At 48.4% G+C, this 71,802-nt stretch overlaps 1 protein-coding gene across 1 annotated transcript; it reads left to right on the plus strand.

The window, feature by feature from the left end:
* Window positions 1-5,314: 5,314 nt before the first annotated feature.
* GRPEL2 (GrpE like 2, mitochondrial) lies at window positions 5,315-49,098 on the plus strand. Its single transcript, XM_069651392.1, has 4 exons — window positions 5,315-5,467; window positions 35,886-36,363; window positions 47,421-47,502; window positions 48,206-49,098. The coding sequence occupies exons 1-4, from the start codon at window positions 5,388-5,390 to the stop codon at window positions 48,559-48,561; spliced, it is 996 nt and encodes a 331-aa protein (XP_069507493.1). The 5' UTR covers window positions 5,315-5,387; the 3' UTR covers window positions 48,562-49,098.
* Window positions 49,099-71,802: the final 22,704 nt, after the last annotated feature.

Consider the following 71,802-nt stretch of genomic DNA (forward strand, 5'->3'; position numbering starts at 1 on the left):
CTGCAGACTGGAGCAAAATTAATGCTCTGATTACTTACCGGTAATGTTCATTACTCCTAGTCTTCCTCGTCACAGTATGTACTTCATGAGGCCCCTGCCTCTGACACAGGACCTTCTTCTATTTCTTTAAATTGCTATAACTCCTCCCCCACATCCACGTCACTCAGTTTTATATTACCAAGCCAGCGCATGGGACCTTCCCCGCAAGGAGGGTGAGGAGGGTCATCAGTACTGTGACGAGGAAGAGTGGGACTAGGAGTAATGAAGATTACTGGTAAGTAATCAGAGCATTACCTCCACGTCCACTCTTCCTCGTCCCAGCACTTACTTCATGAGGTATACCAAAGCAGCAACGGGGAAAAGGTCCCAATGAGACACAGAGCTAAAAACAGTACAGCAAACACACCCACAATAACTCTTAATTCACATCCCCACAGACAAAACTCCAACCACGAAGGAACCAACTGCCCGAGTGGGAGAAACTCAACCCATAGCGGTTGATGAAAATCCCTAGACCAGCCAAGGCGGCAGCCATACAAATCTCTTGCAGAGAAAACCCTTCCTAGCATCGGCCCAGGAAGCCGCCAAACCCCTGGCAGACCGCCCCTGATTGTGCGCAGGCACAGGCAGGCCAAAAGCCACATAGGCCCTGGGATTACAACCCGGAACCATCGGAAAATGGAAACCACAGATGCTTTTTGCCCAGCCCCAGCCGGACCACAAGCAATCAGAAGACTATCAGATTGGTGGAAAAAAAGCAAACCTAGCCAAATACTCCAACACGTCCCGCAGGACATAATATTAAGCCAAGCACCTCCTCATGCATTCTCGGATCATGAAAGAAGTCAGGTAGAACCAGATCCTGAGGGGTGTGAAAACCGAGATACAACTTAAGGGAGGAACTTCGGACCACACCTCAGCAGCACTGAGTCTGGCAGCACCCTCAGGAAAGGAGGGTGACATAAGAGAACCCCAATCTCCCCAAGCCTACGGGCAGAAGCGAGGGCAATAAGAAAAGCAGATTTCAGTGTAAGATGTTTGATATCAATCTCGGAAAAGGGCTCAAAAGGAGGCCCTTGAAGGAACCGTAATACAAGAGGGATATCCCAAGGGGGAAGCCCTTTATCAGCACAAGGACTGGAAGAAGAAAAACCCTGGAGCAACTTCCCCACCAACACCTCCCCATCCAAGTGACCATCAGAGTCCCCCAAAAGCAATTTCATGGAGGCCCACTGAGAGCGAAGCCTGGGAAAAAAAACTTCCAGGCCCCTGTCAAAAGCCCTTCTGGAGGAATCGTGGATAGCAGAGTGGCCAGAACGCAGGGGAGGGATCCCAGACCACCCATACCAGTCTCGGAAATGGCCCCAATACCTGCCGAACACCTTGTATAAGACACCAGGGGACATAACCAAAGACGGGCTCAAGGAACCGAAAAAACGCAAGACGCCACGTGCCCCGTAACTTCAGCAACAGGCGAGCCGAGACACACTGCCTTCTGAGAAACCCAGACCAGCCAGCAAGCGCCCCCCCTGCACAACATCCAGAGTACACTCTCCCCAGATGTCCGGACAAGCAGTGCAGGGTCTTGAGACCCATAAGCAGTTGACACATCCTAGAAGGCATAGGGACCAGGAACATCCGCAAGTAGAAAACTTAACCCTGAACAAGAGGAGGAACGGGCAAGACGGTAACCCACAACAATTGTTCGGAGAGAACGGATCCCATGGCCAACTACTTGGACCGCGAGCTGGGTACCAAAGTCCTAACCATGCAAACCTGGACAGGAGGAGACAGGAACTGCAACTGATACCCCCCTCCGGAAGGAGCCCATTACCCAGGAAGCCGAACCCCACCGGTCCCATACACCTCAGAGAAGATAGAGATGAGGAGCCAGGGAAAACCGCCAGTCACTGCACTTGCACCAGAGGCAAATCACAGGACGTTGAAGCATGCCTGCGCCACAATATAACAGCATGCTTGTCAGCCCACAAAAAGATCCGACTTATCAAAAGGAAGATACAGGACAGCCCAGAAGTCCAGCAGACCAGGGTCCCCCCAGCCGACAGAGGAGCCACCAGGCTGGCGTCAAAAGGGCAGAGTACTGTCACAAAGCAGGGCAAAGCAATCCATCCAGGATAGCAGACATCAAAGGCAACCCCCCACCTGGGGTATTCCTACACTGGAAAAACCCACTGAAGTGACATCCCCCTCCACCGGCACCAGGGGCTCTGAGAACCCCTCTGAGCACAGACTTGTGCCACTATGTGCCATATCACTTCCCACAAGTCTGAGAGGAGGCGTGAAAGCAACACGTCGGCACCGGAGGACCTAGGCCCCAAAAGAAGAGACACTGAGAACCCTCTGAATGGCCATTACTTCCATGATGCATTTTCTATAATTCCATGCCGGACAAGGGGAAAGAAAATCATCTCCTTTGACCTTCCCTCATGCAGTTCAGAGAAAGAGGATAGGACAAGGAGTCTGCGTCCATAGCTAGCACAGACCCAAACACACCACTAACTCGCCACGTTACTGAGAGGTAGCTTGAGCCCTGTATCCAGTAGCTGGTAGCCCCAAGCTCTAAATCGTTCCAATGCGTCGGTCTAGGAAGGATGAAATGCCGAGTCAGCACCGCAGAGACTCGAACCCGAAGTGTAGTCTATGCCAGGCCGGTACCCTTCAGGCCGCTTGCAGACGCGTCCAAATCCGCGCCGTTTTCACAGGCTGCACGCAAAGTATGCAGCCAACATCCGGTGCATCCTGGGCTGCGTGTGTCTGAGGAGCGGGTAGTATGTGACATGCCTGTGACAGAACAGAGCCCCCGCACTTTCAAAGACTCTCTGCCACTGTCACCCCATGACAAGAAGCAGGGAGGCCTCACAACAAAAAGGGAAGGCTAGGCCATACTGCCAAGTGCTTGTGTCGTAATGTGCACGGCTCGTGCAGGGGCACTCCTGGAATGTTATGATTGTTCGGAGAGAACATTCCACGGTGGCCGTTGGCTGGAGGAGGCTGGGCAGCAGGCTTTTGGGGTCTCGTAAATAAATACATATAATACACTTACATGTGTACGGTGAGATTTCATCAGTGGCGACGAGGATTTTACGTGACCCCGTTCCACGTGTGTATCGGCCGGCTGTTTGGTGCTGCTGCCTGCCCGCCCTGGCGTTGCTGCTAAGTTATATATATATTTTATGTTCATGTTTCCATTGTTCAAAATGTTCGCGATGTATGTGTCACAGGTTATTAACAATGGTGTTATGCAAGGGAAGAGGATATGTCGTAATGTGCACGGCTCGTGCAGGGGCACTCGTGGAATGTTATGATTGTTCGGAGAGAACATTCCACGGTGGCCGTTGGCTGGAGGAGGCTGGGCAGCAGGCTTTTGGGGTCTCGTAAATAAATACATATAATACACTTACATGTGTACGGTGAGATTTCATCAGCTTGCCATTATTTCCAATAAAGATGTGTATACAGAGCACGAGGAAACGGCACATTGAAGGAGTCAAGATGGCCATACCAGCAGGAGAGGGGAAAAATATCAAGCACAGTCCACCCCTCTCCTTACCTTCCACCAGAGAATGCAACTAACATCCGGTGCATCCTGGGCTGTGTGTGTCTGAGGAGCGGGTGGTATGTGACATGCCTGCGACAGAACAGAGCCCCCGCACTTTCAAAGACTCTCTGCCACTGTCACCCCACGACAAGAAGCAGAGACACAACAAAAGGGAAGGCTAGCCCATACTGCCAAGTGCTTGCCATCATTTCCAATAAAGATGTGTACACAGAGCACGAGGAAAAGGCCTGTCGAATCAAGATGGCCAAAACAGGAGGAGAGGGGAAAAACATCAAGCCCAGTCCTCCCCTCTCCTTACCTACCCCCGGGCCATGCAGGACCCGGGACACAATGCTCACACTGCGGTCCGGAGCCCAGCAAAGAACCGAACGAGGCAATCCCGCTCAACTGTGACCCCAAGCCCCGCAGGTGGCCCAGGAGCAGCGCCGCACCTGAGGGAGCCGAGGGCCCCGCCACAGAGCCCCCCCCCCAGGGGGCCAGCAATCGGTGCTCCCCAGTGCCCCGCACCGGGAAGAAAAAGTCCAACCTGCCATAGGCAGGAAAAATTAAACTGAGTGACGTGGATGTGGGGGAGGAGTTCCAGTGTCATTAATGACACCGGATTGAAAGCAGTATTCCGCGTTTCTTATTTTTTCAGTTTTCATTCTTTTTGGCCCCAACTATCTGTGACTTGGAAACAAATGTTTGATTTCAATCATAGCTCTCAACTCACACGCTTTTGGCGGGTGTCACCCGCCTTGTAAAGGGATGACTCACCCGCCAAGCCTCCTGCACGCCCATTCATTCCATTGGGCCTCTCACCCGCCAAAAAAGAAAATCGGGTGATTTCACCCGCCTTTGCAAGACAAATGGTTGAGGGCTATGTTTCAATCTACGAAAAGTTGCAATCCCGTGAGTGCTCTCAATGCTTCGTGTTATTAACGTGTCCTGCATTTTTGAGTGCCACCATTAAATCAGCAGGCTTCACGCAGTCATGATAAGAACACCTCCTCCATGCACCATCCCAAAAAAGCCTTTAGGGAAATGATATTGAAATGAACCGGCTGAAGCTTCTTTTTCTTGAAAGAAGTGTACTATAGTGTTCGGAGCCTTAAAGATAACTTTATACACTCGCTCTGCTCGAGAGGTAACGCTGTGCCAGCAGGTGGGAATATCCACAGTTCAATGCTTGACCACGGCCACGATGTGGATGCATGCGAATCACTAGTACTTCTGATGGTGTTTTTGGCCCAAGCGTGTTTCTAACGCCAGCTACAACAACCGAGTTTACTTGTTTGGCGTGTGGCGGAGCCGTGTGCAAAGGGGCGGACTCTTGTGTGGCTGTGGGCGGGGCATACATCTCAGGGTTTTTCATGTTCAAATGTAGGCAGGCATGGTACAGGCGCGTTATAAAAATGCCACATCATATGGTGTTTGAAGCAGCTTATAAATTGCTAAACTACGCATACGCCCGGCGTTAGCAGGCGGAGCGCCTGGTTGCTGTATCGTTTTCTACAGCCATGAAATTGTGTATTGAAAAGCTCTCACAGGGCCAAAACAGTCGCTCCCTGCGCGAGCCGATGAAAACTACAAATCCCTAGAAGGAACTCGTGTCACTCTCAGTCCGCCGTTTGAGTGTGGCGTGCTAGTACTGTCGGGATATGTGGTCTGTGGCCCGTAACTCCGCCCATTAGGACCTTGTTCCCGCCTAGCTTCCGCCCCTACTGTCTCGCCCCCTCGTGGCCGCGCCCCCTCGGTAGCACTTACTATAACCGAAGCGCGCCTGCGCAGCAGGAATTAGCGATTGACGGAGAAATTAGAGAGCGGTATGAACATGGCGGCAGCTGGGCTGGTGCGGGGTCTCAGTGCTGCATGGGGGCAGGTGTGCTGTACCGCTCTCGGTGTCAGGTGAGGACAGCGGATGAGTACACGTATATCCCAAGTCTGGACTGACAGGGGGTTGAACCGCTACGAATGTAACGGGAAACCAGAGAGAGTGGGCGGTTTCGCAGAGTAGCTTAAGAGTGTGTGTGTGATCCGGGGGTGGTGTGCGACTGTGAAGAGGGGCGGCTGGGTAGCGTTTTGCTAGTAAAAGTGAGGATGGGTTCGGGGGATATCGGAGTGCACGCAGAAAGGGGAGTTTAAAAGTGGGCATAGCGATAGTGTTTCCCCCATAGCCTAGTATAGGGGGTGAATGGATGGAGGGTGGCTTGTGATCACGAAACCTGACTGGGATAAGTTTATGGACCGCACGACATCTATAAGGGGACGAAATGTGTTGAGTGGTTTGTGCGGCAGTGTACTTAATGCTAACTTGACATCAACGGTATCTTCGAATTCCAATGGTGCTTTTGGACCACTTGGTTGGAGTGAACAGAGCGGGCTCATTTTCAGTGGGTTAAGTGGAAAAAAATGCTTTTGAGAATTCACATTTGCCGTGATTGGGGGTGTGCATGTCTCGCAGGTGAGCGTCTTATTTTGATTTTCCTCTTTGAGAGAGGGGTGTGATTTTAAGGGTCTACAGATAATTGGGGTATGTGCTTGTTAGGAAAAACGTACATATTAATAGAAAAGGTGACCGCAAAAATGCACATTTTATTATTTCAATCTAGTGTGCGGTTTTTAATACCCTGTGTATGTTCGTGGGGCGGGGAAGCTTTCAGTAATATCCTGGAAGAAGACTCACTTTCATAGCTGGCATGCTGCCTTTCGCACTGCAGCCTTCCTGTGTTTGGGCAATGTGCTAGAGTTTCCTGTCGTTTGATTGCGGCCAACAGAACTATTTGTGTTCAAGTGGATGTCTGCCAATCCATCGAGAGGCTGTGTGTAAATTAATATTTTGATGGAGTCTGAATGCAAGAAGTCAGGGCCTGTTCACTTTCTCCATTGTTGCCTCATAACAAACTGAAGACGGAAATTAATAGGTTACGTAAGTGTATGGGGCCTTTTTGGGTGCACGCATGTGTCTTCCTTACTCGGTCCGTCACGTAACCGTGCTGGTTCCAAAGCTGACAATGTCTGCAGCTAAACATTTAATAATCGTGACTATGACTACCTGCGTCAACTCAAATATACCGCTAATTCTGATATGCCCCGTTCTGGTGACTTAATGAATAAAAGCCAAGGTGGTGGTGGGGGGACGCACACACGCCCCCACTGACGGAAGTGTAAATGTGTGTCCGATTGCATTTCTGGCCTGGTCTTGTATTCGCTACTGCTCGTTTTCTTCTGGCCTCCATCTCATGGCCTCCTGGAAGGAATTTCGCTGTCGGCGCTTTGCCTGTCGCACTCGCCACCTTCACACCTCTTTCAATCCGCTTTGAACGCACCAGTGAGCCTGGGTTGTATCGTCTTAATGATTCTTCTATAGTTCCTTTGGTGTTGAGGCATTTTGGCCTCTTGTACATTTGGGTATAACCGCCCTATGCTTGATTGCCATGACTCCGCTGACTAGAGATGGCGGTTGTAATTGTAGAGATGATTTTTGTTTTGGCACTAACGCGCCACCTACAAGTTGAACTAGTGTATTCAAGGTCGATTGAGGTGAGAAGGTATAGAGAAGGCTTGAGTGTTTGGTTACTTACCAGCCCATGACATACTTTGAACGGACCGTTCCACGCACTATATGTCCTGCCTCGCACCCTCTTGGGATCTCTTTGACCTCGCCTGATCGATCCAGCAGGAAGATAAACCTTTGCTATACTTGTATGCCCGTGTTATTTAATTGCCTGCAGCATGACGTAATTGTAATGAATTAAGTTACTGTGTCTATTTACTTGTAATTACTTATTTTGGTTGGTGAGGTGGGGGTGTCACCATCACCCCCTAAATATTGTTTCTCCACAAAGTAACTACAGCAAAATAATAATACCTCGAAGTAATTATTTTGGTAAATCGGCATACCCTTCAGACAGTTGACTTGTATATATGTCCTTTATCTGGAGCACTGTTACAACAATAAGCACTTGCAAAGGCAATCGTTTAGTTGCTTTTGTGTATAGGCACTGCCATCATACCCTTTTATTCACACCATTTTTCAGCTGTTCAGTCAGTGCGTGGCTATCGGAGATTAGTATGTTGCCCACACCGCGACAAAAGCCCTTTGCCCCACAAATGCAAAAGTGAGTGCCCTACACAAATATAAGCAATAACTATTGCACAATATATTGCACAATATATAATATCCAGGACTAGCCACAACTGGGGCTGGACGATATACAGTCATGTTTCGATATTTTTTTAGTTGAATGGGGATACGTATCCCGATATTGTTTGTGTTAAATGCTGAGTTGTAAACCAACTACATGCCAGATGCTAGAACAGTCAATGCAAAACACTACTCTAACGTTGTTAGTGAACCTCATCCTAAAATTAGTTGATTCAAAATGGCGGCATGGTAATACTAACACAAAATGCCAGTATGACGCACATCCCTATAGGCACTGAAGTAGTAGTCAATTGACGTTTTGTCATTGAGGCTTCCGAGGCAGAGGTAAGTCCAGGGCACCACGTTGGGTCCCCCCAACTTATTCCGGTTCCCAAAATCCCATGGGCGTGATAGCCTTGGCACTACAGCGTGTCCTCCCTTTGTCTTGGTTCCCACCCTCTTCACCCATCCTGTTCCGTGTGACCACCCCCTCCCTCCCCTGATATCAGCGTTTGTGCCTAAAGCCCTATTTAAATTCAGGCACTAGGGCAGCCCCCTCCTCAAAGGACTGCTCCAGATGATGACTCGGTACGCTGTCAACCAGCAGCAACTGCCAAGGTAAGGGTGGTGGGGCCGGGATTAATGGCAATCACTGTACACCCCTAAACTGACTCACCCCTCGGACTGCTTATTCCTAAAATAGCCTATGCTATGATGGTCGTATCCCGCAGTTGTACAATCATGTATAATTTTCTGGGATAACCATTTAACTGCCCCACCTTTCCCAGATACCATGTGTCACCCCTAGACAGATTTGTAATAGAACTGCGAAATTTGCCTTACATGACTTCTAGTTATAATTGGGATTTTTGGCATGCGTCACATCTAGATGGAACTACCCCGACTCTAAAATCTCTACTTTCCGCATACACTTCTCCTCATACAGAAACCCACATGACCACTTCTGTGCACAGCAATCCACATATACTTCACCACATGGTGCAACAACAGACAAACCACACAGCACATGGGAATTGGCACCGACTGAAAATCGCACTCTAGCTCAGCGAACAGTGCAAACTGAAGCTGCCAGCAGGACATTAGAACTCTCGCTGTCCTATTCCCACTACACCCTACTGACCCCGCCATCACCGCTTTTTTGGATCCGCCAGAGCGCTTGGTGACCACTCCAGTAGTGACGGTGCGCGGTACAAATACCTATAAACATCTTTAATGTGATATCTATATCCAATATTATCTCAAACTCGATATATCGCCCTACCCACAACCCCATACCAAATAACCATTTCCTGTTCTCAGCCATACAGGGCCATGAGAGCGCCTGGAGGAAATGGCAGCGGTGCGCGACGTAACATATCCCGTGATCCCACAAAAGGCGAACATGTTGGCTTTGCCAATTCTTGTTTTACAGAATGCTCCTTTGGGGGCAATATGAATTATTGCACTTCAGTTTTGTTTGAATCTTGAGCAAAATGCATGTCAGGAGTTTGGTATGGGGTGAGGATCTAGCACGTCATTGCTCACTCGCTCTGTATGTATGGAGCACAGTGTAAGAAAAGTAGTGGCACTGTTACCTACTGGCCTGCCCTCTTCCCACGCACAATACAAACCTCCCGATATGCCCCTGCTATTTTTCACATACCTGCCTACGCTCCGGGTTTATCCTGTAGGCTCAGGGTTTTCACGCTCTTCTCCAGGGAAGAGCCTGGAGTCTCCAGGTTTTCCGCCGTGGACCCAGTATTTAAATAGGTATGCACATCTAATGGCATTTCGCGTTAATAGTTAACTGTGGCTCGTGTGATTTTAAAAGCAGCTGTCAGACACAATTCCCTGTGATTCTGTCCATGGAAAACGGGTGCCAGCTACGGGGACAGCAAAGAGACAGACGTGACCCATGCAGTTAACTACTCCAGCTTGAACCAAATTGAGTAAAAGCACTCCACGCACCAAAAAGAGGACAAGCGCATTGAAATTATAAGTAATGCTGCAAGTGCGGTGACAAACGCCGAATGCCCATTACAAAAAAACAATGTATTGGTCATTTTACGTGCCAAATATACAAATGGAATTCACTTCAGGGAGACTCACTTAAGATCCATGAACCCAGGGAGGCCTTTTGCAGCTTCTAGTCACATTACACCAGTCCGTTTGCTTCAGCAGTCCTAGTGGGTCCCAAAATGTAACAATAGGTAGATATGCCTTGGAGAGCAAATGCTTGGCTCCCCGCCGTGGGATTGTCCCATTTTTGTGCACATAGCCGATCACACAATCAATATAGATTAAGGGAGTTAAACAATTATATTTAGTGCAACCTAGGCAAATAACTTTCTTTTAGGGAGGCAGCTGTGTCGTGCATAGATCATAATAGCGATATGGGTTTTAATACTGCTAGCGTGTTTCTATGGCAGGTACAACCAGTGAGTTTACCCTTTTGACATATGGATGCAGCCTTGTACAATTGGGTGCAGTATTGTATGGCTATGGGCGGGGCTTAAATCTCAGGGTTTTGGAAGTTAAAATGTAGGCGGGTATGGCAGTGCACTGACAGTGCAAGTTTCAACTTCTTCCAACACTTTTATTTTAAAACGAAACCATTCTAGAACAGTTTCTTTTTAAAGTAAAAGTGTAGCCCAGTAAAACTTTTAAACCAAGTATGAGCCCCGCTCCTGACCACTTCGGCCACAGAGCAGTGGAGTAACTTTGCTGAACAGTTGGGGCATGACATCTAAAGGCAAGGGGTCCCTGCCAAATGTGCCATAAATGCGTGGGGGGTGTAGGGTGGTGGCAGACATCCTTGCCTGCCCCCGCCCCCCCCCCCGTTAAAATTGCACCCATGGTAGGGAGACGCCCACCCCTCCGTGGGCCAAGAGGTTAACTCGCATGGCTTTGCGTGTAAAGGCGTCCATGCAGTCGCATCTCTGCCTCACGTAGGCAAGTCTGTGGCAGATTTACTGCCTGTACTGAAGCCAAGAGGGAGGCTGCAGTACAGAAGCGGGCGGGCCTTGGCGCCACTCCCCTCAGGTTTGCCTACCAAATAAAAGGGGGGCCTGGTAGCCCTTGTAGGAGTGTCTGCACCCGCCCCTCCAATGCGTAGGTTTATTGCACTGCACTTCTCGAGGCTGTTGCCACTACAGGGTTTCGGTACCGCGTTTCGTCTTCTATTCTACATCCCAAGCCGCAGGACTTTTATTACTTTTTTTTTTTGGGCCCTTGGAATACGATTGCCTGCCGAGTCCGTGACCAATGCGGATCGCGGGTGATCTTTTTATTTTTTCAGTGGGTGGCTTGACATCCGTTTGTCGGGGCTCAGCTGCCGATGCAGTGGGTGATTAGCGCCTACCTTTGTGGGCGATCGAGGCTGTACGTCTTGACTGATGGGAGCAAACAAAGGGTGCTATGTTATGTGGTCCTACCGCGCATCTGCTCCCTCCCTTTTAATGACTACTCAAGCGGTAAAACCGACCTAAAACACCCTGCCGAGGGCGATCGGAGCTTCTGACGCAGAATCAACCTGGCTGCTTTTGCTTTCACTGGGCATAACATTTACTGGGTGGTCTTAGCGCCGACACCCTCAGTGGGGTGGCACGGTGGCAGCCCATGCTGCTCCCAATAACCCCCCCTACCCCCCAGCTCTCATTCCACATTCCGACTCACTCCTGCCCAACTCCCCTCCTCCCAAAGCAACCCAACCCCCATCCACCCAAAGGATAGGCAGAGACCAGTAGGATGAGTGGGAGAAAAAATTGCCACAGCAAACTTTATTACACATAAAGTCAGGAGTTAGCTTACAGGTGTTCCGTTCACGCTCAGGATTTTCTACTGAGAGCAAGCAACTTTCCCCCCCAGCCCCCTCGGGTCCTTGGGGGACCCGACGCGGGTGCCCAGTCCCTTCCTCAGCAGTCCCTCTCTACCCTTTGGCCATTTCTTTATTTTGCAATTTTTCATTTTCTTTCCCCAACGCTATTTAAGTGCAATTTTTCATTTCGTGCTTTACTTTCTTTCCATTCTCCATTTCCGCTTAGGCTCCTTCTAAAGGATGCGTTCCGGTCTCCTTTTCCCCTTCTTGCTCCCTTTTCCCTGGATTCCCTCTTCCCATTTCCCCGGGTTGGCTTATTAATCATAGTTCTTTCTCTCCCCAAACAGGTCTTCCTCCAGCCCATCCTGCCAGGGAGCCCCTCTCCCCCTTTCAGCCAAGATCCCCGATCAGCTCTAGCTCTCCCCGCCGCCTTCGTTGTCCCATCCCCTCCGACCCCCATCGCGCCCTCCTGCTCTAGAGAGCCCCATCCATCAAGCGCATACCTATCCCCCAGAGCCCCAGCTTCCTTCTTATCCCCCTCCTCTTCCCCTGCCTTTCGCTAAGGGGGGGGGTCCACCCCAACTAACCCCCCTGCTCCTCCTGGCCCCTAGCCCCCGCACTCCAAGGCCCCCCCCCCCAGGTTTCTTTTTTGATCTCCTTAAGCTGCCAATCCCAAAGGGCCCCCCTTCCCCTCAGTTACCAACGTACTTGCCGGAGCCCCGTTTACAGTGCAAACTTTTCAATTCACCCCCCCCTTGCTGACTTCATTGTTGCTTTGCAATTTTCAGTTTCCAACGATGCACTTCCCATTTCCCCCACCCACTTTTGGAGTTGGAAAGGTCTTCCAAACCCCCCCCCCCCTAACCCTCCCCATTAACGTGGGCCTCCCCTGAGTCTAATACTCCTGGGCGCCGTTCTTAATAAACTGATGCCTGTGCAGTTCCCCTTGTGGTATCCGCCAGTACTTTCTAACGGGAACACCAGGTAACATCCGCTGGGCTTGTCTGCAAGAGACCGGTCGCTGCGACCGGTGTCACCGCCACGACACAGCGGGCCACCGGCCGCAGTGAGTTCCCCCTCATGCACCTGGTCGCCTTAGTACCCTAGTCCCCAGTTATCCTACCAACCTGCTCCTTATACCCTCCATTCATTCCATCCGTAACAGACGTGCAGGCCCTCTGGCTATAACCGGTGGCGTGATGATGCCGAATGAGGTCTTCCCTTACCTGAGGCCCCCCTCAGCCACGGTTAGGGAGGGAGCGTTTCGGACCCTTTAAAGGCCTTCCATCGTTGACAAAGCCGACTCGTGCCCCCTCCCCGAATGGCCTCCGCCGGCAGCTCATCTGCAGCCCATCCCTTCTAGGGCATCTTTTAAGTTGTACACATCACCCTTACCCCCACTTCTGATAAGTGGACCTTGTCTTCCCCAAAACAACCCGGAGTTCTCAAGCTGATCAATGCGTGCTTGACCCATCCAAAGCCCCTGCTGATCAGGAATTTTCCTAGTTTTATACTCAATTTTCGCCTGGACTCCTCAATGCCTCCTTGGGAATGTGCCCCCCTCCAAGTCTGCCTAGGTATGATCCACCCACCTTCCTTGTGGGCCCTCATTTGTAAGCCTTTTGATTACTTCTGTTGTTGCATCTGTCTAGGCAATGTCTTAATGACTATTGATTTGATAGACTGATTTACCCATGTCATCTCCTTTCCGTATGCTAAGAAACCTGTCCCATTCTTCCACCCCCCCTCCCCGTGTCCGCTCTCCCTCACCCACCTCCTCTTTCTGCCAAACCCCCCCTGTCACCGTGCGCGTGATCAGCCCCCTCCTAGCGCCCCCTCCCTTTGCCCCCCTTCACACGCCTGCCAGAGCACCCCTCTCCTGCAAGAGAGAGGGGGATCCGGCTTGCGCACCCTTCCTTCCCCCTAGCTTAAACCGCGCTGTTGGCCATCCCACTTCTAAAGCCCGTGGCGGAGGTTGCGCCTGTGCCGCTCCATCACTTGCCCCTCCCAGAGCGGGGTGGTTTGCCCGGCACCCAGCCCAAAATGCTCTGTTTTAAACCCAGCTAGTCATGCAAAACCATGCGCCACTACGCTCTCATGGGCATCTGTAGGCGTACCCAAGTTGCCAATTGTTCTAACCAAACGCTCTCTTCCTGTATCTGTTTGTAGGTTAATCTTACTCCTTGAACCCTGTGAACATTGTAAAAACTCCCAACCTTAAGGGACACTGGTAAGTAGCGAAAAAGCGAGATTGTGCAGTGAACGTCCTTGGAACGTCCTTAATAATAATCTCTGTTCTCAACAGTTTCAAACCCATTTGTGATGCGCCCGCAGTAAGTGCCCTCAGTCGGTCCCCATGCAGCCCGTTTTTTGCGCCCTCCGCCACATCTACAAAGATGATTGTGACAAAATTGATGGCTGCGAGCTCTGCTGAAAGTGACGAAACCCAAAAGCAGCTACTATTCCATTTATTTATTTATTTATTTATTTTAAACTGATCAACGCTCCACCTCTCCTTTCTAAGTGCAACTGCCATGCCGTGTTTTTGATTAAGTGCCTGTTAAGTACATTGGATCTGCAATGCCGACGAAAGGTATAGCCGAATGAACACAAAGCCTACTTTGAGCACACCGCAGGACACAAATAGCCTCCTTTACCCACTAACCCATATGACATTGGCAATCTTAGCCTTGCAAAACCGTATAAACAGCACGATCCCGAGGTATGAAAATCCCCCCCCCCCCCTTATGCAACAAAACATTTGAAACGCGACCATCCCACTATAGATTGCAAGCAAATTATCCCTAATGGTCGGCGCCGTGGCCACTGCCACCATGCCCCTTGGGAAACCAAACCCCCCTCACCCCGGCTGGAAGCGCACCAACGGACCCCGGCGCACAACCGTCCTGCCATTTGCCTTGTGGCCCCTTGGCGGGCCTTATCGCTGCTGTACTACTGTTGCACACAAAAAGTTCTCTGATCTTCAACCTTGAACCGGACCTTAAAAAAAACGCGCCCATGGCAGACCCAGAAAGAGGCACAGTGTCACTTGCTGTGTGGCTCAACGAACATACAGAAACCCATATACCTTAATTGCGCGCTGTACTTTAATAGCCTTGTCATTAGTGGGAGCCTGTTCAGCCAGGGTCATAAGCCATTAGTCTGTGATGCCCCGTAACTACAACCATTCCGAAAATGTTAATAATAATTTTGCAATTTATATAGCGCTGCGAACCCTCAGGTATCCTGTTTATTATTACCCCGGTGTGTGGTGCTCATTTCAAACTTTGCAGGCTTGAACCCCCACCTTTAAGTAGCTGCCCTACGGTGATACCAGTTCGAGCCACACCGACTGATGAAGCACTACAATGTGAACGGGAGCTTAGCTTCCTTATCAAAGCGTGCCCCCTCTCCTTATGAAATGCTGCAAAATATCAAAACGTTCCCTACTGCGAAAGTGCCACCACCATTCCCCTCGTGGTACCGCACCAGCAAACCCCAGAAATGAATGCCGTGCCTTAAAATAGAACATGCTCGTTCGCCGGAACAAGTAAGAGTTCACCAGCAGCTGTGGGACCTGGAGGGCAAGCAGCTAACCCTGCAAATAATAAAAGCCGCTAACCCGCAAATAATAATAATTTGGCATTTATACCGTGCTACGAACCCTCGGGTATCCAAGCGCTGCTTATCATTACCCACGGTGTGGACCTCTGAAGGATGAAAGGCTGAGTTTGGTCCTGCCGGGATTCGAACCTGCGTCAGCAGGCTCTGCACCGATGTCAAAGCGAGCGCTCTACTCGCTGTGCCACTTGACCGGCTTTAGTTAAAAAGCATTACTTGCTGGGTGCTGTAGGCCCACAAACCTGAGGCTTAAACAAAAACTACATATCCCAGAATGCAAAGCGTGCCTGCATATTAACGTAAGTAACAGCCATCTGTGGCACAATGGCTACATTACAGTCATCAAAGAAGGCCCCACGCGGTACGGCCACCAGCCGAGGCACCAAAATGGTTCCTCGCACCACACCACCCCCCCTCCACGCAGTATACGATTACGAATGTTTGAGTGTGTGGCACCTTTCGCGGGTGCGCACCGCTCTGCAAATTACTAGGGCACTGAGTCAGTAAGTGCGCTTTCGTTAGTTCTTCGCCGATACCACAAACATCAGTAGTCTGTCTTCACGGCGCACGACGCACAGTTAAATTAAACGTGCCGAGCCTCGGCCCCCTAATGTATCTGCACGGCGGCCGTACCACAACTCCGCCTTTGCTAACTGTGCTTTTAAATTATCCCAGACATGGGCACAAACTCATGCTGCGCGTTCGGGTGGTACAGCCCGTGTCTGACCGCCTCTCACCACACGGCGGCCATCGCGCGCTAACTCCTGCCCTGGGCCCGTGTACAAGGCAACCCCCTATGCTAGCTAATTCCATCCCAGTAAAAAAGCCCGCACCCAAGCCAACCGTCCCACAACAATGCCCCCTCTCGACCCGATCCCCATGAACTCCACCCATCGCGATGCCCTCCGCCTTTCCCACATAGTCTAATGCAAAATTTACCGTAAAAGCATTTACCTTCCCCGTACCTTGCTCCCCACGGACTGAAACCAAAAAGTACACACTGACTCAAAACTTATCCCTCTTACGACGACCCTGCCTGCATCCTTCGCCCCCTCCCAATCGCTTTTGGGCCTCTATACCTGCAGGCTGAACCAACCCCCCCCCCCCTGCCCCGCCGTATCCGGTAGTGTGTATACCATAGCACATCCCCGGTGTGGCCCCTTTTGCTGCGACGACCGAACTGAAAAGCCCATATCCAACTTGCCCAAAACTTATCTTCCCGTTTTTGCATCACTGTGCGCTCCAGACCTCGACCGCTCCCATCCCCCCAAAACGCCCCCATGTGCATGCCATTAAACACTCCCCCTGAGCCACCATGGTGTCCAAACCCCCCCCCCCCCACCCCGCAACCCCTGGGCCCTGCTGTACGGCAACAGAACCTTGGCCAATGTCCGGATTGCCTGGTTCCTGATGCAATTTTTTTTTTTTTTTTTTTTAATTGAAACTAATGTATGGTGCCCAACCCCCACCCTAACCTACCTACGGCGACGCGACCCGATAAATCTATGATGCGTCACGAGAAATCGTTTCCACTTCGACCCGCGTGCTACAGGCCCCCGTCCCCGCACTCTTCTGCGTTGCCAACCGGCAGCTAAAACAATGTCCCAGCTCGCCCCATGTCAGGTTGCCCCCTCACTATTTGGGCCTGTACCGCACGCACACTCGCTCCCCCTCTCTGCATTCCTTCCTTAAACCACTCCGGCCCCAGCTGCCTAACTTGCCGACTCCGACTGTGTTCTATTCTAATAACACCCTCGGGCCCCACAGTTAAGCATTTATTCTACAACCTATAACCAATTGAGCTATAAAACTGGCCTTCCACATTCTCGTACCTCCTATCTCCATATCGGCACTGCAACTCTCCTGCCCGACTCGAACCGCGGCTCCTTCCTCACGCGAACCTCGAACTCCTTCACACGAAACCGGAGCAGGAACAATCCACACGAACAGGAGCTGGAACGCCAGCAACCGACATGGCTGGGAGTCCGCAGCAACGTAGGAGGGAAGCCGGCAAAGAGAGACCCTGCGTCTTCCGACCGGGTGTATTTAAGCCCCAAATGGGCGCGTGGGTGATGACGTCACCCACCCCTCCACTCCCTCACCAGGGTGGAGTGATGCCTGGCGCACGCCCCCCCCCGAACTCCTCGCGCCACCGTGTCTTGTGAGGCAGTCGTCACTAAGGGGGGCCCCCGCCGAGGGGACCTCCTTCGTAGGGCGCGGGAGCCCGTCGTTGGGGTCGATATTTGAGACCACAATTAATATCGGGCGTAAAGGGTGACGGAATAAGTTTCCCTTTTAGCAAGGTGCAAGTGAACCTTTTTAATGCGCGCTTTAAGTACGTACCCCTAATCTACAGAATGCATTTAAAGAGCTGAAGAGTTACCAAAGGCGATGCGGTTTGCCTCGTGAAACCGTGTAGCATACAGGGTGCACGGCTTTATTCAAGTAGCTGAGCATAATCCAAGGGGACCATGCATCAGTCTTGGGGAATGATCATTTTTCAAATCTTTTACCCTCCAGTAGCATACTGAACACAATGGTTGATGGCAGCATTATCACCCTGCTAACTTCGGTAAAGCCATGCTTTCTGCCTGTGGTACGAGGGATTGGAGACTCTCAAATGTTTTGCTGTGTTTTTTTTTTTTGTATTTTAAATGGCAGAGACGTAGTGACTAGTAGCAATGCCATTGGTCCCCCTTGTCCCGGGTTTTGGGGGTGTGGTAAAGATTACAGGAAAATATCTTGCATGGCGTTTTCTAGAGCAGAAACTAGCGCACTGAGCAGTCTTGAAATCTTTGATCTGCTGGGTGCATGCGTCGGAGATGGTGCATGAGTGCAGAGACGGTGGGAAATGGCGGGCGAACGCGCCGACGTAGGAGGCATGGTGGGCGCCCCCTTTGTTGGGGATGCCCAGCCAACCGCCTCCCCCCTCCTCGGTTACAGGGAGGGGGTGGGCCCCACAAACTGGGGGAATGCCCACCCCCGGAAAAGGCAGGGAATGTCGCAGGAAGATGGGCGGGGCAGGGAACCGAGGAAGAGACCCTATAAAGGGTCGGGACGACAGGCAACTCGCTCTCTCTCTCGGTACCTGCCCCCGCCTGAGAACGCATTTTGGTTTTCGGCCTAAGAGGAGAGCGACGTTGGACTTCGGGCAGCTGTCGGTTTGTGAGGTTTGGCGGTGCTCCAGGTGTACCACGGAGGTTCGGTCGGGAGACTCGGGCGTTCGAGTGAAGCTGGATTCAGTTACATTCAAAACGAAGCTTGGGGGGGGGGGGGGGGGGAATAGAGCCACATGCCGCGAAAGCAAAGTTAAAGCGACTTGTGCTTTGATCAATGGCCGCTGCGCCACGTGTTCATAGTTCATCTTTGTGACCAATGCATGCTGTCTCATGTTAAAACAAAGTCGCAGAGACATGTGTTAAATTCAATGGCCGTCGCGCCACGTGTTTTACGTTCGCCTTGTTTACCAATGTATGTTTTGCTCATGATGGTCGCTGTGCCACCTTTAAATCTTATTGGATGGCCGCCGCGACACGGAAGGTTTAGGCAAAACCACATTAGCATTTATTTATGGTAACAATGGAGCTTGGGGGGGGGGGGGGGGAAATCGCGCCACGCGTAGTGAAAGCATAATAGAGGGGACATGTGTTTCTAATTCAATGGCCGCCGCGCCATGTTTACAACGTTCGGCTTGTTTTGCTATTTTCATGTTTTATTACGATGGCTGCCGCGCCAGGTTAGCTTATTGCATTTATACGTAGCATTCACTTACCTAATTGGATGACCGCCTCGTTCTGGCCGGTTTAACCACAGCCACGTTGGCATTTGGCAATAATGTCGGCCACAGGTTGCGCGGTTCATTTTGAGGGAGTTGGGGGGGGGGGGGGGGGGGGGATGGGGGGGAGGCCAATTCCTGGTCCAAGTTTTAAGGGGGCCCAATATGGTGAGCACAGAGGGCGCGTCGGCGCACGGGGGGGGGGGGGGCTTTTGAAACCGGCACATGGCACTGCTGGAGTAAGGAAGCCCAACACGTGGAATGGCGTATACGTTGGGTTAGTGAAGCATGTGGTTTAGAAGGGCAATGTGTCTGTTGCCATACCGAGGGGTGCATGAGTGCAACAATAAGCATCGCATGACAGCATGCAGGGAAATCCTTGCGGGTCTGCTCGCTGAGGGATAATTACGCTGATTACTACTAGACAGCCTGGGTGCCCGTGGAACGCTGCTGTTCACACGGGGGCTTATTAGGAAAGGAGGGTTGCCTTTGGTGTTTGTTATTCACACAAGGTCCCCCTGCATGTTTTTCCGTATTGGATGGCCGCCGCGCCATGTTTATTGGTTTAAAGTGAGCCCACAGCATGTTCTGTTCAAGTAAGATTGCCACTGTGCAAATGCTAGCTTGTTTCATTGGGATGCAGCGGGTTTTTCCCAATTGCGATGGCCGCCCGCAACGTTCAGTAATTTTCTAAGGTAATGTGGCGTGTTGGCAGCGGTTCTGATGGCCACCGCGCGATGCGTGGGTGTTTTCATTTTAAGGCAGCAGGTGGATATCAAGTAGTATGGCCGCCGCGCCACGTGGAGAGCATACAGGGCTTGTGATGTTCTAACTTAACAGCCTCCGCGCCAAGTGTGTGTAAAGAACTTAATGGCCACCGCACCACGTCCTATTACTTCAGTTGGATGCTAGCATGCTCGCTTAGTTTGCTGGCGGCAGCGCTAGTTCAGGTTTGGCTCGGGACCTTTAGCCAGCAATTTGGCCATGAGAGATTGTAGCCAGGCAACGTGCGGTAAGTTTATTCATTGCAGCATGTGTCCAGTGTGGGCCCAGTCGCGCTGCATCATTAAGGACGCGTGACACGGTGTGTTTAGCTGATCTAATGGCTTCTGTGCCATGTTATGTTTCATTCTTGCAAGGTGCCAGTATGCTTTATTGTAGATTATGACCGCCGCGCAATGCCCAGTGTAGCTCAGCTGTTGCGTCAGCAATTTTCCCACAAAGCGGATGCAGCCACGCTATGTGCTTGGTAAGCTTAGCTATTGCAGCATGTGTCCACGGTTCTGCACGCAGCCGCGCCTCATCATTAATGGCGTGCGCTACTTGCATCTTCAATTTGACTACAATTGCTCTGTGGTGGTATGGGGAGCATGGAGCTCGGGTGGGAGTGCTACGGCGTGGGCAAGTGGGATGTTTGTAGGCATTTTGGGAGATCCAGAGGAGGAGTACATCGTCATCTTCCCTCGTTGCGAATGTTGCGAGCAGGAACCGTTAAGGCTTTGGCTGCAAGAGCAGCAATGATCTGCGGGCTCTTGGATGGGCATGGCGGACGCTTTGCCCATATTGGAAGCAAGACCACACAGAGCACCACACATTCGCTTCGAGCCCCCTCACCCGGAGCACAGTGCTGGGGAGTGGGGTGCTCGGTCCGGTGCAACGGGCAGAAAAGGGAGGTATAATAAGGGTACAGAATCGGACATCGCAAATCGGGGTGGCAAGGGTTGGAGCACAAATAGCACATCTAAGTGCGTGCGGTATGGCGCGCACAGTTCGCATAAACCAACAATTAATTTATCACTAAGCGTGTTTTCTTATCCCCCAGAATACGCCGGACGGTCGAACTATCTAGGCACAAATAGTGACGTTTAAGCCAGAAGTCCGAGAGGGTAGAAGGTGCAATGGCCCAATCTCAAAGCCCGGACCTGGAGGCGGCGGCGGAAGAGCAGTTGGTAGAAGGACCATCGAAAGTAGTCTGCTTTGACGCCACCTCGGGGACAGCCACTGGATGCCGAAGGATGTGCAAGATTTGCGGTACTGGCCATGGCCGTATGTTGGGAAACAGCGGTGGCCTGGATGAGGGGTGGGGGGGCCCGCATCAGGATAGCGGGAGAGGCAACACGCAGGCAGTAGAGCCCACCTCCGCCCACTCCAGCTCGGACCCTCCCTCACGGGTTCCGGGGTAACCAGGCGGGTCTCCCGGCTGGAAAGACTAGGAAGACGAGTGAGAAGAGAATGCCGAAACTGGTCAGGCCTCCACCACCGGGGGCCGGCTGTTCAAGCGGCTGTTCATTGGATCACGTGTCCAAAGGGAAGGACACCGTTCCGATGGCTGGGGCAAGGGAAGGAAAAGGGCCGAGATGAGGGCGAGGCCGCAGGAAAACATACAGAACTGGCTGATGGCATTCAAACTAATGGGCAACGCTCAACCAAAGATTGTAAGTGGTCGGGGGGGGGGGGGCGGGTGTTCGGCCTTGGTACCAATAAAACCGTTTATCTCTCTCTAATGGTTCTTAGCGTTGTATACTGCAAAATCTCACTATTGTCGCTACCTACTGGTGCCAGATCTCGCAATGAAGGGGCACAAGTAGCACTGCATGGGGTGTCAAACACATCGTCTAGTGGGGAGCACAAATAACACATCCAAGGATGATCCGGTAGGGCACGTACAATAAAATTAAACCAACAAACAAGGTAACGCTGCCGCAGGTGCAAGTGCGAACAAATGAAATGGTCATATCCTTGAAGGGAGCATTAGAGAATTTACTGAAGCAAATTTCCAATCCACAATAAATGCACACGGTAATAAAGATAATCAATTTGCAAACATAATTCACGTAAGGGCATCACGTATTTAATCTAGGGCTGCCCCAGGATGAAGTTCATATCCAGCATCACATAATAATCAATACAGGGCTCCTTCAATCTTTCCATGCATGATCATAATTATGAATGTGCTGACTGGTGTATATTTTCCACCCCCTCTCATATGCACGAACCAACCTGGCTTAGGCCACAACGCGGTAATGGCCAATAAAATGAGTATCCACAGCCCAACTGGTAAGGGCACCCACCCCTTTATTTTTCCCTCGCTGCTGCCCATGGTAGGGCGCACAGGCAGGCCCTCCTATCCCCCTCTGGCAGGGGAGGGGCGCCCTGGTTGGTGCAACAAGGAGGGGGTCCAAGGAAAATCTGGAACACATGGGGAGGGCCGCAGCTAGGAAACGTGGGTACCAGTGGGACATGGAAAAGGGCAAGGACCTGGGGGGGAGGGGCCCAAGGAGGCTTCACGCCTACCAAGGAGCTACTGAGTGTGGGTGAGCAAGCGGAAGGGCCGGCTATGGAGCGACCTGTTCAGGCTGGGGGAACACTCTGCCGCCGGCAACCAACAGAGTCTTGGAGGAGTCACAGGTCGATCCCTTTAGCAAAGTACTGGCAGGCCCATAGGGGAATGCTCAGCCAACAGCTTAGATCTTACGGCGCCCAAGAGTAACAGACTCGGGGAGGCCCTGGGGGGGGGGGGGAGGGGGGAGGGTTTAGGGGGCTTGGAAGCCATTCCAACCCCAAAAAAATGCACGGGGGGGGGTGGAAAGAAAAAATTGGAAAACAAGGGGAAAACGAAGGTCTACAAGGGAAGTTGGGGGGGGGGGGGACCTAGAGGAAGGTATGGTGGCACAGGTAGGGTTGCCAAAGAAACAGGTGGGGGAAGGGATAATGGAAGGAAGGTTACACAGAGGGGGAAGTGAGGGGTCAAAAAATGGGCTCGAGGGGTGACAAGAGGGAACAGGGGGGGGTGGGTGGGGCACAAGGTCCAAGGGGGTGAAGGGGGGGCAAGCGCAAGGCTGGGGGGCAAACAGACAGGGGGCACTTGGGTGGGGGGGCAGGGGGAGGTTAACGAGAGAATGGGGGTGGGAGGCTCTGGGGGAGAACGGAGCCCAGGGAACTGTAGGGGGAGAAAGTTGGGGGGGGGGGTGGTGGGGGGGAGACATTGCAAAAGAAGATGGCACCAGGAGAGGGAGCAGCAAGCCAGAGAGAGGGAAGGTTTAGGGCCAGGGATTACGGAACTTGACGGGGGTGAGGGTGCTGGGTAAGATCTTGGAGGAGGGCCTAGGAGGAGGGCACTGGGAGTATGGGTACTAAGGCGATGCCCTGCCCGGGGGACAGTAAGCCTGAATGGGGACACCAGGGGCCTGAGGCATGGAGGTGGGGCTAGGGTTGAAGCGGCACAGTTGGGGATGGGAGCACAGAGCAGAGTAGAAATGTGCACTAGGATAGCTGGCCATCACAAAGCGATGTCAAACGTGTTAGTCGGCACCGCAAGGTGGTGTCTGTGTGATGTTGGGGTAAAGTGATGTGTTGGGGCACCGAAAAGTGGTGTCTGTATAGGAACCTACGTAATGGCGAGGCACAAGTGGCTGCCTGTTTTAGCTAGAACCAAGACATAGGACACCGGGAAGTGTCGGGGGGGGGGGGGGGGGGCTTAGAAACAGGTACCTTCGTGCAAGGGGGGGGGGGGGGTCAAGAAATGCGAATAAGCAACATATCGAATAGCCATGGGTAGAGAGAAGCTGGCAGCAAGGGCCGGGCTCAAACAGAAGCGTCGACCAGATGCAGATGGTGGGGGGAGGAGCGGGGCATACCTAAGAAGCCTCACACAGCATAGAAGAACCTGTTGTGGGGTGAATTCACGGATCGCCTGTAAGAACTCCTTGACTTTATACAAATAAAGCTGCTGTGGCATTAACACTTCCAACATTTACAAATTGTCTGGCGTGTCATTTCAGGTTTTGGAATCCCTGGCTGCTGCCGGCCGGGGTTGGGGGAGGGGAGGGGAGGGGAGGGGGGGGGGGCTGAGCCGGACAGGCCGGACGGGAGAAGGGAGGAGGGAGAGACGCGGCAATGGGATGCCCCCGCTATGGATCAGCTCCTTACTGGCGCTGGGGGACTGGATTAGTGTGATTGAAGCACGTGATCAGCAGGTTGCTAGCACAACCCAAAAGCCAAGAGATGTGCGAAGTGCCACAAAGAAGCCAAAACTATTGCATTAGAGGGCAGCTGGGGAGAAATGGCATATGAGGGACACACCGCTTGAAGGTGTTTATTGCTAATTTGTTAGGTGCTTGTACAACAAAGTCGTGTTTTCAAGCACCACAAGGCAAATGGGGAGGTAACAAGGGGTAAATGCAGTGTACAAGAACTGTAAGTAAACAGCCAAGTTTCTACTAGACTTTGGACGTGCAAAGTGCTGTCATGGGGGCTGATTCATGGAATTATTTGCGCCGAAAAACGGGGATTTGTGCGCCATTCTGCCTGCAAATCCCTGTTTAACAAATGGGGATTTGCCGGCAGAATGGCGCACAAATCCCTGTTTTTCGGCGCAAAAATTCCAAGACTCGGCCCCAAGAGAAGTAGGGGAACTGGGAGGAGGGATTTGGGAATGGACAAGTGCTGGTGAGCCTGGGAGTGAAATGCAAAGGGATGCTGGGGAGGATCCACTGGCTAAGTGCTGGGTGGAGGGATCCCAAGGAGTGGGCTGCACCGCCGCCAGGCAGGCGCCCACACAAGGACAAAGCTGAGGGGGTGTGGGGGATACTGGTGTCGACCGGGTAGGGGGCCTGGTAATCTGTGATTCTTGAAGGTAACAGGCCGCTAGGCTCAGTGGGGTGGTTGGCAGGGAAGGGGGAGGGGAAGGTAGAGAAAAGCAAAGGTTTCAAGAATTTAAGGAGGTCCGGCGCAAGGCTGAAGGGGGCAAGGAGGCTGTTCAGAGAGGCACCAGCCGGAGTGTTTGCTATCAGAATTGGAGTTAGAGGAGCAGAGGACTCTAGTGGGGAAGTATTTAGGGAGAGAGTTGGACCCAGGCCCCAGAAAGCCTTGTGGATGATGCAGAGGTTCTTAAATGTGATCCTTGCGGCCACTGGGAGCTAGTGGAGAGATCTTACGGTGCAGAGATAATGGTCCCGGAGCTTGAGGCAAGGGATACATCTTGTAGCACTAGTTTGGATTAGCTGAAGAGGGCATAGGGAGGAAAGGGGGAGATTGAGGAAGAGGCTGTTGCAGCAGCCAAGCCTGGAGAGGACCAGGGCTCTGAAAACATTGAGCTTCTGGTGAAGGGTGAGGCAAGGAGAATGCCTTTGAGGAGGTGAAGCTGGAAGTGGGCCTTCTTGGCAAGGTCCAAGATGTGTCGGGTGAAGCAGAGAGATATGAGTCAAAGATGACTGGTGAAGGTAGAGGGCCCATGGAGGGTGGCCTGATGGTAGTAGGGAAACTGGGGACAAGAGTCCCGATGGGCAGGATCTGTCTTTACTGGCATTAAGACAGATGCTGTTGGTCGCACACCATGCAATCAGGAATGTGAGAGAGGAGGAGGGAAGTTTGAAGGAGAGCTGTTTCATCGGCATAACACTGGAAATGAGGGGGGGAAGGAGATCAGGTGAGCAAGAGGGAGTGAGATAGGTCTTGAAGAGCCATGGTGGTAAGAGCCCTAGGGGATGCCACAGGTAGAGAGTGGTGTGCTGAGGAGAAAGGGCCCCATTGCATCTGGGAATGATGGTTTGTGAGAAAAGCGGTTGGGCAATCCAGTGCCCAGTCTGTGATGCTGATGGTGACTCGCAGCAGTTTTGAGGATAGTGGTTTCACTGTGTCAAAGGCAGAGGAGAGATTGGCGGGAATAGAACAGCAGGGGGAATTGAGATTTGCAAGCATGTTTTCACAGGGTTTCAGGAAAGCATTTTCTGTGCCTCTGGGTGCTCGGAATCCCGCTTGATAATCATGGAGGCAACCGACGAGCGGTATGGTGGGTCAGTTGTGGTAGGGCTTACTTCTCCAGGAGTTTAACCAGGAAGGGGTGCTGGCAGATGGGTGATAGTTGCTGGGTAGGAAAGGGCAGCACGGCTTTATTTTTTTTAGGAGAACGTGCACAAGGGAGTGCTTCAGGGAAAGGGGAAAGAAGCCAGTGGTGAATGAGTGGTTACAGAAATCGGCAAGTTCCAGGGTGAGAGATGTTGTCCTTAATGGCTCTAGAGGAGTAGGGGGGAGCATCTGTTTGGATGAGACCGTCATAGAGCAGACGACTTTAGCAACCGCATCGGGGGTCATGAGCAGGAGAGTGCGGTTGGGGTGGAAATGGAGGTGGTGGAGAGTGAGAACAGGAAGTTTTAAAAGTAAATTTGGGAGGCCAAGAAGGTGCAGAGAGTCTGGGAAGGGGGGGAGAAGTGTAGGCTACAGTTGGATTAGCAATTTCCTTGCAGATTTGAATTCTGCTGTTGGTGGTTCAAGAGATGCATGCTTGCATGTGGACCCTCTTCTTGGGGCAAATGGAAAAGCAATATTGCCTTTTGGAGCAGGCAACAGGCCAGTTTGTCAAAGGATAAAGCCCGAAGTCTGCCAATTCCATTCCTCAACTTTGCACTTAACGTTTCAGAGATGCTAGGATGGAATCATGCCAGCCATTGCATTTAGAGGTAGGTTTCAGGTGAATCCTCATGACTGGGGCAAGGATGTTGCAGGTGTTGGAGACGGAGGTGCAGGTTAGCAAGGACAGAATCGGAGGGAGAGGCTTCGGCAGTTGGGGGGCATGAAAATGGACGCAGAAGCAGTGACTGACAATTATTTCATTGGTCGAATGGTGGAGGCTGGCTGTGCGGGCGGGGGTCGGCTTGGAATGAGAGCCCCAAGTGGGAGGATAGGTGAGTGGTCAGATCAGGAGAGAGGGGGGTGGTGACCGGTTGTCCCCATAGATAAAGGCATCCAAAGTGTCTGGCTGAGTGGGTCGGACTAGAAGGAAGAATAGGGAGCAGAGAGGGAGTTGGAGGTCACGGATCAGCAAGGTGGCTGTTTCAGGGGAGTCGGTGGATATTGAAGTCTTGGAGGTGGCAGACTTTGGAGGAGGTCAAGAGGGAGGAGGTGAAGTCTATACATTCAGAGTGGAAGAGAGATGGGCTGGTGGTGGCAAGGGGCCTGTAGATTGTTTTATAGGTGAGGCGGGAGGAGAAGAGGCCCTGAGCCTACAAATGAGCCATTTAAACAAGGAGTAGGTTTGATGGCAGCAGGGATCTACTCGGAAAATTTTGACCACTCCACCGCCGGGCTGATTGGGCACAGGTTTGAAGAGTAGCACTCAGGAAGGAGTGTCAAGAGCAATGACGGAGCTGGCATTGAGCATGTCTCGGTGAGGGTGGGTACGTCTAAATCAAAGTCTTTGAGAAGGTGACAGATGTCAGAGTTGTTTGATAGCAGAACAAGTATTCAGAGTAGCTAAGTGAAGCAGATTACCCCTGAGAACTTTCAAAAAGGTGGTAGACGGGGGTGATGCTCCTGTCAGTGGTAGTGACTGGGTGAGAGGAAAGGAGGGAGGAAGTTGATGAGGGAGAGAAGGTGCTTATCAAGAAGAAGGGTATGTTGAGCACTATGGGCCATGGTAGTGCTATTGTGATGGACATTAATGATTCATCTAGGAGAGAAGTATGCCAGTAGTACTTCCCGTCTAGTACCACCATTAATGGGTGATGATGGAGAGAAAGGGGTGGGAAAACTGGGGGAAAAACTGGCTATCAGGTGGGGAGTCCAAAGGTCTGGGGAGGGGGACAGAGAAAAGGATGTCAGTGATGTCTGTCTGGAAAAAGCATTGACGTAGCTAGGCCTGGGTGGAGGTCAACAGGGCTAGTGTAATCTATTTCAGACTTTGTGAGAGAGATGGGTAGGAGAGAGAGTAGCAGTTAGCATAGAGACTATATAGGGGAGAAGAAGTGCCATGTGGCAAAGGGGGGAGGGGGGCATGGCCATGCTACTACCTATGGCCATTCCCTTAACCTCCCTCCCTGCCCAAAACGCACCCTCCTGGTATTCCTTGGAGCTAGCTTTTGTCAAGCCTTAACAACAAACTTTGTACTCAAAAGTGCCCGACATTCTTGTTCAAAACAAGTCTTCTGAAGGCTTAATCACATAATTGGAGCTGTAAAAGAGCTAAAGGTGTGATGCAAATTCTAACCCATGTCTGCCTTCAGCCACTTGGTTTGTAAGCGCTACACATGTCCTACACTGAAGCACTGTTAAAAACCAGCATTGACAAAGCCAACAGTTGGTCTTGAAGTGTTCAGCATTCCAAGTATATGCCAAGGTACTCTCACCCAGCCATATAACTGCCCACTGTTACTCCCTAAAATACTCTCAATGGGAAATGGGACACTTAAGTCCTTGTGCCCCTGCTTTCACCCAAATAATTAGTGGATGTGTTTGGACCAGTAGTTCTTGTACTACTACAGGAAGCAACAGCTAGAATTATAGAAGGAGTCACAACTAGAATTCTAATCCAGGTCAAATGTATCTTTTAATGTGCATGAATAACTTGGTATTTCTCTCAAAACTCAGTTTTACAGGAACATATTTTTACTTGTTTATAAAATATTCCCACTGGGAACGGGACTCGTGTTTTTACTCCATTAAAAAAAAAGTTACTTCCACTTTCAAAATCCTATCTTGAGCACTGCTAGCACCATTTGTAGCTTCCAAAATCGATGGCCACTTAATACAATTATGGCAGTGCCTGGCCAATGTGTTTCCCGTGTATACTAAAGCTAAAACTGTTGGCACTACCTATGCTTGCTCTGTTGGCATGTGAGCATTTACATTCGCCAAACCAAAAGACTAAGTATGCAGGACGTCTTCCTCTCATTACACATTCTAATCTCTTGCATTCAAACGTCTAGCGTGGCAGAATCTTTTTAGTTGTGTGTAGTTTTTTTTTTTTTGTTTTTTTCTTCTTCCTTTACCACAAGTCTGATGGAAGTTTGAGTTTCTTACCCCATCGCTTTTTCTTCCTATCTGTACCATGTGCGCGTAAAACCAGCATTGGGAGTTGTCGGCCTACTGCTAGTCCCCACCCCAGCACAGAAACGCAATCAACCCTAGACCAGTTTCGGGGAACACTGTTTTGGGGTAGGAGTTTTGGCCAAATCGGTACACTCAGACTACGGACTGTTTGAAGAATCGAATTAAAAAAGGTTGGGTGGTCCTTGGTTGTTTGGTGAAGTAATTACACGAACTGCAGGTCTGGTATGTATATGGCTGTACATTTATTTGCATGTTTCAGAAGTTGACGTGACATTTGGGGCTTACTGGTCTGAAATGGGGGAAATTAAAGCTATAACGGGAGTATTATTTGGTTAATGCAGCAAGACCCTCCCTATGGTCCCCGGCCTCCCAAGATTCGTGCTGACATACCATGAAACTAACTAGCCTGAGCTGCCCTGCTGGCGTTGTTACTACATGTCAAAGACTCCTAGGCATTCTCTGAACGGAACCACCACCTGAATGCGGAACAAAGTTCCATCTTAACTTTTTACTTGCTTCCTGAGACTCAACGCCAAGCCCACCGTTTTGGCCCTCCCCATAATCCCAGGTCAGTTTCCATCATTGCCAAATTTTTATATTCTGTGCTTCTAAAACTGCGCCTTGTCTAGGGTAGCACCTAGACTGACTTCGATCGCTTCTTCACATTCAGGGTGCAGTGGCCCTGGGTGTTCCACATTACACATTGTTTGCAGCATGCTGGGTAGCCTAGTTGATTTTATTTAAGCAATGAGCCCCCTCGCCGCGTGGGCATTACCAAGTCTGGTAATGCCCTGGGGCCCATAGTTATAGGCTGAGCGAGGCCCTTGATGAAGGCCCCGACGCATTATCTGACTATGTAATGCCCCCGTAGCGAGGGGCTTATTGCTATTAGTACCCTGGCCCGCAAGTCCGGGGTACTAATAGCATTTTTTTCTGTTCTGAAACTCTGCCGCGTTTCGGAACAGAAAAAAAAGTGAACAAAAATGGCTGCTGGGGAAAGGGAAAACTGGGTCTGTTTCCTTTCCATGGCAGCCATCGGGAGTGGACTTGCTGGGAACACAAATGTTCGAGCACATTTGCTCCCGAGGAATAAGAAGGTAAGTGGGGTTGGTAGGGTGGGGAGGGGATTGTTTGCAGGAGAAGGGGGTATAGAGGTGGGGGTGCCTTACCAGAATCCCTGATGGGAGGAGGATGGCAGCCTCCAGCTGTGTGGAGGCTCGAGCTGGGATTGCCCTGTTTAGAGCCTCCTCATTGGGTGAGGGGTTGCCACGCCCCCACCGGGAACAAAGGCAAGTAATCCCGGCCGAGGGATTCGCGGTCGGGTAAAGACCCATGCGATGGCCAATCGGAATGTGCGTTACATTCTGATTGACCCTCGCCGGGTACTAATTTTGATTGTTCTAATAACATGACCTTCTGCAGAGATCTACATCTTCCCTCCACACAGGAACTCTTAGTGGAGTACCAACTTTGGGCCTAGTTTACAGAAGCGTTTTTATAATGGAAAAACCCCATTGGAAAACACTGGCTAATGGCCTCTGTCTTTTGCTGATGTGAAACCATAACATTAAAAAAAAATGCAAGGCTTTTCATCTGCCCTAGGTTGCAGATGAAGCTCTTAGTGGAAAGTTCAGTCCTTTTTGGCACTGAGCAGGAAGTGTGACATTGTCCTGTTGCTGTGTTTGATGCCTCATTTTGTTCCATAGAGGACCGACTGCAATAGCTATCTATACCCTACTTTCACCCACATAAGACATAACATTATTTATACTGCACCTGCTAACACAGCTATAGTTTGCCTTTATGTACAAGTGTTTTGTAATGGTTGGCTCTGCTTCAAGGTGTACTCGAGGTTTTTACCTGTCAGGACAGGAATCTTGGTACTAGAGGGAGGAGAAGCATTTTTTACATTCTTTTTTTTAATTTATTTTATTGAAAGGCTATGGGGACATCCGACAAGCTTTTTTTTTTTTCTTCGTTCAAGCACACGTGTGAGTGTGAGACACCAACCATCCAATTTTGTATTGTCCCATAAACTGAGTTGACGGTGTTAGTGTACTGGGAAAAGTTACCTATGATGGGTATGAGTATTTGATGGGTATGGGTGTTTGGGCGTCATCTGTAAAGTAATGACACCCAAAGAATCCAGTAGGTCAAAGAGGGGTTTGGTATTAGTGTAAAGCGTGGGTTGAGAGGAAGGATACCTGCGGTACACCTAAGGGAGCTGGGGATGGGGTCAGCAGCTTCCCCGATAAACTTAGTGCTCCGGTCACTGTGGAAGGAGTGTAGCCAAGCGGTGGCATCCAGAGAAGTGGAAATGCTGGTTTAGGTGCTGGCAGATTGTGCCGTGGTCGAGTCTAAGGCGGCAGATAAGTCTAGTAATTGGAGAATGGCCAAGTGGCCATAATCCCCAATGAAGTCCATTTTGTTTTGGACGGAGGCCTGATTTGCTTGGAAGGAGGCTGATTTATCACTGGAAAAATGGGAGGGGTGAGGTGGGAATTGAGGTCCCGAGAGCCATCTCAGGATAACTTTATTTGGTGTTGGAGCCTGCATTATTAATGCGCTCATTAAACAAGTTATCTTTGGGTGGTAATGGCGGCCTTGTATTTGTGTACTTCTTGGCGAGGGCAATACTATTGCTAGCGGAGGGATACATTTTTATATAGATATTCCAGAGTGCGGTGAGATGATTGTTGGAACCAATGTTATTTGTCTAGCGTGATTTTTAGTATTTTTGCCTGGCTGGGGGGTGGGGTGTTTATCAATGGTGATAAGAAGACAGTCCGGCATTGGTTAGCAATATCATAAAGGTTCAAGTTGGAGCGGATGGGGGAAGGCTCTGATTCCAGAGTAGCTGTCAGGGTGGGCTTTGGAGCCTAATGTGACAGTTTGCTGGTGTTTGACGTGTGGGGCTTGGGTGTCTGGGTGGTGAGGGGGGGGGGTGAGGGGGTGAGGTAGCTAGATTGAAAAGGATTAAAAAGTGGCCTGACCACAGGATTGAATTGGAAGGCTGTGATGTCTGCAGGAACATTGGTTGTGAGAAGCCACTTATTATACAGCCGTTGGGGTGTGTAGGGGAGTCTATTAGTTGGCTGAAGTTCATTAGTTGGCTGAAGTTCATGTCTTTTAGGGCAAGCGCGAGGGCAGTGGCTTTGGGGGTCACATGTCCTTAAATACCAAGTTAATATCGCCTAGGATAATGCATTTGGTTGCAGATTTTAAGAGTGGTGTGATCAGTAAAGGGATGTTCAAGTCGGTATGACTGTGTTGGGTTGATAAGGAGTACATTGATTGTGGTCTTTGGTTTGGTTGAACGTTTTCAGTAGGAGCATTTCATTCCCAGCAGTGGTGGGGATGGGCATGCTTTTGTTGCAGGGAGGATTTGGCAAGAAGTGCAACTCCACCTCCGATGGCATTTAGACGGTCAGCACTGAGGATGGTGTAATTAGGTGGGATGGCCAAGGAGAATAAAAGGCCAGAGGCGTCATGGAGACAGTATTCTTTGGTGGCTAAAAGTCAAATTGCTGCTGTTCGAGTATATGGTCATGGATATCTGCAGCATGGGCTCCCAGTGATCGAGTGTTCAGCAGGGTCTCTTTCAGACAAAGGTTGTTGGGGGGGGTGGGGGTGGTGCTGTTACAATTCCAAGGTGAGCGGAGGTGAATGGGATTTTAAGGGGGTCGGATGTGTGGAGGGACTTCTGTACCCAGGAAGTCGTTTAATGGGGAAGTGTGGCTAATGGGCTGTTCTAGCTCAGTCTCGCCAGCAGTCACCCAAGCAAGGCTGTGTTTCTCCTATGTGTATAGGAGGATGGTGTGCCACGTCCTATACCTCCCAGAACATTTCACTGAGCAGACAATTTCTAATAAACTGCCCCACACTCAAAATGGGATTATTGCAATGTGCTCCTCATGGGCACCTCAGCTACTAACCTCTCCAAATTGCAGCTACTGCAGAATAAAGCAATGGGCACGCCACTTGGGTTTAAGCCTTCTGACCATATATCTGCTATCAGAGGAGAGGTACACTGGCTCGAGTTTAAAACGTATCTCTTGTGCACAAATGCATCTAAAAAGTAGCACACTTCTTCAACGACTCTTCCCCAGAAAACCCCAGATCACGTTCATTGTGTCTTCCTCCCTCCACTGCTTTAGGATCAAAAGGGCTGGAGGCAGGATCTTTGGGGTCACTGCACCCTCCCGATGGGCAACAAATGAGCAATCGTATAATGTATTTTAAAAAAAACGTGTGAAACATGGCTTTTCAAGAAGTATGAATGTTGTCTGGATGTAACATAATTCTGTACTCGGGTATGGGCGTTCTGTAAGTGTCATAAATAAGTAGCTTAACGGCCCCGTTCCGCTGGGATTCGTTGTGCGCTAAGGGGGCGTTTCTCCTCTGCCTCCATGACCACCCTGGAGGAGGTGGTGGGGTGAGCTACTTTTCTGTGTTTGGTGTAATCCGGCCCCATCCTCGAGTGGCAGGGCTCTTCATGTATGACATGGGCGTTGTAAATGCCTATGTTCTGTAATGCCTGCAAGCGCTGACCTGGCATTTCTCCTATCCTTTTCAAGTACATAATGCTGACCATTTAACAGTTGCGATATTTAATACTAGCCCTACTGATTGGTATAGTTCACTTCTTGCGCTCTTTAGTAGATTAGTCCCAAAGGAGGGTGTTTGTAAGGCAGAATCCTGTGCAGTTCCCTTAGGGAGCACTACAGGTGAGAGCAATTGGTATCAGTCTGTACCACAAAGATTTAGTTGGTATCTGTGGCTGAGCAGTCAGACTCATCTCTAGAGGGAGATGAGCAGTATTCAGGGTTTGCACAATAGGCCTTCAGTACTATGGAACAAGGAAACGCCGACCAAAGCTTTGTAGTAAAAAGAATATATATATATTTATTTTATACACTTCGTTAAACACATCCATCAGTTATTGAAGCAAGTTAAAGGTCAGGGAGTATACACAACTCCCTAGTTAAATTGTAGATGAGTTTGAGCAAGAGTGAAAACTGAGCAAAACGGCACAGTGTAAACCAAACACAAATGGCACTCTAGCAATTTCTCACAAGGGAGGGAAAGCACAAGTTAAACAGAAATATCTTCTTACACACCCTAGCAACACTTTCCATAAGTTTGTAACCAGTGTAAGCAAGGCAGTGCATCAGTATAGAAAATACTTAAATGAAAACTGAGCAAAAAGGGCATTTCACAAGGTTTGGAAGTGGGGATGAAAGGGTGGTCATAAGAAGTAGGTGCACCAACACAGTTCTAGTTGAGAAGCAATCTCGAGAAGGCAGTTCAACAAATTTAGCCAGTCAGTAAGTAGGCCTGTGCCAGAGTCAGTGGTACAGGGCAAGGGCCCAGGAGAAACATGTTCTTGTAGCTGCATGTCAAGTCTTTGGTTAACGATTTTGAAAAGGTGGATGCAGAAGGTGAAAGACAATGTTAAGAGAGAGGGGTGGCCAACCCAACAGGTAAGTAAGGATTTAACACACCTTTAGCTCCACCACACAAAGGGCGGCCTGGCGGAACAATGTAACTTTTAAAATGAAGTGGCGGTTGTTCTGGTAGTTCCTGCAGTTCGGGGGATCCAGCAGAGGAAGAGAGGCTCTCGTCGTGGAGGAAGGTTCGAGTTACTGCACTACCCAGGGATGATACCAGCTGCAGTGCTGCCCGACGAATAAAAGGTATGCTCCTTTAAATCGCGTTCCGGTGGACTGGTACCTGGCTATCTGGCCTCCGAGTACAGGGTACTGGCGATTTGACCAAGGCAGGTCCCGGAGGGCGATTGGTAAACTAGTTGGCCCCACCCACTCAAGGGAAGAAGGCTCTTTCAGATGAAGATCTTCTCTCGTCGTGTGGAGAAAAGTGGTGAGGCGCTGCAGCAGGGCTTCACCGGTGGTTCAGTCGTTGCAGATGTCTTTGGCTTCTCTCCTCTTCGGCTTCTTAGTTCCAGTGGCGACGTCTTGCTCTTCCATTCCTCAGGACCCTGCTTTTATGCAGAAAAATCCCCATTCATACAGCCTGGCTGTCACTCACACAGTGAAGTGGTCATCTAGGCTGGAGGGTCTCCCGCCTATCAGGATAGAGTGCGACATGTTGCTGAGGCAACCCTGTCTAGGGGTCCTACTCTTCCCCCCCCCCCCCCCCCCCTACATAATGGACCCACCCCAGACTCAGTGGTGCCGAAAGGAGGGCTTCTTGGCAGAAGCCCGCCAAAAGGACGAACAAAGGATCCCCGACCTGGGTTAGGAGTTTAGAGAAAGACACGAGAAAGAAGTTATATTAAAGTTCTGGAAAATAAAACCTACCGGAGTAAAGTTAAAATACGCCAGCGGTATGTTAGAGGCTGTCAGAAAATGTGGTAGCCTTGAACAATGGGGAAAATCCCATAGGAAAAGATTTGCGGTCCAATGTTTACGGTAGTAACCACTGCCACCAGCCAGAAACGTTTGAGAGCGGGACTGTACAGTACCCTCTCGAAAATGAACATAAGGGGAAAAACTATAAACCCTTTCAGAACCTCCATTGGAAGATGGTTTGTACTGGTTTAGTTCATAACAATTGACTAGTAGTCAATTGGACTTTAGATGCCCTGGGAGACAGTATCAGTCCCAGGGTATGGAGCCTTTGTTTGGGGGTCGCTACGACACCCCTGTGTCACTGCACAGAGGGTGCCGTGTAACACATGTGAATAAAGATGGTTCCTATGGAGGTGAGAAAAACCCCATAGACATTGAACACAAAAAATAGCCTAGAACACACATAGCAAAAAGGCCTAAGAGTGGAAAAGAGTCTCACTCTTAGCAGGAGAAAAAAACAAACCCTTCAAATCCAGCAAAGCTGCTGGGGGACTCTATAGGTAAGGGAAACTAGCCATAGAATGAGAATTCTCCCTAACAGTGTTTCAAAATGCTGTAGAAGTACCATGCCCCTCTACACATTTATTGCAATCTTAATATCCAGCTCTGTCGTATCATTTCATGATTTCTGGTTGTTTTTGTTTATACACCTGTTAACTATATGCACCATCACTTCGTTAAGGATGGTTTGCATTACAATATTTCAGCCTTAATGGTTTTGATATTCTTTCTGACCACTTACCCTTGTTTTTTTTTTCTTCTTTGTGCAGGGGCCCTGTGCGGGAGTTAAGCGCGTCAGCGACTCATAGCTTGTATGGTGAGAAATTGCTTGACCACAGTAAATCTACAAGGGGACAGACGTTCTGCAGATGGCAGCATGTTGGCATGCCTAACACAAGACACCCTGATGGTCAAAGCAAGTGTAACTCTAACAGAGTGGGGGACCAGGCACAGAGCAAGTGTGCAACCTGTATTCACCATCACAAAGACCCCAAAGAGGAGGAGAGGGACTTGGCAAACCAAGCACTGTCCTTACTTCAGAGCTTGGAGGACCCTGCTAGCTGTGGCCAGGTAGAGATGCCTGCAGAATCCTCAGCCACCGTCCCTGCAGCAGGCCACAGTGCCCCAGAGAGTACTGCTGGGGGGTGCAAAATGGTGGCCCCTTCTGATGATGAGGATCACATGTATGCAATCCAGGCCCTGGAGCGCAAGACTATGTCGTTGGAAAGGCAGCTTAGGGAGGCTATGGTGAGTAGCTAATATGAATGGAACTCATTGGGCGCTGTACCAGTGTCCTACTCTGTTGTGCTTTAACTACACGCATCTTAGTGGCACATGCACTGGTTGATCATAAACGCACGGGTGCAAAACTAATCCACTTTGTGTATAATGAAATGCCTGTATATGCAAATGTGACAGAACTATTGGCATCTGACCTGGAATGTGTTCATAACTATGTTGCAACCAGTTTTATATTTGACTGATGCAAGAGAACATTAAGGGAGATCTTATTTCAATGTACCTATGCATTCTTGATATTTGTACTAGCGCAGGATGCCATTTGGAAAAAACAAAAAATCCTGCTTGCTGTTGGAATGGATTGCTGAACTCCTGCCTGGTGGACAGATGTTTAGGAGGGGATACTCCACCTCCCCCCGCATCCCCCCACACCTCCCCCCTTGTTAGATGGAACAGGGGAGCACTTCTGGGACGATAGCCTGCCCATTCCATGGTAGTTTGGAGAGGAGTCTAGGCTAAATCTCAAGTGAGTGATCAGTGGTCTACAAAGAGCACACAGCATAAAACAAAAGAATGAAAGTAGTATAAAATATACTATTTTATTATGGGCCCAACCACAAAATTAATCATGAAATGCAATAGTAAAAACCCACACAAGCAACACACTGTTTTATATATATATATATATACATATACACAGTCTTTGGAGTCTGTGCAAAAAAGTGACTAACTCATCCATACTTGCAAAGGATAGCACAGGTGGCCTTCAGAGATGGCAATCCTAACTTTTATAAGTCCAGCCCTAAAATGAATGGGGCCTTTCAATGTGTAGGTAAAAATGCCCAGTGACGTTTACAAAGCACTTGGCATGCAAGAAAAATTTGGGTTGAGAATTCTGAATGAGTGAAGTGGGTTCCAAAAGTTAACGGGATCTGAACAAAGCTGTTCCCGATTTTCAGAGGGCTTTAGGGAGTAGATACTACTCGTGCCAAAGAAGGCCAAAATAACCTTCAATTCTTAAATGCGTTTGGATGAACAATGGTGATTGACTTCACTACTTGCTGCCCTTAGCTCGTTTGTCCATACTTGACAGGTCTAGAGGTGGTTGTCAAAGATTTCATTAACCACCCTCGGTTTGGCTTCCAGGTGCACAGGCGCTGCAGGTGTGGTCACACCACTTCAGGGGTTCAAAGCACCTACAGGTCTTCTGAGATCAAGCGCAAAGCAAGGCTTGAATGGGACTCTGGTGCCAGCCCCCTTCAGTGCGCTTCGGGATCGTCCTTTGTTCTGCTTGGCTCCTTGGGATACTTGGTTTCGTCTGTAGATCTGCCTGAATCTGTTAATCAAAAATGAACCCTCCCCCTTTCATATCCAAAGTCAGGCAAGCGCTTGCACCTGGCCCACCTATGAGCAGATCTGCCCCATGCATGCACACTAACAGTGGCCCAATTGGGGAACTCTGAGGTCTTCATGCTCTCATGCACACCAGACGCACTGGTAATGTGGATTGGGACTTGATGGTCCCACCCCACTTCCTGGGTGCTTGTGCACCTGACCTGCAGGAACCTGCAAAAGAATCTGCTTTGCTGGGCAACTGCATGCCCACATATCGAAGTGTCAGACCTGGAGACAAAATGGCCAAAGGATGAGACCAGACTTTGTGGCATGGCCATGTTGGACACTAGCTAGACATGAGGTACACGTGGTAGGGCTTAACAAAATACAAGAGAGGCTACTGCTGCCACCAATCGTCTATTACAAGGCGCATTGTGCAATCCCCAAAAATTCCTTGGCGGGGGGGTGGGAGGGGTCACCGTAGCCCCACTCTGCAGTACTGTAAGGTATATTTGCGCAATGATGTTTCAAGAGAGGTTGCCAGAGTACAAGAGACTTTGTCCAGCTGGACCCTTTTGTTGTAGATTGTTGTTGTATTCTGATGGCAGAGTGTTGAGGCTTAATCTGGTTTAAGGAGATAAAGCTAAATGCCCAGATAGACTGAATTTGTTGTAGGTTGTCACTGATCTGTGTGTGTGGGTTGCCATGCTTGTGTGGCTGATTGCTGTGGTGTGTTTATACATACCTTGAGGCTCCAATGGAGCTTTGTCATTGTAGCCACTGCTTGATCAGATTGTCAGGGAGGCAGGGAGAGGGAGAGGGGGAATATTGTACCGTCATAAAACTAATACCGTGACATCCCCACTATCAATTGTAAATCTCTAAATACAGAGGGGGGGGGCAGGGGGAGTTAACAAGCATAACGAACATTAACGAACTGTGGGCGTGCAATTCTTGTACATGAATGAAGCAGCCAGCAACATGCTCTTAGCCAAATGCAAAACTGTAGGCACACTGTGCATGGAGGCATTCAAGGGTGAAAACAAAGTCCCAAGAAGGTCACCTAATGCACGATAATTTGAAGACTGCCACTTGTATTTAAACTGCATAAATTCAAAGGCCAGCATGGAAACTCGATCATAAACTTGCCCCAACCTACAGATACTTGCTGATTGCCATGAAGACCAAGTGTGCTTCGCGGTGCCGGGTTCTTCCACAAAGAAACTAAACTCCACTGGTATTTCACACCACAGCTCCTCTTCCACTCCAAGACCGCCTGATTAATAAATGGCTGGGTCTGACGAATGGCCAATTTCCTATCCGTACAAAGCAAGAGGACTGGGCAGAGTAGATTGTCCTAACTCATTTGCAAAATACTCCCTGAGCGGGAAATGTAAGCTGTGCAATGACAAAGCGGAGTGATGACGACCAATATTGGGAAAGCTCAAACTGCCCAAATGTACCAGCCTCATGAGGATGTCTTTCAAGATCCTGCACTTATGGAAAACACTCTTTCGAAGCAACTCGCTCGAGAGGGGAAGCATACTAAATACAAGAAGTAATTTAGGAAGCGGCCACATCTTTTAACTTCCCCATCCATATCGTCTGGTTTAACCGTTCCCACTCAAGACATAATACAGTGATTTTAAGCGGAATATAGTAACAAGCCAACCTCTCCGGTGACATGCAATACCCAAATACTTGAGCCCACCATCTGCCCAGGCCTTCTCCTCAATGCCACAGAGTCCTCTGTGGCACAGTCTAGATCGGAAAGACCAGTATTTTAGAAACTAACCTTAGTCTGAAACCTGACGATTGCAAAGTCGAGAGCGACTTTCCCTGGGTCTGAAGCAAAACCAGGAGATCCGCATCTAAAGGCACCTTGGAAACGGTCCCCAAATGAAATTGCCTTAATACCTGAATTCTCCTACACAATGGCCAAGGATTCTATGAAGATCAAATAACCAGGGCGATGGAGAGCAAACTGATGCGGACCCCTTTGGACTGGAAAACCCTCGGATGTGCAACCATTGACGTAACCACAGCCTCAGCAGCATTAGATGGTTCACTGAAAAGCTTAAATTATGGTCCAGTTTACCTGGATCAAAACATAGAGGAACATCCAATTAACCCTTTGAAAAGCCTTCTCTGCATCAACAGCAGCATAAACCTCAGATGAATTTCCCTTGATGGACCATCCAGAAGTTCTCTCAAATTGTCAGAACTGTTCCTCCCATAGGCAAACCCTGCCTGGTTCTTGTGAATCCGTTCCGGTTACAACCAAATCGCATAGCTGAAACCTTAGCCAAGAGCTTGACATATGCATTCAATAAGGATATAGGACAGACATTTCCACAAACTGAATGCATGATCTTCCGAGGTTTGGGGATCATAGCTGTCTTCATAATCAGCCACTGCCTCAACCAACAATCACTAAACTGCTTCACCAGAAATTGGGGCGGGGGGGGGGTAGAGTTTTAGAAGCATAACTTTCAGTGGAGAAAAATTCTGGCCCAGGACGCTTGCCAGGTGACTTCAAGCCCATCTACAATCTCCTGAACAGTAATGTTCTTATCAGGACAATGCCTTCAAAAGTCATCCAATCTAGGGATATCAACCTAGCTCAAAAAATAAAGATCCCTTTGACTCCGTAATATGCCCATAAGGACACGTTTAATCTTCACATCTCCTCATTCCTCCCTGGAATTGATCCATCATCTACTATAAAGAGCACCAGTCTCCCTCCCCTTCAACCGGCTAGTCAACAACGCACCAAACTGCTCACCCCGTTCCCAGGAAACCTGCCGGCTGTAGAACAAATGCCTCTCTGCTTTAGAGTGTAACACACTAGCAAGTGAACGCTTGGCACCCAGCATCAGACATTTTGAAAGCTGACTGGGCTGGTTGTACTGTCCTCAGAATGTTTACAAACTGATTCTAAGAGTAAGTCCCCAGACACAAAGATATACTGCCTCTTCTTTGGATTCAGATCACACAAATATCCTGCAGGTCTCACACATGCATACATCTCTTCCTTGCCATGGCATAAGAATGGGACAACTCTAATTTATCCATAACATCACTATAGTATTAAAATCACTGCCAATTTTGATCTCCCCATATTCTTCAGGACACCCTCCAGCTTTTGCCTGTGACCCATTGGGGGCCATAGAATCGGAAACCTTTTCTCGACTTGTAATTTGAATGCCACACATACTTGCCTTCACGATCAAGCTCCACTCTATCCACAGTATACCGCAGATGTTTCTTAAGCAGAATGGAACTTCGCCCAACCCCCTGGAATTACTGGCAAATGTACTGGAAAACTCTTAAATACAATGTATTCCAAATAAAAACTGTCCTTTCATATTTATTCCCTTTCCAGTTGCAGATGCGTCTCTTGAAGTAAGACCATGTCAGGCTGCTTCATATTCAGAAAGTTAAGCAGCACGCTACTTCCACCCCTCACATTCCAATTTAAAAAGAAGTGCAAGCAGTTGGATATCATAGCAAACGCACATCTCTTATTCCTCTTCCAAGCGCATACAAACCAATCAACACACAGGTCACAAATGCAAACCACCCTGTAAGGAATGCAGAGGACAGACCGCTTCAAGAAGGAAAAAGGATGCACTCTGGATACTCACGTGAGGGTAGTCAGTAAAGTAATCTATTGCAATTGTTCAAGGCTACTTGGTTTCAGCACAAAGGGAGCAATGGGTTGTTAAATGTCACTAGGGACCTTCAGAGAAGGACTGGGGGGCGGCGAGGGGGCACAATGTACCTTGTGCTTGGTTCTCAACTGGGTCGAGATCTGTTTCAGGGTGCTTTGCAGCTCCTGCGACAGAGTTTAAGACGGTAGAAGGGTGTGGGTATCAGGCAGCGAAGCTGGGGGTGGGGGGGTGGTACCTCCACAGCGGTTTGGGGTCAGGAATCATCTCTGTACTGGTTTGTGGGTCTGAAGCACTGGTTGTGGTGTTTCAGATGACGTTTTCGACTGGTTGCAGCTCGACTGGCTCGAAATGTCCTTTAAGTGAACGCTGGTTGATTGTTGATGCACTCCTCCTAACTGGCTTGTCTTTCTTTAAGGCGGACAGCCCAAAGCTTAGAGTGTTGTAGCCAACAGCCTTGTCCTTTGTTTGGTTCAGAGACACTCTGGTACTTCCCACTTAAGAAGCTTGCTTGCAGAGCCTAGCGGGGTCTGCTGTATGCTGGCTGGGTACCGCTTATGAAGCTGCTGGAGGTCCTCTGGATTCAGTATTGCCCTCTGTTCCCTGGGAGATGTTTAGGGGAGGCATATTGCTTCCCTGTTTGGATATCATGGCCTTGCTGTAAGGCATACTGTACCTTCAGCCAGTGTCTGTTCTTCTTGCTACTCTTGACTCTGGCCAACTGCACCTCCTCAGAGGTATTCTTCCTTTCCTCTCCTCGCCACCCCCTCTCTAGAGCTCTGGTTCTCTCTAGGCTGGACTACTGCAACAGCCTTTCTAAATCTGCCTGCTTCTACTCTGCAACTCATCCAGAACAGGACTGAAAGACTTTTCCTTGGCCTCAAGCCCACGGATCGTATCTCTCCACCACTGAAATCTCTGCATTGGCTCCTAGTGGCTGCAAGGGTTAAGTTCAAGACCCTCTGCATTGTCCACAAGGCCTTCTGGGGTCTGGGTCCTCAATACCTCCAAATCGCTCTTCGTACATACCTTCCTGCTTGAGCGCTTTGCTCCTCCAACTCCCTCCGGGTTGTTATCTTACCACCAAGTTGGTAAGATCTTTCTTTGGCTGTGACCTCCCTTTGGAACATCCTCCCTGCCTCTCCTAAACTCAAGGAGCGCATTCTCTGGTTCTGGAAGCACCCCAAGACCTTCCTCTTGTTTCTGCTGTCTCTTCCTCTCCCCTGCTCATTTCCTGTCTGATACTGCACTGGTCACCTGGCCACCCTCTGATTTTCGGCTCTGGTCCCAACCCACCCAGTTGCACTGCCGCCTGACAACCCTTGCACATGGGTCTATCTGTATCCCTACAGTCCCCCTACCTGCACTTTTGGACACCTGCTGTCTGCACTTTGCTTATTATTTTTTTTGATCACATGTACAGCACTGCCTGCCCCCCTTCTTGCCCTGCATTTGCGCAATCTCAGTCACTTGGCCTAGTAAGATCGTTGTCTCTGTCCTCCCCCTGCTCCCCCCTTCCTTGCCGCGCCTTGAAACACTTGTGTATAGGTGCTTTACAAATGCCATATCATACTCCTTGCAATGTCTTCAGATCTGCCCAAAAGAGGGGCTCTGCCCTCTTATAGAGCCAAATGGGCCACAGTGATTTGTGTAGGCAAAGTCTACCTCAATTAACCATTCCTGGGTCCCCACCGACAATCTCCGGTATGCATGAAGTCATGGTACGACGTCCATTCATCGCGGGATGTTTTGTTTTTTTTACTGCAAAGTTTTTGCCGAAAAAACATACATATCAATTTTTGTTTGGGGGTGGTTAGAAAAATTTGGTGTGGGTGTACAGGAATATTAAAAAAATTAAAGGGGGTGTGGGGGATTTGTGCGGTTAAACCACGCCCCCAACAAAAAATTAAACTCTGTGAAAAAACATCCCGTGATGAAATGACATGGAACCAAAGTCATAACCAGAGTGCTTTGTGACTAACCAGGTAAAGGGGTGAAAATGTCCCACCCTTCCTGTCTGTTGTGGATCAAGAGGTCTCTAGTTAACGGTGCTCTGTGGTTCCTGATTAAAGCGGCAGGTCTCCCTTGAAGCTGCATGCAGTGAGAATAGACTTGTCTCTTGCAAACCAGTCTGGTACCTTCTCTGAGGTTCCCTTGGGCGTTGCCTACTCTAAACACAGAGGGTCTGATTCATGGAAGTGTCTTATAATGGTGGAATCCCATAAGAATTCATTCCATGAATCGGGCCCATAGTCCCAGACATGACAGCTCACTGTTGTTGATACTTTAGGGTGGGAGCTGGTTTCAGGTTGACACAGTCCATATCCAAGATTGATGGGGTTTCCTGTCTCTTTTGTTAATCTCTGCAGCTCAACCCCATGTGGGCCTGTGTGAAGTATACTCTTGTTAGTATGTTAATTGCTGCCACCATTATGCAGTACTTGGACAGGGCGGATCCATGGAGCTGGATCCATGGAGCCTTTGATGGTTTGGTTGGCCATGGCAGGAGGAAGGTTTTAACTCCCCCCCCCCCCCCCGCCCTCCGCCCCCCCCCCCCCCCCCCACCCCCCACCTCCTCCCTTTCTGAGATGTACTCTTTGCTGTCATATCCCAACTAAATGACTGGGGACCTGTAGGCTATCGACCCTGAGTACACGTGTCTGTCGTGCAGTGAGCATAGGAAAATTTGCTTATTAGCCCCACACATTTTCATCTATACTCGTCCAATTACTTTTGATGTAAAAAAAAACTCAGGCAAGTGCAAGCCACCGTGCAGATGCTCTTAATTCCTCCCAATCCCTATACAGCATAACCAACTAAAATAGTCTTGAATATCTACATTCAGTTTGTGTCTAGAAACAGAATGCGCTGTTCAGCATGCACAAGTCCTAGACATTTTGAAACCCTGCGTGGTACACTAATTTTGACATCAACATTGCCCTCCTCCCTACAACACACACTATCCTTCGGGGGCATCCATAGTCTGGAATACGATTGTTCTCATCCCACAAAGTTATGATATGAACAGTGTAATATATGTGGGAAAATCCATTTGAATCCAGGCACACACACAGTGCCCCTAGTAGCTATCACTGGAAGTTCATCTACAGTTCTGAGCCACAACAGCAAGGCATTGTTGGTATGCAAATTGCCCCAAATGCAAACCCTTGCCCCAGAAATTCTTTGTTTAAGAGATCACTGCTGTCTTATACATAGCTCCTATGAACCTAAGACAGACCTTTTTGAGTGAGACTTGACTGAAATGGATTTTCCTATTTTCCCATTTCGGGTAAGGTGTGTTTTATTTTTTATTTTTTTCCTTTTTAAAAAAAAAATGGTTTCTTCCTTCCTTTCTCCTTGCTCCCTCCCCAAACCTTTTTAAACCCACCATAACTTTCTTGGTGTGAAATTCTATATTAGAGCAGTACGGTCTCTAAAGGAGACTATCCATGTTGAAAACACAATCTGCCAAAAACGGGACCACATGACGAAGCAGGAGTTTACTGCATTGGGCGGCATTGATGCCAACCGGGGAGCATACGCAGTATCGCAGCACAGGTCCAGGGCTTCCATGTTCCATAAATGAGTTGAAAAGTCCGATGTAGAGTGGGACCATAAACTGTGTGAAGGCTCCCCTGCAAGCAGAACGTTCTTCAAGGTTCCACAGTAAACCACGGCATGTGCGTGAGCACTGCATTACCAAATTCCCACCGAGACCTGACAAGCAGTCTCCCCAGGCCTCGACTGCCACTTCTGGGAATAACGTCAGGTCAGCAATCATTTGAGGAAATGCCAACTGAAAGCAGCATATCGCAGCCTGTGCATCTCTGTGCACGAGAATAAACTGCAACTGAAAGAGCAGTTGAAATATAAACAAAATAAAATGAACAAATATGAATTCCTGTTAATAGAATTCATAAAGCACACATCCCATGCAACCTGAAATATTCGTTTGGTTTCTCTGAGGGCTTTGCTCCGTGCTTTAGACATCTGTACACGTGGAAGGAGTGAGTTGAGCCATCCGCCACGACTTGTTTTTTTTTGCCACAGATGTCTTAAGAGCAACACATTGGCTACCCCCAATGGGCCAACCTTTGTCTCCTACAACACATTGCCTCCTCAATCCCCCCAAATACATCCACGTGCAACATGTCTGTCCCTCCACATCTGTCAGGCTATTTTTAGGAGCGCAGCAGGTCTGCTACAAAGTCTTCCGATTGGATGGTAGAAAAGAAGAAATGGCAGGGTTTTAATGGATCACCGTAATGGCTGTGCTCACTGCACGTGCCACCGTACTTCGTTGTTGCTGTGGGGTGCTTTTTCAGGTATCCATGGGTGAACCGGGGGAAACTGGGGAATGGAGCTGTTCTAGAGGGGAGTTGACCGGGCCAGGCTGCCCTGGGAAGGACGTGTAAGATGAGTCTTCCTGCTATTGGTACCTACAAATCCGTTGGAGCGGGTGGGGTGTGGGCAAGGAGGCTGGAAAAAAGTGAATGAGTCCCAGTGGGCTTGGGCAGAAGAGGGAAAGTGGTGATTACTGCGCTGAGACAAGCATAGGCTTGTGGTGCATGCATGGAGACCCTATCTTGTGTCTAGGACTTTTATGGCAGGTCTAATTTGCACAATGCTCATGTTTTGCCATTCCCAGCAAGTGTCCAGTTTGCACAAATCCAGCTATGGAGATGCCCTGCAGCTCAAACATGGACTGTCTCCCCCTCCCTTCACCGCGGAAATACTTTGGAAGCTTGCCAAACAATCTGAGAATGGGTTGCCCTAATAGTGTGAGGTAAAATGGTGCTTGCAATACCAGAAGGTGACAACTTGTAAATGGTGGACATGAACTGCGACTACTTAGTCTTCAAATTGTGGGGGTAGTGTCCCAGAGAATGTTAAATTGGAGGAGGGTGATCTTCTAGTGTTTGGTGTGGCGAAGGATTGCAAAAAGCTTGCAAATCTCTTGTTTGTCCAGCTGATCAACCGTAGTCTGAATGGCTGGGCAAAAAGTGCTACGCCTTGAGTCCATGTACGAAAACTGTGGCACAGGTCATACTAGACGTGTTGAGCAGTTGGCTGATTACTGGGGATGGTCCACTGGTGATGTCATCCCTTTTGAAGTGGAGCCTTGCACTTGTTTGCAATATTCCAAACTAAGCCTGTTATGTACTATCACTGAATACTTGATTTATATTTTTTCTATCGCGCTCGTACACAGTGTTTCAGAGCGCGGCAAGGGAGGGGAACAGGGGAGTACAAAACGGCGATTTTACTAGGCCCAGTGACATTGAGAACGTGCTAGTGCATGGGAGATGGGGAGGGGAAAAGTGCGTGGAAGGAGAGAGAAGTGGAAAGTGCGAAGCAGAGGAGAAACAAAAAAATAATAAAGGCAACAAACAGTGGTAATGCAACCGGCAATTTGCAAGGGCTAGGTTTAAGGCAGCAGGCAGGGTAGGTCTGATAAGTGCAGGAAGAAAAAAGCGTGGGGGCTGTATGGGTACAGACCCCAGTGCAAGGGGTGGCCCGGAGGCAGTGCCGGAGGTTGGCAGGGTGAGCAGGTACCTGGGCCCGAAGGACAGAGGGTGGCCAGGTGCACAGTGCCAAGAGAACAGATCAGCAGGGGAGAGGGGGAGCGAAGGCAGAAGAAAAAAGGAAGGTCTTGAGGTGCTTCTGGAGATATCAGTGTTCTTATCTTTACAAGTGCCGCTTAAGCATTGAGTAAGGCAGCTTCTCTTGCCATTTTTAAACCTGCATTGTCATACACTAAAAAGGAAATTCCACCCTGTTCCACTTTGTACACGTTTTTTGCCAAAAGTATTGTTTTTCTCATAAACATTAATTCCCATGTGGGCCCTATACACGACTCGCGCAAACCCCCATTTGAATCCTCCGTATTGGCTGGGACACGGAGCATGTAATAACTCTGGGACTTTGTTTGAATGCCCTAGTCCTGAATGTAAATAATGCATTGCTTGTTTTAATGTTGATGTTCAAATGTAACGTTGTTGTGATATCGAGTATTAAAGGCCCTCATCTTTCAATTTAAAACGTTTTCCTTGTGATTAGGTGCGGCATGACACTGCTGTGGCAGAGGCAGAAAACCTAAGAAGGAGGACACAGCAAATCGTTGTGGATGCCAAACAATTTGGTAAGGGAAAATATGAGCTGGAATTGCCTTGCGGTGGTAGAAAAAGCTGGCTCATTGTATTTATTTACACAATTGGTTGTCAGACATGCAAGATGCACCCTCGGACTTGAGCAGCATCCTTCTGATATTGGCGTTAATGCATTTATCAAGTGCTAACCCTTTTTTATGTAGGCAATGTTGTTCCAAAAAAAATGGACACTGCATTATTTAAATGGACCTCTGCTAGCTTGTATGCCGTCTTCTGTACTTTCCTTTGCTAAAATCTAGGAATTGTATTATGCACGCTCCTGTTATTGGGTCCCCTGCCACTGTTGTATGCTTCCCTTCCTGCCGAAGCCCAGGCCCCTTCTGCTGTTGCATTGCTGTCGTTGGTGGGTATTGCCTTTCCTGTTCCTAGGTTTGTATGACGGGACTCCAGTTTCTAGACCTTTTTTTGTCATTCTCTTTGCTATTGTCTAAATGATAATGCTTTGGTTATCCGATGTACCTTATATCCAGCTGTGCATAAGGCTGTCTGATCTTTGCTTCTATATGATCCTCGCTTATGTCAATTTAAAATTCAGTAGAGTTTTGAAAGGTTGCGCTTCAGAGGTTTCTTTTGTATTTGTGATGTGATCATGATTCTTTGTCTCTTGTTGCTTTTTACTGGCCACAGCGCTGTCCATGGCAGTCACCTTATGGGATGTTTCTTCTGTCTTTTCAGGCATCACCACCTTCTGTCGAGACTTGGTAGGTCTGGCAGACAGCCTGGCTACGATGGCAATGGAGTTGGCAAAACCAGAGTCTGCTGGCCTCCACAGCAAGGAAATTGCAACCAGTGTGGCCAACCTGGAAGTCCATCTGCAGGACATATTCCAGAAGCATGGCCTCTCAAAGATCTACCCTCTTGGTAGGCAGTACACTCCCTATGAGCATGAGGTCGAAAGCCACGTGCCCACGGAAGGGCTTGCACCGGGTACAGTGGTAGCTGTCTCACGGACTGGCTACCGGCTCCACGGCCGTACTATCCGATATGCATTGGTGCAAGTTGCCATGGAAGCGCGTACCACACCTGTGTGAACAGTCGTAGAGTGATTAACTCCTAGGTGAAAGGGATGGTTCATCCTCTTAGGGCTGGCTAGGCCTTGTGGTACAGATTTACCTGATCCAACTTTACCTGACTGAACTGGTCAGGTAATCTGGTCCAGTTTACCTCAAAGTGATTCCCATTAAATGGAATGTCTTGGTGGGGTAGATCATACATTACATATGAATAACGAATCTGGAGTGGTATTGGTGTCAAGAATTTCCCCTCACACATTTTCTCCATTTGTCTTGGGGATAGTTTGTGCTACAATTGGTAGTTTATTTTCTAATTTATTGTACAGAACTGTTAACTTTCTTTACCTTGCGCAGATGGTCTTGGGCGAATCGTCCATGTGGGCATATTAATCTTTGGACAAAGCTTCACAAATCTTCCAAAATGTTTACAGGAGCAAATGCATATATGTAGAAAAGAGGTTTTCATATGTTTATACACAGTTTACTGACAATTGCATGTTTGCAAATGCCCTCACCAAATAGTTTTTGGAAAATAAAAGTGACTGTCCTTGTGCAGCTGACTTCCTTCAATGGGGTGCAGGGAATGGGCTGGGGATTTGCTGCATATTAACTTGTCACTAAATGTGTGCTGCAAAAAAGTGTCGCAGCTCTGCTTTAAGTCCTCCTCTACGCACGAGTGACTAATCTATTAAATCAAAGCTAGTGTTTGTTCTCCATATTCTGCCACTTTGTTAATGAGGTATTAAGGACTCACAAGTTGCACCCTTGGAGTGTAAAAGTATGCTAAGGGTACATGGACCATCAACTGCGGCTGTCGATTCAACAGAAAAGAGGATCCCTACAAGTTGGGGACTTGCAAGAGTGATCAGGCCATTCTAGTACCGTAATTAAAAGCAGCTGAGAAGCAGTGGACACTATGGTTAAGTCAACTGTTTTACGTCGGAAATGTAAGCAACACTGATTACTACTTGTTTGCCAAATGGCCCTGGGAGCAAAACTATAGATGTGAACGAAACTGTGATGTCTCTCATATCTCTATCAAATCGACGGAAACCCGACACGGTTTCCAAAGCTTCCTTGCACCCCTCCCTCAGTAGCAGGTTGCAAGGCATACTGGGGAGGCATCCTGCCCCACTAACACCAAAACTGCCAAGATGATAGATGCCAATTAGGCTGGTGGCAGAGAAGACACGGCAGCCACAAAACAGTGACTGCTTACACACTGTGCTCTTCCTTCTTTCCTCAGAGGTGGGGGGCATTTCATTTGTTTCCCTTATGAACTAGTGTGGGATTTCCAATAGAACTGCTGCTGGACAATAGGGGTGCTCAAACGGACATGTGGGAAGCCTAACCTCTCCAGATGGCTTTAAACCCTTCCCTAACCTTTGGGGATTCCTGATGGTTTTCAAGAGATGCAAGGTTCCCTTGGGCCTTAATGCAGGCTTCAAGATCTGGCATCCAACTGTGAGGCCTTTGACTTGAGAGGGGATTCAGACTAGCCAATGAGAGGTTTTAAGCCATTCTATAACCGGTTTGAAGGACTTTAGGAGACCTGTTTCCTTTCGAGATTGTTGTTTGGTTGTGATAGAGGTGTGTTTTTTTTTTTTTTTTTTTTTTTTTTTTTTTTTTTTTTTTGTGTGGTTTTGGTGTGTTTGCCCCACCACCTCCTGTTTCTAAATGTAGTGGTTTGCTACGATTGCTCTATTGTATCCCATTTTTGTCAGTTATGCCCCCTCTTTAATCTTTTTTTGTGGACTTCGCCAATGCGTTTTTTTTTCTTCTTTCATATGCATCACACTAAACGTTTCCTTTTTGACATCCAAAACATTTGGTGGGTGCGGCCCAGCAAACGGTCTTCTGCGAACTTGCCCCCCCACCCCCATGATTTAAATCGAAAGGCCTGTGTTTGCCACTCGGTAGCCTGAATCTCAAGTACTCTATACTTCCTAGAAATGTGCTTTAAAGGAGCAGCGGAAAACAAAGGAACAGGCACGGGAACCTCGCACTGTGGACCCCTGGTGAATCCTTTGTTAATGTAATTTGCCCTTGTATGACTGAGCAGGGGGGGACCCCCTCAGCTAGGGTTTCCCCTTGGACTTTGCTCTGCACCAAGTCGGGGGACCCTATTTTCCAGACGAGGCATGGGGAAGGGATCTGCTGCTGCGTCCAGTGTAGGAGTGATTGGAGCTCGATTGGGAATAGCCACTAAAGGAACTCCAGCTGGTGAATTCTCGCTGCTTGCTTGATCTGCGGACACAGACTGGTCTACAGGCAGTCTGGCATCCCTTCTAAACCTCAAAAGTATGGTGTAAACCCAGTGGCGTTGGCCTTTGTACAGTTGTAATCATGGGTCAGGGTAGCCACATGCTGACTTAATCTGTTCTCCGTCTGGCCTCAGGGTGCCCAGCATTGCCAAGATGATGCAATTTAACTTCTCCGCTTTGGGTCTTCTTGATGCTGACCAGCTGCAGTTTGTGTTAATTTGAAATTTGTTGCCATGTCGGAATGAGTCCTGTCTGGCCAACCGTAGTGCATTATATTTCTCCCACAATAGTAGTGGTGTGCTGATCTTAAGTGGGGAAATGCCTGTGCCTACCACCCACTTGGAAGTTCACACCTGTCCAGCTCCACCTTGAGCTCTATGCAGACAAGCTGCAAATGAGGTTCAAGGGCCTGAAAGTCTTGGGTGATGCTGCAGGATGATCTGCAGCCTCTCATGTCTGCTAGTCAAGGCCATAAAAGCTTGGAGTAGACCAATCAAAGGTTCTGTTGCTGCCAAGTTGGCCATGGAGTGCATACAATACAGCTTGGCAGAATCTGTTAACACCAGGTGATGTGGTAGCTCTTCAACTTAGCTTCCCTTGTACAGGATTTCCCCAGTATTCAGAAGGGTCTTGCACTCGTCAGCATTGCAGTTTACACAGGGTCACGATGGACTTGACACCTCTACTCCTGTGGTCTAGGCTTTCAGGAACAGAGCAATGCCATGATCGCTTATCTTTTGAGAAACTGATGTGATTTTGCAGTAGATGACCGATGCTGCCTCAGCCGTGTATTTCAAGAAATCCATTCCACCGGTTCTGTCTGGTTCCCACTAACTTGCTCTGATGTTTGCGAAAGACTACTCCTTCCATGAGATGGATCAAGCTTTAGTCCTCAGAGGGTATTGATGTTAGTATGCTTGGTCTGTATTGTAAATTGAATTGCGTCAGTCCACTGCTCGCGAAAGGGCACCCTGGAATGATATGATCTGTATAGTTGACTGTAGTTCTCTGGGTAGGTGGGTATTCTTTGAGGTCCAGAAGTGGTCTAGTGATTTTGGCATACATACTGTGATGACCCTCTGGTAGTAGAGCAGATGTCATTTCCAGTGTTCACATTCTTCCTACAGGAAGAAAAACGGAAAGACTGTGCATGACACCAGGTATCACCCCAATACTGCACTGAAGATCAGGGACACGTTATGCACTGACAACTGTATCGAATGTACCCTCTCACTGGTGTAGTTAAAGGATGTTGGCATACACCACTGGAAATGGAAGAACTGTAAGTGTAAACTGATGAGACTAGTTATGTCATAAAGGGAAGACATGAGGTACAGAAATGATATGCAAATGATTAATGATAACGTACCTGAAGTAACAGAAGAACTCTTGTCGGCACTAAGAGGCCACATCCAAGCCTGCAGTATCTAACAACTCGGCCAAACTCTTTTTAAATCTGCAAGGAGCTGGCCAATCCTGCTGCAGTTTCTACCTCCTATGCCCTCTGCGCAGCCTTGGATTCTCATTTCATCTCTAAAACCCAGGACATCCTCCTCTACCTCTGGCCACCTCTCCTCCCTCTTTCTTTCCTCTGTTCTCCACTGACAAGGTTTCTAGACCAGTCTGATCTATGAAAGTCATCAAAACAGGTTCTTCCCTGTTATTCCAAAACCATCAAGGACCACATTGGACACCCTCGCTCCCGCCCTGGCTGACTTCTGCAACCACTCCTTTGCCACTGGAGCCTTCCCTCTTGAAGCACTTGCATGTGCACCCACTTCTTGGGGAAACCCTCAGCCGACTCCTCCTGCCTGGCTATCTATTGCCTGATCTTGATCACTCTTAACCTGCTTTTCCAGGTGTTTGCCCAGGAAATCTCCCTGCTAAATCTTCACACTGAATCTGTTGGTTGTCTCCATAAACATCAGTTTGGCTTCAGAGCAGCCAGAAGCATGGAAACTGCTCTCCTGAACATCCGTGAAGACCTGTTCTCTAACCATTATTCTAATCTCCCCTCTGACCTAATCTTACGCCATCTCTCTTCTACCTTTGACACGATCAACCATGCCATCCTGCTCAATCATCTCCGTGATGACCTGGGTATCGCTGATCAGGCCTGGCCTGACAATCGTTTCTCTGACCCTCCCAGGTCCAACTTGGGTCCTTCATATCCACTATCTCACACAGTACCTGTGGTGTTCCACAGGGTCTAATCTCTCTCCCTGGTTGTTCAACCGGCCCCTCTCGCCCACTGCATTGCCGCTCTTGGCTCCAACAACTTTCAGTGCTATGCGGATGACACTAAGCTCGTTTTCAGGCTCCCCTCTGCTACTCCTTCTTTCATCTGACTGTTGTCTGCTATCCAGGAGTGGTGTGCTGCCAGTGATCTCTGCCTTAATGTCAGTAAGATGGAGATTCTCCTCATTGGCACACCTGCACCCTCCTTCCCTGTCACTCTGGCTGGCCTCCCTTGACCCGCTTCCTCCTCCCACCTGTGAGGCTAGGAACCTTGGGTCCTCTTTGACTCCACACACTCGCCTCACATCTGACATCTCTAAGAAAACTGCACCTCCTCAGAGGTGTTCATCCTTTCCTCGCCCCACCCCAGATGCATCGGATACTGGCTCTGCTATAAACGTGGCAGGATTTGCAATTTTACATCTGACCATTTTAATTACTGGATTCAAAATTATCACCAGAAGCTCTCTGGGATGTCAATGTACCTTTTGGGTTTCTCTAAAATGGCAAACCAAGCATGTTCCACAAAAAGCATCATAGAACAGCCCATTACAATACTTGTAGACTTCTCATTTGCGAACACGGTAGCTGCAAATGACTGTTGGCAAGGAAAGTGTCCTTTCATAACTGGATCTAAAATCCCACTGTAATACGCTGGAGGTTTATGCCCCAATGTGGTCCTCTGTGTAAGCACTGCAGTCATGACTGTCCAATTTGCGTGCAAAAATAATAATTGGGGATTCCCAAAACAGGAGCTTGCTTTCATCAACTCCTCAAATCCTAACTCCCATTTCCTCAATCAATTCTATTTTAACACACATTCACCTTTGCTTTCATTTGTAGGCTTTAAAGGGGCGGGGGTCCTGTGTACAAACTAATTGAACACCCAGGCTCTTACATAATTGCATAGCCCCAAAAATGGTTACATCAGTTTCACTGTGGGTTTCATAATCACCTCAGCCCTTTCAAGTGTCACCTTTGTTCCCCTCATGTAAAATCAATTGCCCTTGTGTAAAATTAATTGCCCTATGTATAACCCCACCTCTTGACAACACTGTAGCTTCTTTGTCTACCTTGTATCCCTTGTCAACTGAATCGAGTCCTGTCTGCACTCATCTTCTGTAGTGGCACAAATTAGAATGACATCTACTTGCTGCATCACGGTGCTTTTCTAATCAATATTGCCTAAATCCATCTGTAGGACTCTTGTTAAAGATAGCTGGAGACTCATGGTACCCTTGGGGCAAACAAGTGTGTTTCAGATGAGTCTGGCAGAATATAAATGAAGTCCAGTCTTGTGTGCAAAGGGATTGAGAAACACATTTTACAAATCATTCACTGTAATATCGTGCTTCCACTGGGATACTGCATAGTATCGTCGCCTGGTTAGGAACTAAAGGAAACTGTCTCTACAATCTGGTTTATCAGTCGCATGTCCTGTATGAATCTCTATGATCCTCGCTTTGATTCACCCCCCCCACAGGATCCACTGCGGTTTTGCACGATGATTCTGATGGCACCAGAATACCTTGTTTATCAGTGCTGAAATAGTCTTAAATATACCCTCATCAGCCTCTCGAGACGGGGGTACAATTTTGCTTGAGGTAAAATTGCCCCTGGCTTCAGCTTTATTTTAACTTCCCCAATTCCCTTAAATAGACCTACATCATAAGGGCCTGTGGTCCATAAGGTGCTTGGCACCTTCTCCAAGTCTTCATTAAAAAAAATGCGGGATGCTGTCGCGTCATTCGCTGTGGGATTTCTCGTTTCTCTAGTCTTATCCAGTATGTAATGCTCATAATACTTTGTCGATCATCTCTAAACATATCCTCAGTAATGTCAGTCAACCTGCACCCCTCTTGGAGAGCTATTACTGTTCTCCATGGTCTCCCCTCATCTGTTCCTTCAAGCATCGCCATTTCTCTTTGTACTATGGCTGCTTCTAATTCTATGACAAGACCGGGGGCGATCATTGTTTTCTCTTTTATTGCCACTTCCCACAGCAGCTTAACTTTCAAAACCTGAACTTTCTTTTCATTCTTAAAAAACAGAAAAAAATGGAAAGAAATAAAACAGTCCACAAGACTACTGCAACTTGAGACTACAATCCCCATAAGTCCTCAAGGTCTCTGTAGTCTTGACCGTTCCTTCGCACCAATCCACGGCCAGCACAGTCCATATCTCATATCCTGCCCATATTGCTTCCTCTTTCTTTGCTGCTTCCTGAGCAGATAAGTCTAGTTTTTCAGGGCTCTGTGTATTGAGGTGTAGAGAGCTGTATTTATTTGGTAGCAGAGTGTGGATTTTGCAGGAGCGTTGGCCGTGAACTGATCGCTGGGTTCTTTTTTCTACGAGGGAGTGTGTGTGGTTTGACAAGTGACTGTGTGAGCTTTACTCGTATATGTAGACTATCAGAGCGAATGCCGGGACCGCGAGTCATCTTGCTCGTGTCGGGTGACCGGCGTTTCCTCTGTATTATGGCATGAGTATTGTATCGTTAATTTATTTTGGCCCGATCGGAGGACTAATCGCGGGGCTTTAGAAGCACCCGCGAGTCCCGTGGTATATGGGTCCTAGCGCATCCGCGTTACTAGTCGGCGCCTAATGAGGAGAGCTTGTCAGCGGGCGCTCGCGGGGCTTTAGAGTAAAGCACCCGCGACCGTCTCACGTGATGCGCGTGCCGTGGCGCATGCGCAATAGCGTCGCATTTAGTCTTTTCGGCGCCGGAGCTACGTTCAGCTGTCCACGGAGCCTGTGATTTTTGGGGAAGCATCGCAGCGAGCCTCATTTAGGTTGCCCTCTGCTTGGCATTGGCACGTGTGGCACGTAGTGTGTGTGTGTGTGTGTATATATATATATATATATATATATATATATATATATATATAAAAAAAACTTGGAGGATAAGGGAGTACAGGAAGAACAAGTGGCCAGAGTTATTAGTATTGCTGAGATGGAGGCCAGTTCTTCCCCTGACTATTTCGAGGAGGAGTGGGACACTGATGATTTGTCCCTCAGTTTTAAGAGAGTTCTTGGGGATTCGCTGGCTGTGGCAGTATCCCAGGGTGTTAAGCCCAACCAAGAGCGGCTGGAAGCTTTAGAATCCCTCCTCGCAACTTCGGCTCCCAAAAGAAAAGTGAGAGCTCAGGCGAGGGCACGTCTCGCGGTCCGCCTGAGAGAAAAAAGCAGCTGCGCAAAAGGGGGTGTACAAGACCCGGAAGAGCCCCCACTCTTCTACCCCCCCCCCCCCCCCTCCCCTGGGTCAATCAGGGTTGCAGCAGAAGCCCCAGGAGGTTGCCGACCCGTTTGATAAGCTAAAGGCGGCTTTTCTTGGGAAAACGGCAGTGCCAGACCTCGGACTCCCTACCCCGGGGGAGTTAAATGTAGGGGCCGCTGAAGAAGGCGTGAGATCCTCGCAGGAGGAGGACGAGGCCGAGGAAGGTCTCGAGGAGGAAGGGGTTGTGGGCAGCGAGAGTCTCCAGGACATGGAAGAGGTGGAGAATTTGGATGATATGTTCGACCCGGATAGTATTACACATCCAATGTCGTCAGAATGGGTTCCCTCGCCCAGGGTGGCTCAGTACATGGCCACGAGGATTCGCAAGCCGCTGGAGAAGGAGGTCCGTTTTCGAATGAGGGCCGAGTGTCCGAGGCCTGAGCTCCCGCACAAAATTATTGAGACACCAGAGTTGGACGCCAAAATGGTTACCTTTGTTACGAATGCCACTAAAGATGTGAGGCGTGGTGTTGATCGTGCCTGGAAAGGATGCCAGGACAAGGTGTTGGACATAGCGGGTCCATTGGCCAAGATTATGGACTTGTCGGAGAGGGCCAGGGACACGGGTGTTCCTGTGGACCCAGGTACGCTCGCTAGCTGGGCGCAGAGAGCGGTCTGCTTCCTTGGCAACGCCAGCAGTGCGCTTTCGGCAGAGAGGCGACGAAGTTTGCTACTAAAGATTGATAACAAGCTGGGAGATCTTGCCAATTATGAGGCAGGTGCGGCTGCCAAAGGGCTGTTTGGTGAAGACTTCGTGAAGGAGATGTCCCGTTTTGTGGGGACCTATACAGCGCTGGGGAAGGCGCACGCCTCCATTCGTAAAGTTTTTCCAGGGCTGGATTTCGCTGGGACCGGTCGACAAAGAGGTCGCGTGGCCGGTCGTTCTTTCACAAGACGGCCTCAAGGACCCAGGTCGCAGTACCGGGATCATAGGAAGAAGGATGCCTTCTTCCCCATCCGGGGTAGAGGTTTTCGAGGAAGAAGAGGCAGAGGGAATTTCCGTCAGCAAAGTGCAGCGGGAGGTAAGAACATACCCCAAAGTAGGGGGGCGAAGTGTATAGACAAGTGGCGCATGTTATCAAGCGATGCTTGGGTTTTGCAGGCGGTTGTGGGGCTGAGATTGGAGTTTCTCGGTGTTCATCAGAATCGACTTCCAAATTGTATAAGAATGTCAAAAGAGGAGGAAGGTCTTCTGCAGAAGGAGCTTTCCGCGCTTGTAGAGAAAGGGGCGATAGAAAAGTGTTCAGACGAGAAAATTGGGTTTTACAGCAATGTTACTTGTGCACAGAAAAGGAAAGTTGAGGCCGGTTATCAATTTGAAAGAGCTCAACGGGTGGCTAGTGTACAGACATTTCAAGAGGGAAGGTATCCATCTGTTGCGGTATATGCTCCGCAAAGGAGACTGGCTGGCGAGGCTAGATTTGAAGGACGCCTACCTTATCCCGAAAAGTCGGACTATCTCAGGTTCTTTTGGAAGGAGCGAAGCTGGCATTTCACATGTCTGCCTTTCGGGCTTGCTTCGGCGCCCTGGGCGTTCACAAAGGTGGTGAGGCCAGTAGCGGAGGCCATCAGGAGCAGGGGTATCGGGATTATCATCTATTGAGACAATATCTTGCTGCTAGCTCCGAGCAAAACGGTTTTGGAGGCGCAAGTGAGTTGGGTCAGCAATCTTTTGTCTTCTCTGGGATTTCTGATCAATCAGGAGAAATCGGAGCTTGACCCGCAGCAGAGGATGGAGTTCCTGGGGTTTGTGATAGATACCAGAAGGGCCACGTTAGAGTTGCCTCAGCAGAAGATGAGAAGTATAAAGAAGGAACTGAAGATAGTGTTGGAGAAGTCAGTCATTTCCTTACGGAGTTTAGCACGTATAGTGGGGTTGCTAGCATCGTCTATTCAGGCGGTTTTCCCGGGGCCGCTGCATTACAGAGCGCTCCAGAGATTGAAGATCAGACATTTGAGAGAGGGGGTGAGATATCACCAGCTAATACCTCTGGACGAGGAGGGAAGAGTGGTGGCGTCAGAACATCGAAGCTTGGAACGGCAGAGCCATATTTGGGGACGTGCCAGAGATGATCATAGTCGGACGCAAGCAGAGCAGGCTGGGGCGCCAGGTGCGGTCAGTTGCAGACAGGAGGTCGCTGGTCGGAGGAGGAGTTAAAGCTCCACATAAACTGTCTGGAGTTATTAGCGGGCTCGTTCGCTGTGCGAGCGTTTGCGAAGGACAAGGTGAATTGTTGCATTCGCCTGAGAATGGACAACATATCCGCAGTGCGCTATATAAACAAGATGGGGGGGGGTACGAAGTCCAGGATGTTAGTAGAAATAGCGAAGGATTTCTGGCATTACTGTCTAGAGAGGAAGATAGTGTTAGCGGCAGAATACCTGCCAGGAGTCCGGAACTCGATAGCAGATTGGAATTCCAGGTATCTAATGGACTCCAGCGACTGGACGTTGCACAGAAGAGTGTTCGAGCAGTTGCAGAATTTGTGGGGTCCGATGGAGATATCTCTTTGCTTCCAGACTGCTCAGGTAGCACGGTTTTACAGCTGGAGGTTGGACCCAGAAGTGTTGGACAGATGCTTCACAGCTGGAAGGGAGTCCTGACTTACGCTTTACCTCCTTTCATAATGATGAGGACCCTGGCGAAGGTACGTCGAGAACAGGCAGAGATGGTAATAGTGGTGCCATTCTGGAGGTCTCAAGCGTGGTTTCCGGTTCTGATGGAACTTTTGTCGGATTTTCCGAGATTAGTTCCATGGGAAGCGGACCTACTCTGCGACCCGATAGGTCAGAGACATCCTTTGATTCAAGAAGGGACCCTTCAGCTGGTAGCCTGCAGGATTTCAGGAGTAGATGGGATTTGCCGGGCCTTTCGAGGGAGGCTGCAGATGTATCAGGGATTCCTGGGCCCCCTCTACACTTAAGAGCTTTGACACCGCTTGGGATAAATGGGCGGACTGGTGCATAGAGCAATGTGTTCATCCTGTTTCGGCATCTGTAGTCCATGTGCTTAATTTTCTAGCAGAAATGGCTGCGAGTGGTAAAGCCTTTCGTACGCTTGGAGTGTATAGGTCAGCTATATCAGCGGGACATGATAGGTGTGAAGGGCTTCCCATCGGAGAACATCCGGCAGTGGTAGACTTTTGAAAGGTGTGAAGATGCGGAAGCCGCCAGTTCCTAAGTATTCTGTGATGTGGGACGTGGAGAAGGTTTTCCGCCTCTTTAAACAGTGGCCGGATAATAGGAATTTGTAAGCGAAACATTTATCTGGTAAATTGGCAATGTTGTCTAGTGTCTTGTAGACGAGTCTCAGATGTGAAAGCTTTGGAAATTGATAGGAAGATTTTTTTTTTTTATCCAGAAGGGGTTGCTTTTCAAATTGCACAGAGGACAAAGAGCGCTTCTTCAATAATTTCATATCCATGTTTTCTGGAGGAACCAAAGCTATGTGTTGCACGTTGTATTAAAGAGTACGAGAGAGTGACAGAGAATGGGAGACCAGCAGGTGTGCGACAGTTGCTGATTGCGCGCAGGAGACCTTTTCAAGCAGTAGCTACAGCCACCATATCTAGGTGGGTGCGTGAGGTAATGTGCTGGGCACGTGTTGATCTAGATGTGTTTGGTGCACATTCAGTGAGAGGAGCTATGGCATCCAGGGTGTTTGCAGCAGGAGTCTCCTTGCATGATATTTTAAAGGCAGCAGATTGGTCTTCAGAATCTACGTTTAGGACCTTTTATTTCAAGCCAGTAGATTCTTTAGCCAAGATGCTGTTGGACAGCTTTGAACAAGCATAATGATCGCCTCCGGTCTTGTCATAGAATGAAGATTACCAAGGCGGCTAGCGCGGGTAGTCTTGATTCTATTAAAGACACGGAGGCAAGCATTATTCCCACCCTTGTACGCAAGAAGGAAACCTATAAGAGTTGATTTAGGTTTATTGTTCTAAGAATGTTTTGGGGAAGATGATGTTGAATTGGTATTGGTTTGCTTATCTAATTTTGTATCATGTTTGGTGTCTGGAAATCACGTACTCCCACCCAATTATTTTGTTTGTCTTGGGTTCAGGTGAAGATGTTAAGAACGGTTGAAGGAGAAGTGATTTTGGAGCGAAGGAGGGCTCGTGGTTGACTACGGATTGAAGTGTTGTGTTCGCTGTTCGTTATGTTCAAGGAGTTGGCAGTTTATGGTTTTTCAGATCATCAAAGAAAGAGGAAGCGGGATATGAGATATGGACTGTGCTGGCCATGGATTGGTGCGAAGGAAAGGTCAAGACTACAGAGACCTTGAGGAGTTTGGGGATTGTAGTCTCAAGTTGCAGTAGTCCTGTGGACTGTTTATTTCTTTCCATTTTCTATTTTACTCTGTTTTTTAAGAATGAAAAGAGTTCAGATTTTGAAAGTTAAGCTGCTGTGGGAAGTGGCAATAAAAGAGAAAGCATAATGCTCGCTTCCGTGTCTTTAATAGAATCAAGACTGCCTGCGCTAGACGCCTTGGTAATCTTCATTCTAGAGGGATAGTGTGCTCCCACCCCACCTTTTGTCCAAAGGTATCTGTGGTCTAAACAAGAATTTGTCAGGTATCCTCCTATTCTTTCCCAATAAGCCAGATGGCCATGTCAATAAAATGCTCATCCCATAAAGAAAAACCTCTAGCTCTACTGGTAGACCTCCCAGAGCCATTTGCCTTGTGAATGGCAGTATAAATTCGCCCACCTTCGTCAGTAAAATAAATTGTCATGTTACATTTTGTCATTAAATCTTCCCAAAATTGTAACTTGTATCTGTCGTGAATGCAACACACAGCTCCAGAGAACCCTTGAGGCAATTCCCAACATTAGATATTTTCCCTCCTTGTATACATGAACGAGTAGCCCAGTGTCTACTAAAAAAGAAAGATCCGACTCATATAGTCACATTAACCCATGGTTCCTTTTTGGGGTCAAGTGTTATTGATGGAGCTGAACACATCAAGTCGCCCTGTGAGCTGTCCTATTGTGGGTATATGCACACCCCTGTACCTGTTAAAGGATTCCCTCCTACTACAGTGGCACCTCCTATGTTGGGTGTCAGTAATTGTCCCGTGTTTGCATACTGTTGTGGGGGCATGTTGTGACTGCCCTTGCGGTGGATTCAATTTCACTTGCTGTGTCTTGTATTCGTGGTGCTTGTGTCTGATCTTGGGCAAAACCTTCCCTAGCTTCTGTGCGATATGGTGCAGGATAAGCTGCCCTTACCCTCTTGAGAAATGGCCATTCTGTACATTCCCTTGGCTCCCACATATGTGTGCAATGTGCCCGGTCATACTGCAAGTACAGGGCTGCCTGATCCTTTTTTGTGCGTTCTGATTCTCATTCTGTGCGTTGTGAATCCCACCTTGATTGCTTTGGAATCCACCCCTTCCTATATAGCCCATGATTCTGCCTCGTGGCATGAACCCATTACCTCCTTGGTCCATTAGGTGCTGATTATTTGCGTGCGATGTACCCACTGCTTGCTGTATTCCCAGCCCTTCTCCACTTGTCAATACCAAATTTCTTCTGAACTCATTTAGCTTCTTCAATTTTCCTCGCATAATCTTTGTTTTTCTCCTGCAATAGCTGACAGTGGTGCACTATTGTCAGCTGTATTTTAGCCCATTGATTTGCTTCCATCCACACTTGCTTCTTAGTTTGCCTCTGTACTTGCTCAGACAATCTCATATGTGCCACCCCCCCCCCATGCTTCCCTCGTTTCAAGAGTCCAACGCTCTTGAATGTCCTGAATGTATGCAATAAGGTCTTCATCTTTCATCTTGCATATCATAATTGCACCCCTATCTGATGTGTCAGGATACTGTACCCTGAGAGCTCTCCAAACATCTGCTCTGCAATTATTAAACGGCGCTCCATCGTCCGCTGTGTTCTGTGCTATGTCGTCAGCTCTTTTCCCCATGTCTATGGCCAACATATTTCCTCCATTTTCTTTTCCCCCCAATTTATAAATCCATTTTCCTGCACCCGATGTCAAACTCGGGAGTTTGCATATTAAACTATCCTTATCCATCTGGGCCATGGAATATATATTGGTCTTGATTTTCCCTTTTTCCAATAAGGGAAATTAACCCACAATCTGCCTGTCCATGGCAGGGGACAATAGTCCCCGACAGTCCCTCACTGGCAGTGACCTTAACCTACTCGCATATGGCGGTTATTCTCCTTTCTCACTATACGATCGTCCTCTGGGACGCGCTGGATATACTATGGGATCTGGCGTCCTACTCTTAGGCTCTCTAGATCGGATTATCTTACTTGTGCATCTGCAGGCTTCCCTCTGGGCCATTTGCGTCTCCCCCTCCACCCCATGCAAGGATTAGCTCTCCTTGTCTGACATGTTATGCTCACCTGGTCTCTGCGGAGGCGTTGGGGGCACGGTTGTAGCCCTCCCTGAAATTGAGTCACCCCCTTCAGGCCTCTCCCTCAGTAGAAAAGCTGTGAGCAGTGGTACGTTGTGATACTGCTCCTGCATGGAGATAAGAGTGTGTGAATGCGCCAATCTGTGATGTACCTCTCGAACCCTTTACCACATAGTATGGTTTCTGTGAGGATACGGTGGCCCATAAAGCTCATGTGTGAATTAGATGGAAGATAAGCTCTCCATCCTGCTACTTCTGACAGGGGCGCGTTCAATGGGATCTAGTTCTTTCACTGATCCCTGATAAGGATTAGTCCAGTCCAGCTGCGACTATGCTTGTCATTATGATTGGTAAGTCTTTCTTGAGCTCTTGTGATGCTGTTTGTTTGGTTTAATGTCTTTATATGTTGCTCCTATTTATGCTTGCAATAATGTCTCTTGTTTTCTTCCCTTAGATGGAAATGCGGCTTCAATGCAGCTGTGAGACGCGGCCGGATAGAAGATGGATGCTACTGCAATGTTCGACAGCAGGTATTGATGGTTTAAGGAAAAGTGCAAAGTATGGCGAATCGCAACGTTAAAGTGACTGTGTTTTTTTTTATGTCTAACCTTGTCTTCCGTTTTTCCTTGCAGGCGCTGCTGTCGATGATGGGGCAGGTCGTGCTGCGGTGCCAAGATGAAGATTCCGGCATTCCGGAAAGTGTAAAGATTAATACTTGGTTCGCTGAAGAGATGTACAGGTAAGAACAGCTTCCCCCAGTTGGTAAGTATGCTGGCAGGAAGCGGGATGTCCAGGAAGCAGGATCTTCAAAGTTAAGTCTGACCTCAATCGACGGTTAGCGTTTCACTGCTTGCAAGTGCAGGATAACGCGAAGCGTCTGTCTTGAGGATAGGGGCAGCTCATATAGAACACCCATTAGGGGCCGGCTTACCTGCCACTCCTACAGAGTGAGTACTTTCGAAGGCAATCCATTAGCAGCCACACCCAAGAATACATTTGGGGCTGCTTAATGGATGGAAAGTTCAAGGTTAATGCATCTGAAGTGCTATGACCATAATAAAAACTTTTTGGTGTTAAATTGATGTTCTTTACTTTTGTTCATGGTCTCATGTGCATGCCACCCCTGCATGTCTGTGCCCCTGTCTGCATGACCTTGACACATGTCTAGTCCCCAACTAATGTGACTCTCAGCCCCTTCACCCTGATCTAAGTTCAGTCTACTTAAGGGTAAAGCTCTGTGTTCTAGGCTGAACGATTTTCTCCTTTGTCTCGCAATTGAAATACTAGGGATTGGTCTCCTTTCCCTCAGCTTCCCGATTTGCTACTTTCCTTTAATTATTGATAGGTCTTATCGATCCTGTGTCCGATACTTCCTATATCAAAGTTCTCTTCGTCTAGTGCTACGCAAGATGCCTCTAATGTTGCTCCCTTATATTGCTGGACTATTTTTGTTGTGTTCATTTATAAAGTGCTCACACAGCCCGGGGGGCATTGAGGCACTGTTACAGGAGTTTTGTCTTCGTTGCGTATTTATAACGCGCTTAAATACCCAGAGGTTTGTAAGTGTGGACCTGGGGATCGAACCTGTGTTGCTTCATGTCGTCTTGCTTCCAAGGCGAGCACTTTGCCGCTGACCTATCCTCCCAGGACAAGTCAAAACTATTCTTTTCTCTGTGTTTTATATTCTGTGTTGCTATAAGTGAATTCAACTGCATAACCTACTTTCTGATTTGTATTGTCACCACATTGGTGATTGCTGCCCCATATATTAAAACTTGTGTTTGATTTGAAATCTAAAAAAATATTACCTTTACTTGGCGTCATTAACTCCTTTTGAATGAGGTATATCAAGCTCATTTTGTCTCCTTATGTTCTGACTCATATAATTCTCTTTGCTTTCTCGTCTCCCTTCTAATGCTCTTCCTCTTGCCTTTATCTGCTTGCTTCTGCTCTCCTTTCTTCCTCTTTGTCCCTGTATTCTTTTGTTCCCTCATTTCTGTGCTTCTTCCTCGCTCAAAGACTCTCTGCGTAATGGGCGGAACCACTGGTGGTGTTAAGGATTTCAATCAGGCAATAAACCTGGGTCTCAGCCTAGCATGCAATGCACAAATGAAATCTTTATTGTGTCTATAGGCTCAATATTCTGAGTGATATACCACTCATATCACACCCCTTCTCAAAATACCCCCAGGTCACAATGGGCCAGGAATCGGGCTGGTTGGTAAAGGTAATATTTATTTTGATTTCAAATCAAACAAGTTTTAATATATGGGGCAGCAATCACCAATGTGTTGACAATACAAATCAGAAAGTATGTAAAGCAGTTGAATTCACTTATAGCAAAACTGAATAGAAAACACAGAAAAGAATAGCTTTGACTTGTTTGAAAAGATAGCGCTTAAGTTATGATTTTCCCCTGCAGAGTTCTCAACTCTCAAAGCAATTTTACACAGATGTAAGTAAGCAGCAGGCATTTAGGAATAAGGGTTTAAATACAATCTTCACTCCCCAAGAGAAACATTTTGGACATTTTACACTTTTAAAATGACATTTGAAAATGGCTGAGCAAAACAATGAAAAGTGAGCGAAAATCCTTAAATTGGTATAAATCTCTATGGTAGCAACAGTGAAAAGATCCTAACGAACATAAGCTACAATATGAGCAACAATACACACTTTCAATCAGAATGGAAGTTTGGCAATACTTTGGGGAAACGTGTAAAACCTTTGCTAAATTTCTGGGTGTGGTTTTTAGGTGTGGATGTAGCTAAAATCTATGGATTTTTAGCAATTTTAATCAAAGGTTTGGCCTAACAATTCCTAATTTCGTACATAGATGTGCAATAACCCCTAGAACACGGTACACAATATTAAATTTGCAGCATTAATAAGTCTCTGCGCAATTAGTCTTTTTACATAACTTTTGTTCCTTATGCAGTAGGAAAACCTACCAAGTCTTCTATCCTAAATTCAGATTTCAATGTCTTCTTTTCATTCCTTTACTTATTTTTGCTGCCAAGTTAAATGTCATGAAGTTCTGTGGCAAAGTAAGCAATTTAACTTCAAAATCACAAGTCAGTTTTTTTTTTTCTTCTTACTTCACAAGTGTGAGCAAATGGCTAGTCCTTTGAAGTTCAATGAGAAGGCTTTTCCCAGAGAATTGAACATCCTGCCCCTCCCTTGTACGGATGAGTGCAAGCATGCCATTGTCTTTGCCTGGCCCACAGATGAATGTCTAATGAGTCCTTTGTCAGTATGCAAGGTCTCCCCACAGCAGTTAGGCCTTCCTGCCAGCAGTGAATTGTCAATCTGAAGTGTCAACCTTTCCCAGGCTGAGAACTGTCAAGCAGAATTATTTTTTTTAATGGTTAATTAACTCCAAGCTGGGTATGTTTTACCTACGTCTTTCATTAAAACATATAAAATGAGCACAGTTTATAGGTGGATTCTTAAATTAGCAATCCTTTTACATTTCTTAAAGAATTCAGCCCTTCAACAAAAACATGCTTTCAAAACAAGTGATTTTTTTTTTTTTGCACTTTCTTCATGGGAAAACACATTAAACTGAGTTCTGTTTAAGCCGATTTTCCTATGCAGTACATACTCATTTGATTCAGCCTTATTTCTTCCCTTGAGTGATGGGATTTGTTTGCAGTCTGGATAAATGTATCCTGCCTTTGTTTCTGTCTGCACAGCTGATTTCGTTACATGTTGCAATTTTAGCCGTGTTTTTCCCGTGGAACTGAAAACAAATGTTCCTGGACTGCCTTTTCCTTACTGACATTTCATAACTGCTGTCAGTCAATGAGGCTCGGTTCCTCTGAACCACACTGGATGATACTAATATTTCAGTACCCTTTTTAATCTCAATGATTCAATGGACATAAATGGATCTAATGCCAAAAACAGCACTTTTGAAGATTGTAAAGCTAACATTTTAAAGGCAATTTTGGTTTTCAGCACAATTCTGCTGCTTTTCTTCATGTTGAATGTGGCAAAGCCCACTGGCATACTACTGCAGTGATAACTGTTTTCACCTCCTCCTCCCCCCCCCCCCCTCTTGACTGTGTGGCAGGGTGTGCAGCTTTTTCCCGGTTGTGACCCAAATGCCTTTTTGAAGATTTTGGCACACACAGGAGTCGATGCATCTATTTTGGGCTGTTTCTTTCCCCATTTGTAAAGGGATGCAGTAGGGAACATTGGAATGGGTCAAAATATCCCACAGAAGCCCCCCCCCCCCCTTGACTGCGGCTTGACTTCCAGTTGTGGGGAAGTCGGGTACATGGGATTTTTCTTTCTTCGCAGGAAGAACACAGGTTTCTTCAGGTGTAGGTTCTTCCCTCAGTGATTGATGCGACATGCTCTCCTCGCCGGCTCTGGTCGGAATAGGAACGATAGCCCAGTCTTCTCTCCAGCTTTCTTTTCCAGGGTGTGGAGCGACACTCTGGATCTCTTTTGTCCCTGAGGATGTCCTCCTTGGTTATTGGGCATAATTTGTGTGACTATAAAACTGAACACAACCCAGTTATGAACATTTTCCCACTACTGCCTCCCCTATTGATGACGGCCATGGGATATACATATGCATTCGGTGACAATTTATACTATTCCCTGCATTTATTTAATGACAATTTCACATTTTCCTAGATTTCATCATCCTCTCCCTCTGAGTTTTCTGTAGGCTCTTCTATTTGCTGAAGTGTGCCTGGTGTGGCAACTCTTTAGCTGATTGATGTGGACCCACTTGTTCTCTTCTGTCAAGTCGCCCTTGTGGATGCAGATTCTGTAGGCGACTGGTGAGATTTTGTCCACAATTTCAAAAGGTCCCCGCTAGCTGGGCAGAAATGTGCACTCCTTGGCTTGGTTCCTTTGGAAAGTGTACAAGTAGCCCCTGTCTCCTACTTGATATTCCTTTTTGGTTGTCTTAAGGTCATAGTGGGTCTTCATACTGTCTGCAGATCTTTCTAGATTCCGCTGAGCATACCCAAAAGCATGTTGAAGGTGTTTTCCTCAGATTCTCAACATACTCCTGAGTTGTGGAGGCATTTATCAATGTCTACTCTTGGGTTCTTTAGAGCAGCTGCTGGGGTAGCACCATCCTTCGTGCAGTCATCTGCTCAAATGGAGACATTTTAGTTGCAGAAGAAGGGGTACATCTGATGGCCATCAGGACAAGGGGTAGTCGAATATCCCAACTTGGCACAGAGTCTGCCACAAACTTTTTTTAATATGCTCACAATGGTTTTTATTGTACCTCTCAAATCCATCACTAGAGGACCGCCGGTATGCAATGTATAGTTTCCTTTTTACACCAAGTATCTCCCATATCTTTGTCATCACCTCGCTGGTGAAGTGAATACCTTGGTCTGACTCAATCCTTTGTGGGTAGTCCAAAAGTGATTGATCATCAGGGCAGCTGCTGTTCCTGCCTTGCAATTTGGGGCCGGGAGACATTCCACCGATTTAGTAAACGAGCATGTTACGGTTAACATGTACTTGTCCCCCCCCCCTAGAGGAGTGAATCACGGGCCCGATGAAGTCTACTTGTAAATCTGACCAAGGCAATGTCATCCCCCTCTTTTGGAGAGGAGCACGGTGTGTGAGTGGTGTTGGCTGAAATTGTGCACACACAAGACACCCCTTCAAGTATTGGTCAAGGTCCTGCCCCATGTGTGGCCAGTATGCAACCTCTCGCAAGATTTCTAATGTAGTGTGAAACACCTGATGACCGGCTCTGGCTGCATCATGGGCGTGATTTAGCATCAAGCTTCAGAATGAGGTCCCGACCACCCACTGGTCACAGCCAGGTATGGATCTCCTCACCAACAAACCGTCTTGGATTCCGAACATTTTTGGACATTTCATCAACACTCTGAGGTCCTCTTTCCCAATGCAATCAGTATCCATCAGGGGAAAGGTTTAAGGGTCCTCAATGTGTTGATAACTTACCAATGATTGGATCCCTTTTTTGAGCTGTGATTAAATCAGCATCTGGGGTCTCCTTACTCCACTGGGCAGTAGAGGGTTCATTTTGAGCATTTGTCTGGGACCTAGTGATAGCAGTGACCTGGATTTCCCCCAAGGGGACTCATCTCAAGGAGATCCCCCTTGGATGGCTCCGGTTTTGGCCAGCTGATCAGTTAAGTAATTTCCAGTTTTGTCTGGTCCCTCTACTTTGGAATGACACTTGATCTTTTTCCAGTAGACGGTCATTGCACTAGAGGTGACCAGATCATCAATATTTTGTATGAGCTTGCCATGTTTTAGTGGTTTGTTGTTAGCACATAGCATGCCTCTGGTTTTCCAATTAACCAGGTGCTCCACGGACCCATTCTGGACATAATCTGAATCAGTGATTATGACCAGTTCGTGGAGTTGGTGTTGGACAGCAGTGAGGATGGCTTGATGAACTGCCATCAGCTCTGCCACCTGACTACTACGGGGACCGGTTTTGTAACCAGCAGAGGGTTCTGGGGCATCATTCACCCAGGCATTCCCAACGCCGGCCACCAGTTCCTTTTCCCCGTTGTTGGCAACATGGTAGGAGCACCATCCACATAAACAGTGGGCTTTCCCTCACACTTGTCTTCTTCATAGACTTTCTGTGGGGAATTCAGGTATGCCTTCATGTTGTCCAGGATTTTAAGACTTTCGTCCTCGGACAGTTTTCTCTGGCACAATCATGCAAGTCAGCCAGACCTTGTGCGAGGGAACCCTTGTTTTGGCCATATCTGACCTCCACAGGAAAGCCTTGCATTGACAACATCCAGGAAGTAATTCTGGAATTACTCAAATTTCCGGCCTGAATTCTGTCACTTTGAAGATATTGCAGAGGCTGGTGTGGAGTCTCCACTATGATGTGTTCCCCCTGGATGAACGGGCGGTAATTTTCCAATGCCCACACCGTTGCTAGGAGTTCCTGCTCGCAATCGTTGAATTTTTCCTCCACAGGGGATAAAGTCTTACTTGCATAGGAGATGACCTTATTGACCTTGTCATGCTTTTGGTATAATACTGTGGTCAGGCATGTATTTGAGAACCCCGTCTCCAAGAATAACTCCTTGTTTTTGATACGGTAAGCTAGACAAGGTGCTTGTGAGAGGCTTCTTTTGAGTTGCGTTACTGCCTGGCTTGTTCTGGACCTCACTCACTTGATGCACCCCCTTTCAACAGATTGATCAGGGGTCTTGTGATCTTTGCGTAATCCTCAATGAACTTTCTACTTTAACTAGTCAGTCCAAGGAGGCTCCTTAGCTCACACTGAGTTGTGGGGTCTTTTAGTTTCAGGAGTGCTTCTACTTTCTTTTCCTGGGGACAGAAACCCTCAGGAGTTATCTCATGCCCCAAGAAATTGATATGGGTCCTGCACCACTGTGCCTTTTGGAAAGATAGTTTTGCTCTGGCAACCCTCAACTGTGTCAGAATATAACGGATTTCCACTCTGTGTTCCTCCACAGTTGAGCTTTTAATCAAATCATCTACATAGGCCACATTACCCCATTCACCCAAGTCAGGCATGGCCTTGTGTAAGAAGATATTAAATGAATTGCCGGAGTTGATGTATCCAAAGGGAGCCTGGGTCCATGTATGCTGCTGCCCCTCTGCCCCCCCGAAGGTAAAGGCCAGCTTGTTTTGGTCCTCCCTACTGACGGGTATGGTCCAGTACTGATTGGTCAGGTCAATGGCAGTGTATACCTTTGACCCCTCGATCTAGGCCAGCCCTTGGTCAATGTAGGGAAGAGGCCATCGGGCGTTTGGACCAGTTTGTTTAGCTGCCTTAGGTCAGCACAGAGTCTCCACTGACCGTTTGGTTTTAAAATCCCCAGCACCGGTTTATTAAAGGTTGTGGACTGGACGAATTATCCCACGGGACGTAAGGTTCTTAATTATTTCTGTGAGGGACTCCATGGATACGAGAGGCAAGCAATGTTTCTTGACAAACACTGGAGTCAAGCCAGGGTCCGTGGGAATTGTTGTTGTATGGATTTTGGTGTGACCAGTCATGAGTCCACCGCAAAGAGTTCCTGAAAATCTAAGAAAACTTGTTTCAACTTTTGCAGAGTGTCTCGGGCATCAGCTAGGATGATTCTCTATTCAACCATTTGCCTGAAGCCTGGAAATACTTCTGGTATGGCTATCTCAGTGGCCTCCTCCAGCTGGGTGGAGAAGTCCCTGGTTAAAGTATTGACCTGGACAGAGGGTTTCAGGCAGGGAAGGCAGTCCTTGTGGACTTGGAATATCACCTCATCCCTCCTGAAGTCACAGGTCACCTCTTCCTTATCATAAGGGCAGGAAGAGTACATCAGGAAATCCCCCCCCCCCCATGCTGGGTGAAAATCCTGTCTGGTGTTCTGTCATTGTCGCTATCACTGTCAAAACAGTAATTGGGGATGGGTCCTATCCGGTCATTACCTAAATCTATGGAAAAATGTCGGTCATCAAAAGTCATTCCAATAATGGTGCCTGCGCCCAGAGTGATACTCCTAAGGTCGCTGTTATCCACCAGTATTGGAATGGTGTTGTGTTCTATGTTGACTAATGGTATTTGGTTTAACCCAACCCTTGCTGTTGGAGATGGGCGTTGAGGTGAACATGTGCGTCAGGATTTTGCAGTTTATGTCCTCTCTTAATTTTTACTTTAAGTGAGAATAGTCAGGTCTGTTCTGGGATGCTGACTTCCTCTCCAATTTGAACTTCAACTGCATACGGCAGCAATTGAGTGGACCGAAATGCTTTCTCTGAATCATCAAAGTCCATGAGATTACCCCCTAAAAGGGACCAGGCTTTGTAGTTGATCAGGTCTAAATTAATGGCAAAGCGATTGAGAATGTCCCTGCCTAAATAAAATGCAGCAGGGACATCTTGCACGACCCAACAATTATGGACTATGCTTTTGTTGCCTATAGAAATTTTGGGCATACGCCTGCTAGGCAGGAGATGTTTGGAATTGGGAGTTTCCAAGTCCATTTCCCATTTGCCTATCCATTTAAATGTGAGAATGGCTGGATCTTTTGGGAGTTTTCGGGAACATGATCTCGCTGATGAAGCTCTTACCGTTGTTCACGCACGCTCGGGGAGTCCTTCCCCTC

Source organism: Ambystoma mexicanum, chromosome 3p (genome assembly GCF_040938575.1).
Source record: "Ambystoma mexicanum isolate Mex_15411 chromosome 3p, UKY_AmexF1_1, whole genome shotgun sequence".
NCBI classification, from domain to species: Eukaryota; Metazoa; Chordata; class Amphibia; order Caudata; family Ambystomatidae; genus Ambystoma; species Ambystoma mexicanum.

Bases quoted from the DNA above. Each gene is read 5' to 3' on its own strand.
- GRPEL2 (XM_069651392.1), top strand. From the start codon at position 5,388: ATGAACATGGCGGCAGCTGGGCTGGTGCGGGGTCTCAGTGCTGCATGG. The intron at 5,468-35,885 runs GTGAGGACAGCG...TTCTTTGTGCAG, and splicing joins TGTACCGCTCTCGGTGTCAG to GGGCCCTGTGCGGGAGTTAA. The intron at 47,503-48,205 runs GTAAGGGAAAAT...CTGTCTTTTCAG, and splicing joins TGTGGATGCCAAACAATTTG to GCATCACCACCTTCTGTCGA.